Source organism: Uloborus diversus, chromosome 5 (genome assembly GCF_026930045.1).
Source record: "Uloborus diversus isolate 005 chromosome 5, Udiv.v.3.1, whole genome shotgun sequence".
NCBI classification, from domain to species: Eukaryota; Metazoa; Arthropoda; class Arachnida; order Araneae; family Uloboridae; genus Uloborus; species Uloborus diversus.
The window spans coordinates 162,302,575-162,364,107 of NC_072735.1; the positions used below are offsets into that span (position 1 = coordinate 162,302,575).

Consider the following 61,533-nt stretch of genomic DNA (forward strand, 5'->3'; position numbering starts at 1 on the left):
CTCTAAATTTCTCTCTAATCTTTAACTGATGAATAATTAATCAAACTTTTATGACTGTCAAAACATAACAGGTGCTTTACGGTATTCTAATACTGAAGTTAACGCCACTCTAAATTTCTCTCTAATCTTTAACTGATGAATAATTAATCAAACTTTTATGAATATCAAAACATAACAGGGTACTGACTATATTTCAAAATTGAAGCACAATAATATAGAGGATATTTCACCTCAAAAACTGAAATTTAATTTTTTTCCTGGAAAATAATTCTTAGGTACGGAATCGTTAAAAAGGCGTTGAATTTAATATCTAAAACAAATGCATTGTGCAAAGCTCTATTTTTTTAAATGCGATATCCAAATAGTTGAAGAAAACGGTGGGGGAGAGGGAGAATCAAGGTTTTTAATTTTTGGTCAAGTGGTCACTTTATGGAACTAAAAGGTTAACCAAATTATTGTCTACAGTATTACAATATATAAATATTACACACAAGTAAATAATATGGGCAATTCCATGATAAAGTCAACCAGATGATCAAATTTTCAAAATTAAAATATGTAAACAAATGAGGTGTCATTTTAAAGGTAAAGATGTGTATATTTTGAAATGCCTGTCTAAAATTTGATCACTTCAGTTATAAATAAGTTACAGCAGGTTAAACCAAGGTCAGCATCTTGAATATTTTCAAACCATATTTGTAGACTCTCGAAGAAATTCTGTTTTTTTCAAAAAATACATGCTAATATTATGAATTCAGATGAATAACCATTTAAAGATACAGAGTGTTGCTGGTGATGTTGCAAAAATACGTTTATACTTTAGGAATCTATTTTGAAAAACTAACATGATTTTTTATTCAGTGGCATGTAGGAAGTATCTTGTAAATAAATTTGATCATTTTGGAACAGTTTATATTTGGTAAATGGAATTAAAACTGAGAAATTTTTCTTCATTTTTTACGTCCAACACCATGGAATTGCCAATATGTAATGTGCTTACCATATTTTTATGTATGATAACATGAAGCAGCCTAATTACCACAAATGATAGTTAAAAATCTGAAAAATACGTATTGCACAGATTATAATGCAACATATTCACCACAAGCAATGGCACAGCCAAAGGTGGGGGGGGGGGGGCAGGGAGTTAGAACCCTCTCCGAAATGAGAAAGAAACTTCAAAAATGGAAAATGTCCATTTTTTACACGTAGTTTTCTTACATAGCACAAAAAAAAAAAAAAAAAACTAATTGGAGTGCGTAGAATTCCATATACAGTGAAATCCCATTACAATGAAATTTTCGAACAAAAAATACAACGAACCCATTTTAAAACGTATTAAGATGATGTATAAAACATCTCATTTTAATGAAGAAATTTTTTTCAAAAATTTGTTCCACGAAATATTTTTTTCAACGTCAGTTCGAATATTTTGTACTTAATGCTGTTTTCAGAAACTAAAAAACAACTTTCACAAGTCGCTATGTGAAAACTCCATTTGTACTTTCAAAACAGAGCCATTCGAGGTGGAAATGCACTCATACTGAAACATGGGTTTATGTGTGACAACAAAAGCAAGTGTATATCCAAGCGCTGTCGATTTCTGCACACCAAAACGCAAGGCACCTTGCGAATTCGGAAAGGGTTCTTGTGGTCAGTATAATAACGATTATCAATTAGAATCTTTTATAATGTCTACTGGGACCAAATGTCTCGCATAAAAGAAAATAACAACACTTTTTGTGATGACGACCAGTGAATAAAAGTTCAGTGTTCAATATTTTAATTTTTTTTTCAGAATAATTAATGTGTTAATTATATTTTAGTTTTTTGTAACTGTAAAAAGTTGCATATTTACGTATATTAGGGTGTAGGTTTGTAAAATTGACACTTTTATAAAAATAAAGTAAGTTTTTAGACGATTCCGTTACAATGAAATATTTTATCAGTCCCTTGGAGTTCATTGTAATGGGATTTCACTGCATTTCTTTTACTTATGTAATGCAAGGATCGATCGAATTTAAAAACAAACTTTTTCCTCCTTTTTTCATTAAAAAAAAAAAAACCTAAGGATTTCACAAAACAATGATGTTACGACTAAAGACAATTATTCGATAGCGATTATGGGAGGGAAGGAATTATAGATCCGGGCCTAGGCCGGACATATAAAGGTGGGGTTGATTATTGCAAGGCCGTAGCCAGGATTTTATTTCCGGGGGGGGGGGGGGTTTATAACGAAGAAAGTTTATAGATAAAAATGCAAAGGGCAGAGGCCCGGGTAGCAGATGTTAATTTATTCTGTTAAGTCCTCTCTCTCAATTGCGGGACTGTCATCAAACCCGTTAGAGTTATAAAGGTAGGGTACTCTGTTCTAAGGAGAAGAGGTGGTTTCTGTGTCAACTCATTCTTTTTACATACCCCAACAACTGTTTGATAATTTTTAGGTTATCATAGCTATGGGCTTACAACCCATAAAATTCGACATAATCATAAATTTTTCATATGAGGGGTGATTTTCACTTATAACATGTACACGTCAGCAGTGCTTCAATTAAGAACAAATGTTTGAGGGGACATTAAAAGAAAAGGTGGTTTCAAACCAATTGACATCACATTTGCATTTATTACAGTAAAAAAACAAAACAATTGTACTACAACTACAGCATTGTGTGTAAGTATAAATATGTATGTATGTAAAAAGGAGCAATAGAAATTGTGTTGGAAATAAAAGTTTTTATTTGAATGTGTTCTTTTTGTGCCTTCCATGTAAAATTATTTAATTGATTTCGATGATTTTTGAATGATAAAGTATCAAAATTTTTTTCTCCCACAATGGGCAGTTAAATTGCAGATACAGTGGAACTCCATTCTGCTGGTCTCTGAAAAAGACTGTACTGATACGTTAAAATATTCCGGATTTACTTTACCTTTTTTCAGAAAGTCCACATGATTGTTTTTCTACAAACAGATCAAAATAATTTTTTCAGCTACAAGACTCGCAGAATTTTTTTAAAGATAAATGTTTTATAGCTGTTTGAAGCCGCTCTGGCATCCTTTTTGCACTGTCTAATTTTTCTTTGTCTGTGAGAAGGATTTCCTCTGACCGTCCAATATTCCTTCATGGCAGTTGAGGACTAGAGCTGCTGGTACCCTTCTTGAAATTTTTCCAGCAGTTGGTGACACATGTCATCTCGTTAAATAACGAAGTCCTTCAAGATCAGATTAACTGAACGCCTTTGATGATAATAACGAAAACAAAGAAGATATAATCGAGAATGTCCCCACAGATGATTAAGCAATTCTAAGTACAAAAACTCTAAAGCTATTTACAATTATAAATGCCAACCAAGAAGTGAATTTGTAAAAAAAATGTTAACGAATTGAATCGTGCTATAAATGAAATTGTATCAAAAAACAAGTAAAAAGGTTACACATTTCCCCCCTACTTCATTGAATAAGAGTCAATTTTTAAACAATGTGCTCAGATTTTGAACAAGGCCCTGATTTTAAGTTTTCCCACTTGGAACGTTTTTCATCACTGGTTCTACAGAAAGTGTAAAATCAAGTTTTCACTAAAAGATAATTTTCTATTCATTCTAAAAACTTAATACAGTTATCTCTGACTTATATGTCAGCACATGGGATCAAAATAAAAATAAGTGGCCCATTCATTAACGGAATTCACATTTTAGATCAAATTAAATTTCAAACCAGTTAAAAGAGTTGACACACATAAAGCAAAATGAACTTGAAAATTTTAACACGAACCATGAACTATTAAGTTTGACTTTATTTCTGTCCATGTGGTAAAAATACATTATGTGGTAATCGTATGGTCTAATTTAGCGAGAAACTTTATATTTAGAATATACTATTATGTTGTTCCGTATTTGGTAGCAGAAACAAGTCCATATTTCTGTTGTCAAATTCAACGCATCCTTATGAAGTGTAAATAGTTCTTCCAAATTTTCATACCAACAAGATCATTCGCAGGGCAGAATTTTAAAGACTAACTCTGTCTCTGAACAAATGATCCAGCTAGTGAGAATTTTCCTTGTGTTTGTGATACAACTTTTTTGGCACTTCTCATCCGTAGAGCTACAGGGGCGAAACATTTGCGAGACTGTCCCGGGATTACATTCTTTTTCGATAGAACATGTATTAAGCACATATCCTTTGCCTCTTTTGGGAATTGTCATAACTATACAAACGTTCAAGAATAATAAATTTTTAATAAAGAACATTTAAGCATAAATCCAAGGAGAAATTTTTGATAACATGGTCTGTAGAGTTGGAGGGGAAATAAAAGAGTCCGGCAATTTAGAGCCTTCGACTCTGACTCCTTTACCCCAAAATCAGTCCCACTCCGGCTCCGTAGACCTGATCAAAATTTATTGCTTAAGAAACACTATGAAAAACTTAATAGCAGCAGAAAATAACACCTACACTGCACAGCAAAAGAAATAGTATAGAAGGCAACAAATGTCAAACAAACAATTCCCAAAAACAAAGGGAGGAGGGGGAGAGAGTTCATAAAATTTGTGGAAAACTGTTTATTTTGTGACTTTGACTTATCTAATCTCAATGTGATGAGTTTTACTGAGAGGAAAAAGTGTAACGAAGTTTGTTTAGCATGAAATTGAATAGCAACACAACGCGGAGCAAGTCGGTTCAGTGATTATAAAAAAAATTTTTTAGAATCTAAACATTGCGTATTGTGGTTAAACGTAACACGAAATGTAATGACAAAATTTATGACAAGGCAAAAAAGTTATATGATGAAGGGATGGAAAAAAAAAGCAGAAATAACACCCACACTACAGGCAAACGAAGTTGTGACTTTGACTCGTCGAGAATGCAAATAATTTTTGATGCAACGCAAACGTAACGTAAACATCGTGGATGGGTGAGTGAAGTAAACAAAAATTTAATCTCACTCTAAAAAAGAATCTGTACATAAAATCAACAAAATACTAGTTGAATTAGTCACTTCAACTTATCTAGTATTAAAATAAATGCTCATCAATGCCAAGAAATTAGTTGAACAGTGCCTAATTCAACAAAAATTAGATCACACGCAGCATTACGATGTAAAAACATGGAAGCGAAAGAGATGCTTTGACAGCCGAGCGAACAGCACGTTTAGTTGTCAGCAGCACTTGGAGTTTGTCCACCAGGATGACGTCGTCTGCTACTGCCCTATAGTGCCTAAAAGGAGTAGTGTGCCGATCGACGGGGAAAAAGTGAGGTCAGATCTGAGGAAAATCCAGATGGCGCTGCGCTTGAGGAGTACGTTATGCTCCTCAATCAGACTCGTTTTAAATCAGCGATTGCATGCGGATTTCGTAGTTCCCCGTTTTTCGGATTGAACTTATTTCAGCGCAAAAGACAAATTCTGTAATAAGTGCTATTTGTTACATGGGTGTTCATTTATTTTTTGAAGTACATAAAATTACCTTATGGTAATTTATCCTCAATGAAAATAGTAGACTATAAGGAGCCATTCATTAATTACGTAAGGGTCCCGAGGGGGAGTGGGGTTGGAAAAGCCTCTACGTACCCTTACTTGGGGGGGGGGGGGGTCAAACTCATTCTTACGTAATATTTTCCAAGTCGGTGTTTCACATTAGAAATTGTGCGGTCAAGTGATTTGGCAGAGATTATGTTCCATTTGCGTCTGGAAGGTAAGAAACGTGTTAGGATAAGATGTTTTTTATTTGTTTTACAAAGAATTTATAGTGTAAAATATAATAAAAGACTCGCATTGTGTATGGCATGTTTTATTTGCAATTAATATTATAACAAAAAAAAAATGTCGAAAAAACATTCAGTTTAGATTCTAACTTTTCAGAAAATATTTTTTTACGCGAAAGGTTTAATTTAATGATGTGAATTTAATAACGATTCCAGTGATGTAACGATTCCAAGAATTGTTATTTTATCATTTTGAAAAACGAAATGGAATCTAACGTAAGAATAGGGGGGGGGAATCTTACGTACCCTTACATGGGGGAGGGGGATCAAAAATTGCCAAAATCATCCTTACGTAATTAATGAATGGCCCCCGAAGCATTCAATTCGCAACTCCAACGAACTATAGGGGGCACTGCAGTCACTGTCTAATGGCCGACTTAAAAACTAAAACAAACGCACGTGGTAACGAAGAAAAGGCTAAAAGTGTTGTGATTTTTGTTCGTATGTATGATTTTTTTCGCTTCATTCATTTGAAAAGATTTTTAAAAGTCTTTTGGTTATTCTGACCCATATAGAAAGAGATTAGAAACCAAAAAGTATTACGAAACTAAACAATTAATGCAGAACACACAGTAAGTTGTTCTGAAGCAGCCATTTTCACGATGTTGAATTCGGAATTCATAAATTTTTGGTCCACTTCGAACGGCATTTTCATTTTGTACCGTTTTTTCTATACATTAGTACATATTAAGTTCAGTTTCGTGACATTTCCGGCATTTGTTGACATTTTTGTCACATAGTGCACATACGTGGCAGACTGTCAAGAGTAACGTTTAACACTAGGTAATTTATTTCTATGACTATATGATTGGGTATACAAAGAAATCATGCATTTAATTCATTCGTCATGGAAATGATTTACCTGATATGTGAAATCTTGTCAAGATACATTATTCTTTCACACAATTTATTGTTCAAATTCTTAACGTTCTTTCTGGATTTTTCAATCTGTTCTGCGATAAATATTTTCAAGAAAATTTATTTGCATACTGTCTATTTCAGTAGGATACTGTAGTAACAAAGGTTATTTAAATCATTTATGGGGAATTAGGTTAAGGAAAAGTGTCCAGTCAATGTTGTTAAGTTCGTTTTTTTTCTTCATCGAATTGAAAAACTGATATTTATTCAAATTCACTCAGAACAAAATAAATAAAATGTGTACTCACAGTTTATATATGGTGGTGGTTTTCTTTTCAGTTGATTGACCATTATTTCTTTTTACTTATCGAATTCTGTAATCTTAATATCATTTTATTCCACCCATGATAAAAATTAAAAATGGTTTAACTAAAAACGCGAAGTCTCGCCAAGGCTACTTTGCTCGCTCAATACTAAAAATATAACCCTAAACAAATTTGGCGAAACCTTTCAACTGAGAATAAAAGGAATAAAGTAAATTCTTTCTCGGTTAAACATTTTTCATTTTGTTCTACGATAATAAATTCAAGAAAATATTTTGCATACTGTCCATTCCAACTAAATGCTGCTGTAAAATATGATTAGTTAAATTAATTTAAGATTAAAAAAAACTTATTCTTACAAATTCATACAAAACAATAAAAAATTTTACCTGGTATAATGTTATCCAATTTTGTTGATCCAGAGTTTTCTTGTTTACGCTTCCACCATTTAATACTTTTTTGAAAGAAATAAGGAAAACTAACATTATTTTGAGAAGCTCGAGAATACTACTAAGGTTACGAATTAATTTCTGTAGCTGAAAGCAAACTAAGACACATCGATTGCGTTAATAAATACTCAGAAAAAACTGCCTGTGTTTACGTCAACAGACACACGTGGAACGCTACGTGGCAATGTTTTAGTTCCATCGGCAGTTTTGTAAATCACCGCAAGGTAGCGTATTCGAGCGCTGGAGTTCCGAATAACTGCGCGTCTCTTATTTCTCTACTAATAATAAAGCTGAAAGTCTCTCTGTCTGGATTTCTGTCTGGATCTCTGTGACGCGCACAGCGCCTAGACCGTTCGGCCGATTTCCATGAAATTTGGTACAAAGTTAGTTTGTAGCATGGAAGTGTGCACCTCGAAGCGATTTTTCAAAAATTCGAGTTTGTTCTGTTTTTTATTTCAATTTTAAGAATAGTTTCCGAAGCAAAATTATTATAAGATGGACGAGTAAATTACGAAATTATCATGACGTGGAATCGTAACATGGGAAGAGCGAATGAACATAGCCAATTGGCGAGAAATTCATCACCCATTATTTGTAAATATACAGGCTAATCAAATGACCTTTTAATTTTCTCCTGCGGGCAAAGTCGGGCGGGTACCGCTAGTTTCGAAATAAAACTGCTTCTAAATTCTTGAAGCTAATTAAAATTATCAGGGCTTCTTAGTCTGAGTCGAAGAGTCGGAGTCGCTTGAAAACCTACCGACTCCGACCTAGTTTTTTTTTTTTTTTTTTAATTTTCAAGGACTTTCCTTACATTAAAAAAAAATTATAGGGCCACTTGCTCCAATCACATATATAACTACATACTAATTTGCAAATAACTGCAATTGGCAAACAGCTGGCTTGATTATTTGTTGAATTTTCGGTAATACTTATCAACGTCAAACTGCTAGTTTGCTTATTTTTACAACGTTCTTTAGAATCTGTCTGCAAATGGTTTTGTTGTCGATAATTATTGAAATAGAAGTAGCTTTTGAATCTGACGTTATCACTGTCAAAAAAAAAAAAGTATTTATGTATTTTTATCTTTTATCTCATATATAAAATAGCGAAAGAAATGCATCTTTAAAAACTACAAACAAATGGGGAACCAAGTAACACTGAAACGTTACGTCATCATTACATCACGTTGCAATTAGTTGAAACATCGTTACCGTTTCCCACACAACGTGATATCACGTTGCTTTATCGATTCGTTACAAAAAGCATAATTTTGAAACGTTACATCACGTTGCAAATTTCTTAAATTTGTAACGTTGACAAACAGTTGCAAAAGAAACGTTACTTATTGTTACTTTTCGTTGCACCTTGCCTCGTCTTCGGCAACCTCCGAATCCTAGTGGCCATTTTCAGTAAACAACTTCTGGCTTGCTATGCCGCCATTGTTTGCAACTTCGCAATCGCGATCTCTCATCACTTTTAGCGGTAAGTACTTTGTATTATTGTTAGTGTATTATTGTTGATATACTTATTTAATTAAAAAAAAGTGTTATTACATATTTTTATAATGTTAATGAACTGCCGTTGGTCGGAGTTTGAGTATTTTTCCCACCGTACTTTTATTTATAATATCGTTTGAAAGAATAATGTTAGATGTTTTTATTTGAGTATTTATTCATCGATTTCTTAAAAAGATGCTGAAGCTTGGGCATATGTTTCATTAATAGGCTATAAAAGCGATAAATTATACCATTTTTTACTCATTTAATCGGCTTTTTGCAGAATGATTTTGACGAAATAATTGTAGCAATTTTTTGAAAAACATTTTGTCATGTAACTGAAATTATCTTTAGTATTTAATACTTCAAATTTTAGTTAAAGCACTGATGTAAGAGGACTTTTTCAAAACTTTCATGCCTTTCGAAAAATATTTCTGGAGTTCTTTAGTAATAATAATAATTATTTTTTCAAGGATTTATTTATGAAAAAAGTTTTTATTTAATTTGCAGTAATATGGTTAATTTTGACTATTAATAGAACTCTGATGTAAATTCGGCTATGCTATGTTATGCTCTGTTTATTTTTAAATGTCAGGAGTGCTCTTACAAAATATTGTGAATTAAGCAACAGTGTGAGAATACTCGAACGCCTTTAAACGGAATGAGATATTTTATAAATTAAAAAAAAAGAAAAAAAAAACAAAGATTTTATAAAAGTATATTAACATTAATTGCATTAACAAAAAATACAGAATACTTACTGTATCAAAAATTAAGGGTTCAATGAACCCACCTCCATTCTTACCAAGAAAAAAAAACTTTATTCAAGCTTTGAAAAAAAAAAAATCTTAATACAACGTTTAAAAGCAACGTGATGTAACATGATAAATAAAGGTTGATGTAACGCTTCAAAAATCGTTGATGTAACGTTACTGAAACCGTTGATGTAACGTTACTGAAACCGTTGCTTTTGCGTTTTGCAACGAGACATATTTTCGCTCTATCAACGTTACCAGTAACGTCATGTCAACGATTCAGAGCAACGTGATGTAACGTGATTTATGTTACTTGGGAACCTCCTCGTCCCTCTCCTTTGTTTAACATTGCTTATGATAGCTTTAAAACGTTCTTTTAAAAAGAAGCGCAGCTTCTGAATCTCCCTACCCTTAATCAGGAAAAAACATGGCAGTGTTACAATAAAAAAATCTAAATAAGTAGCGATCAAAAGAGCATTGTGATACATGTTTTTGGACGCAAAAAATATTTTCCCGTTGTCGATATATGAGATTTTAAAGCCTATGGGAATTTTAAGAAAAGCGAGTCGTGTCGTTCCAAATTTAGCGAGTTTCGATGGGGACAGACATTTTTCTCACGCTCTGTAGATATGGATGTCCTGCCACATGCAGAGGAGGAAATCTCGTTCTGTGAGAAATTAGAACCTTCAATCCCTTGCCAAGTGTTTAAATTTCCCACTTTTCTTAAAATTTCGGGAGACTTAAATACCTTTTATCTCGATAACGAGGGACGATAACAATAATAATTATCAATTTTGTACAGGATTTTAAAAGGCTGAATTTCAAGAAAAATTTTTTTTTAAAAAAAATATAACTTACGTGCTCGTTGATTCCATTTGTCCGAAAGTCTTATGGTCGGTCGCTAACAGTTACCAGGCGCAGCGTTGCTGGAGATTTCTAGCCTATTCTCCAGACCTATAAACTGTAGAGGTGGTGCTACCATATACTAGTGATGGGCATAATCGAGTTCTCATAATCGAATCACTCGATTATTCAAGATCATTCGAGAACTCGATTACCACGAGTTCTCGATTATCGTATCTCGAGTTCTCGATTACCACTTTTCGAGTTCTCGAGCGATAAACTTCTCGAGTTCTCGATTACCACTTTTCCAGTTCTCGAGCGATGAACTGCTCGAGTTCTCGAATATCACTTTCCGAGTAATCGAGCGATAAACTGCTCGAGTTCTCGCTTTGAACTTCTCGAGATCTTGAGTTCTCGAGACGTTGAGTTTTCGAGATGTTGAGTTTTCGAGATGTTGAGTTTTCGAGATGTTGAGTTTTCGAGATGTTGAGTTCTCGAGATGTCAATCACTCGAGCAATGTATTTTTCGACCGATTTGATAATCGAATGAACCTCTCAATATAGTTGACTTCTGATAGGGGTGCCCACCTAGAAAGGGAGGGGGGAGGGGAAGGTCATGGCGTAGCCTGTGCCATTGACATTTTTAGGGGAGGTGTTTTAAGAAGTATTTTTTATTTTTTGGGGGCTCTGCGATATTGAGGGGGGTGCGTCTTTGACCTCAGGGGGGTACCCCTGCTTCTGAAGTGATTCAGTTGCAGGGGCGGATCCGTCATTTAGGGGGTCAGAGGGCTGCCTTTGAAAAGTTAATGATTTTACTTATGAATGGGCATGGTTTTCGTTGTCTTCCGAAAAAATTTGCATTGAACCCTTCCCCCAGAAAAATTTGGAGTGACTGACGGGCTGCGCTGAGGTGCCCACAGTTGAGGTGGTTCATAGCGCAGACTGCGCCACTGAAATTCTTAATGGATGTTAGCCTTTTTTAGGGAATATCCTTCTTGAGGGGATAGGGTGTTTTGAGGGGTATTTTTCTCTTTTTTTTGGGGGGGGGGGGGGTTGAAGGAGTTCTCTGCGATATTGAGGGGTTGCCTTTGACCTCAGGGCGGGTGGGTACCCCTGCTTCTGAAGTGTTCCAGTTGCAGGGGCGTATCCGCCATTTAGGGGGTCAGAGGCTTTGAAAAGTTAATGATTTTACTTATGAATGCGCATGGTTTTTGTTGTCTTCCGAAAAATTTGCATTGAACCCTTCACCCAGAAATATTTGGAGTGAGTGACGGTCTGCGCTGCGGTGCCCACAGGGGAGGTGGGTCATGGCACAGACTACGCCATTGAAATTCTTAGTGGACGTTAGTCTTTTTTGGGGAGTATCCTTCTTGAGGGAGGGGGGTCCTGATTTTAAAAGGTCACAATTATCATTTAGTTTTATCAAGAATTAATAAATTTCGAATTCAACATCGTGGAAATGGCTGCTTAGAGCTACGAACTACGTAGTTTGCATTAATTTCTGACGTTTAGTAATGCTTCTTGAATTCTCATTTCTTTCTACGTGAGCCAGAATATCAACAAGACTTTGAAAATTAATTTAAAAAGAATAAAGCGATCATGCATACGAACAAAATTTACTTGGCTTATTAGCATTTTCTTCGTTACCACGTGCGTTTGTTTTACCTTTTTCGTCCGCCATCAGAAAGTGGCTACATTGCCCCCTATAGTTCGTTGGAGTTGCGAATTACCTTTCAGTAAGTTCCCCTCACACGTGGGCATCCATGGAAACGAAATAGCTGACTTCTTGGCCAAGCAAGTTTCTTTAGATCGCGAAGCAACTGTCTCATTCTCAGTGAGTCCATTACTCGTTTCTGCAAAAACCAAATTCAAGACCAACTTACGGTCGTTCGAATTGGCTTACAAAGCCAATTCGAACGGCAAACCTTGGGCCGACATTCAAGAGATGTGGAGGAGACTGTATTAAAGCTCGAGCGGAAGCTGTGGCCTTTTTTAGGCTCTTCACAGGCCATGATTGCCTGGCTGAGGACCTCCTCAAGATAGGTATATTAACATCTAGTACCTGTCTAATTTGCGATTCTGACAACATGAATGCTACTCATCTCCTCTCCTGCTCAAAACTTGACCCAACTGATCAAAAACAAAATTTATTCGGAAAGCTTTATTGGTCTGCGCGATCAGTCATGACTCCCTGAAATGAATTTCTCTTTATTTGTGCTACAACTGTGAAATCCTCTAATTTAGACTTCTTTTTGATTTTAAATTGTTATTTTTGTTATATGTTCAATTGTTTATTGTATTTTTTTCTGTTCTTGGCTGCCTTTTAAATGGATTAATATCCTTCTGAATAAAGCCCTATATAACAACTAGTATCTTCCCTAGACTCAAATAGCCCCATTTGCAGTTCCGTAGACCCCCGGATATAACCACTAAATGAGGTTCAAATACAGTTTCATTATGCAGGAGTTTGATTGTCAAATTCTGAAAATCTGTCCCAACGCTCTTGTATTAAAGAATCCGTGTATTAATAACATTATTCTAGCTCTCCAACTCTAGCTCCGATTGTTATAGTTATTAGTATACGGAATTTAAGCCGACAACTAACTATAGTTCGACACGGACGTGTGTCTTATTTTGCACATATTCCGGATTATTTTGTCGGGAAAATTTTAAAATTCATTTTCAATTTGTCGAAATATAAATAGTTAAATATTAATTAATATAGGATCTATAATTGGGGAAAATCTAACCTGGCAGCTTTGTGAAGGCTACGTAGATCCCAATCATAGCATTACGACGTCGCCAGGTTAGGTTTGCCCAGACTATAACTTTTATAAATAAACCCAGGGAGGACGCATGTGGTCATGGGACCGCGGGTTCCCAGCCTCAGATCTGTGGGATCGTCAACAAAGGATGTCACGCTCAGAGAGGGGGGGGGGGGAGATTCATGAAATTGCGACAGATTGTGACGAGGGGGAAAGAGGGGGTAACAAGAAGGCATTTTGGTCAGAATAAATTTTTTTATAACTATATGTTTATGTAATAAGACGTGACGTTACTTGTGATAGAGGGAGCGGACGATGAAAGTCGAAGTTGGACTGTTGGACTCTTTATGACAAAGGGGGGAAAGGGGGTCAAATATGTGAACGAAAAAGTGACATTTTTTATGTAAAGCTCAAATCTTTGATCGCTTTACGGGAAGAGGAGACATGATTCTCATGTCCCAGATCCCATCCCAGATAATACTAAAAGAAGATTTTTTCTTAACAGCCATGTGCACGGGATCACCACCGCGGGGCCGCTATTAGTCCAGAAAAATATAAACCAATACAAAACTGCCAATGTTTTTGCGCTTTTTATTCACTAACACACTTCAACAGTTCCTTAAAAATGCTTCTTAACGCTTCATTGTTCAAAATTGTCCATTTGGAGCACTCAGTAGACTTCTCTGCACTGTGGTCCGAATCTAAATCTATTACTTGCGCATGCCAGCAGAAGTGTTTCAGTGCTTCTTGCTATCTGCATTTGAACATATCACATAAAAGTTTTCCCATGGGCGTTGCTCCGATGATTTTACTGAAGAAAATGGCTTCCACTGCTTCTGCTGGAACTTGCCGAAGTGTTGGTAAAAGAAGAAGAAGACGGCCAAACCTGTAATGAAGCTGTTGTTAAATGTACAAATAAAGACCAGTTAACATAATTTAGAACTTTTTTTCATTTTACACCTTGTATTTCACTCGCAGGTTTTGGTTTTAGGAGTGGTTTTTCATTTTTGTTATTACATTTCAACTTCTCAAAGACAAAGTTCTAAGCGTAGAATGCACAGCAAAAAGCGACTGACTGATTATCATTATTTTAAATAGAAAAATGATTTTATTTCTCGGTTTTTATTAGAGAACTGAAAATTCTTAGATGAGTACTAGCAAAAATACCCGGCGTTGCCTGGGTCAGTAATAATTATGAGAAACAATCGTTACTTGCCCTTGTTTTCTGTTTTAAGCGAAAGAATTTAAAACAAACCTTTTTGACGTGATTAAAAATCGAGCTTCTTCCTTACTCATTAAACTAAAATAGCAATAAGTATAAAGAACAAAATAGTATTTAATTAGAAACGAAAGCACGACATTTAAGCATATACAAATTTGAAGAATTTCCGAAATATGAAATTAAACTTTACATGTTTAAAAAGATTTATCTGTTAGTATTTTTTTTTAAATCTAAAACCTTCTCTGTATGGCTATTGATGTACGAACTGTTTTAAAAAATGTAGCCGCCCGTGTTCCTCTTACACTTGCTTTAGTTATTTTGGGAAATTTCAATTTTTGTGGGCACTTGGTGCGGTTTAAAATCTTACCAAATTTGCGAGAAGCATTTTGGGACACTTTCGATAATACTCCCCCTCCTTACTAATTTTTATTATAGAAATATTGTTGCCAGATGCTGAGATACTTTTGGTCAAAATAAAATGGCGCTAAACGGTTTCATCCGAAATGTTTCCAAAATAAGTAGTAAAATTTGGCGATTGTTTGAAATCGTGCAAAAAGAAAAATTAATGGAAGTTTTTGTGCGGTTTATGGATTTGCCTAATTTAGTTGTTGAATTATTTTTACACAGTATTTTTTTTTTTTAATATCTTTGATTGGCGATATTTTGTTTATATGGTGAAAGCTGAGAAACATTATTACGTAGTCTTTGGGCTCAAAAACAGCAACATTGGAAAAAACTGCCAAATGCATCAGCTACTGAAATCTTTCTGAAAAAATTCTGGCGATATTTCTGCTGGTTGGTTGGATATAGTGAGCAAGTGTCCAATCAGCATAAATAATAATAATAAACCATTAATTACATAAATTCCGTTTAAAAGTAAAATGATCAGCCAAATCCATTTATTTTTAGCCAATCTTGTGCAAAAACGTTACTTTAAGATTTGACTTGAGAAAAGCCTCAAAAAGTCAGACGAAACGCAAAAATATTCAACAATTCTTGGGAGTTGAGATGACACACTAAATAATGACTTGGGTTGATGAAAGCCTTCGAACAGGGAACGAAAAAGCTCATAACTCGTTTTTTATACAACTTAGAAACTTCGAACAGATGCTATCTTCAGCAGAAAAATTGGCGCTTTCGATGGACATATAATGTTAATATGTGCAGGTTTTTTTCCACACCCATATTGGGACATTTATGCGAAAATTGGGACTAAAATTGGAATAAAAAGGGAACTATCAATCGGATTTTTTTCGAACTGGTCTATAAACCTTCCCAGTAACAAACTGAACAAACGGTGAAAGTTTCAGTCAAATCTGCCGGGTAGTTTCTGAGATCTTAGGGAACAAATTTAAGAAACTCCATTTTTATATATATAGACTAGCATTCCCGTACCCGGCATTGCTCGGGTAATGGAATTAGCAGGGGTTAACAGTGCTTGGTGCACCTAGTTTCGAAAATCCCCTATAATAATTACTTATTACCTATAACTTTTTCTAATTTGGGGAGGATCCCGGGGCCCCTGGACTCCTTACATATATGCCCTTGTCCTTAACCGATCTTTAACTGTTATTAACTATCCTTTTAAAGTATTGATTATCTTTGCAAACACAGGCCATCCATATTTTATTGATATACCTATGTTTAAGCAAAAACTTCTTTCTATACAACATTTTTAGTTTTTTTTTTTCTGGTGCTAAAATTATTAAGCTGCTTGATGAACTGACTTTGGAGCAAGCTACATAACATTGGCCGTGTGAAAAAAAGTCTTCTCTTAAATCGATCCCTGCTACTTTTAATATCTGTCCTTGTGACTTATTAATGGTTATTGCAAAGCAAACTTTAACAGGAAACTGCACTCTTCTAAATTCAAAAGGATAGTCCGCCCGTGATGATGTTCTTAAAAACTTCGTTTCTAGTTTTGAAAAAATGAAAGCAATAGACAGAAACATTATGATTTGACTTGAGAAAAGCCTCGAAGAATCACGTGAGAAACAAAAACAATATCAAATTTATAGTTCGCTATCGACCAAAAGTTGAGATGAAGTATTGAATAATGATTTGAATGGAGAAAAGCCTTCGAAAATAAGGGATTTGAATTTCAATGACAGGTTTTAATTAATTTCTCCCGAACTAATTGAGATTTCGAAAAATCCTTTCTTAGTGGTTACTTTCGTAATCATGCGGACATGCCTGCCAAATTTCAAGTCTGAAGCTTCAGTGGTTTCGGCTGTGCGTTGATATATATATATATATATATATGTTATCTCAGGACATTGATTTTTATATATTAAGATATGAGGGGGGAAAAAAGAATGCTTAGCTTAAAAAAAATTGCAAAAAAAAAAAAAAATAAAATAAAATAAAATAAAATAAAATAAATAAATAAATGAATAAATAAACAAATGAATAAATAAATAAAACATGTTTTATTTGAAAGGGAACTATTTTTCAAGAAAAACAGTACCGAGACGGCTTTCCGGGGCGTTCCGGCACTAGTGCTTCCCTGTATCAGAGGTGCACCACACAAGCTAAAGTCCTTTCTCTTTCTAGGAATACTAGCGGTACCTGCACGGCTTTGAGCGTTGTAGAAAATTAAAAGGTCATTTGATTCACCTGTATATTTTACCGTCTAGTTACCTAGTCATTTACCGTCTACTATGCGTTAAGTTTTTTCCTTTTTTTTTCCAAGTTTTCCTCATATTTTTAGCAGATTTGAAAACTTAGCACGTAGCTTAACAGAAAACCTTTTCAATAAAAGAAAAGGATTGATCGCCAAAATAAGCGCGTTTAAAAAAAAAAAAAGTAATTTAATTTCCGCTTCGAAAATAATTTCCAATTATCTTTAACTTTTGATTTTATTCTCGAGCATAATTATTTAGAATCGTTTGGCTTGCTTAAGATAAGCCTTGGATGCTGGTTTTCTCTAAACGATTCCTACAGCCCCTACAGCTCTCCTAATGCTCGTAGATACTTCAAACAAACGTCACCTTGAGCAGAAAATTCCAAGCTTTTGAATGTCCTAAAACTTGAAAATGTGAATGAAATATCTCTTCCCTATACTATCAAATTTATGTGAAAAGGGGCTTAAAATTGGAACAGAAAAAGAAAAAAAAAATCAAATTTTCAAAAAATCGCTTCGATGTGCACATCTCTATGCTACAAATAAATTTTGTGCTAAATTTCATGAAAATTGGCCGAACGGTCTAGGCGCTATGCGTGTCAAAGAGATCCAGACTTTGAGCTTCATTTTTATTAGAGAAAAGATGAAGAAGCATATTTTACCTGAACGTATAATCACAGTTCTGAATTTTCAAGTGATTTGCTAGCATCAACTGAGTATGATCCTGAAACATTTCTACTTGATGTGGATTTTTCAGCTGTTTCGCATCTGTAAAAGGAAAAAATTATAAACATTTCTTAAGCAAGACATTAATTTTCAAATCAAGTAAATAAATATAACATATTAAAACAAGAGTTATATATATATATATATACTATTATTTATCGAAATGTTCATACTGTTCAACTTTTCCTATTTACATGGTTTTCAATTTACCTTGTTAATATTCTTTCGGTTCTCTTGTTATTTAGTACAATTGCCATTGTGCTACCTACGAGCGTGGCATTAAATTGTATAATATTTGTATTATACATTTAATACCATAGCTGCATTTGCGCTGTCTAAAGGTAGAATATTTTACTTCAAGTTTTAATAATTATGCATATATATATATATATATATATATATATATATGCATAATTAAATGTATTCTACATACGGTATCCATGAGATCGTTTCTGAAATTTTAAAAGTATTTTATTCTGAAAGAGCATGCTTTTAAGCATGCTCTTTGAGAAATTTGACTAAAGGAGATTTTTGACTTAGGATTTGACTAAATTTTAAATAATTTGACGAAGTTTAATTTTTTAACACTTATTTTTATCAATACGCAGATTCAATTTCCTTTTTTACTTTTCTGCAGATGACATCACAAGTGATCTAATACCATCCACAGTAGCGGTCAAATAAGGCGGTTCTGTATTTATCGTCTTTCCCGGCACATCATAATGAACTTAAATTACGTGTTTAACTTAGAAGTCTTTACTTGACTAAAAGTTAGACCGTTCCGCTAACCAAACGGTAGGGGGTCAATACCGCTTTAACGAGTATGGTACAAGAAAAAAGAAAACCTAAGCACACTCTTAAGTTCTATTGTTACTCTAAGGGATGAACCAAGACGCAATGGGAAGTTAGGGAAATGACAAACGCTTGTTTACTGCAGATGATGCATAGGGGAATCGACGCGACGGAGGCCTCCTCGTGGTGAGGCCTGGGTAACACTACATCCCTACTTTCCATCCCCAATGGATGTTCGTCTAGATTTGTATCTAGTCGGCGATTGGAGGGTAGCAAATTAAACTGCTAATGGACGCCACCATACCTGAATCTATGTCGTCTAGAGCAGTAAAAGTGTTTGTGATCCGCTCTTTGAAGACAAAAGGCGTTCACCATCTCCTATAATGGGAAAAATCCGCGACACCCTCGATTGTAATCAGTGTGTTCATCCCATAGATTACCATCAAGTTACAATTTTTGATCTCAAAGATTATTGACACATACTACGGTGGAATGGTAACGAGCAGTATCTGCAATTTTTTTATTTTTCAAGGAGATATTCGAGTTAAACTTCTTGCGCATAGTGTGGGGACCGTGCAGAAGATATGGTAGGAATATATTGCTTTTTCAGAGGTGTGACATTTTGCAGAAGTAACGAAACAAAATATTTATCTTTTTCATTGCTATTGAAACACAAATGCAAATGTTATGCTATGATACTTTTAAACACAATACTAAATCTAGTACAATTTGAGAAAATACATTCCATACACACATGTAAATTTATGCCCTCGTCATCTGCTATATTTCCCACCAACAGATTCAGATGACCAAGATTCTAAACTGGTATTGGCCACAAAACGCTGCGTTTTACATCCCGGTGAATTTTGGTCCCCTTTTGTGCTAAAATTGCTTTTTCATGCTTGTGATTTCCCTAAACACAAGGTAGGTGACCTGCAACTCTGCCTCCTCCATACTGGCAATGTTTGCCAGATCAATACTAGTACCGTTGGATGCAGGACATCCAGCACAAGCCATTCCGCCCTGTCTCACCCATCTAAAGCTTAAAGGAGCAGAGATAAAGGGTCATACATCCAGGGGTAAAAAACATTAAAATTATGAACTGTCACCCGTCGCAGGCGGCATTGAGTCAACGCAGGTGGCGGACGGAAGTTAGTGAGCAAACGAGCAAGGTCAGGGACTAATGATTGCGAAAATTGAGGTCTTGCACGTTAAACGGGAACACTCTGGAAATTTATTTGTTTACAAGTTTGAGCGTACCTGGTTTGAAAAGGACGATTGCTTTCAAACAAGCAAATTCTGAAAACTCTGTCATCAATGCTTTGAAACGAGTAAACGACTTTTGTAAAACCTCCAAATAGGTTTTGTGCCGACTTCTCAATTTATTTGAAGAAAGTGCTTCATTTAATGCAAATAACGGATTTGCATCTAAAGGCATGCTCCACTGGATAGCACTCAGCAAGAACAACTCTGACCAGGTCTCTTCCAGCAAAGTTACCTAGATATGAAGAGAGGAAAATAAGGCAGCGTGAATGAAAATTATTTGAAGTAAAAAAAATAAGACAAAAGAACGGACCGTACAATGAACCTTTGTGTTTCAGTGCGTGTATAATTAATTATACGAATAACATACATTTTCTGCCATTTAACTCGACTAAAGATAACAAAAAGATAACAATAAAATACAGAAAGTTATAAACAATTTGAAAGTTACGTTATTTTAAAATCGAAACTGTAAATACATGCACGTCAGCAGCTGAGTGCGACCATTACCTTTTGCGAACAAACGAACAATAGCGGGCACCGACATTGACAATGTTTGCCTATTTTTTGGGAAATAGGGAAGGGCTCTGAGTCTAGTTGGATTACTTTCCTAGTAGTTTTACGAAGGTATTCTAACTCAACCCACGCCAATAACGCGTCCCTATTTCACTGAACTCCCCCAAAGGAGGTAAAGGTAAATTGTGAAGGTCATAGCTCAACTAACCGTAGCCGCACTATGTACAATGTACCCATTTTCACAACATAAAACATTATCAAACGTGACGCCAGTCCTAAGTATTATCAGTGCCCAAAATGACTTGAATTTAGTGATAAAAAAATTTTTAGTGTTTGGGAAAAAAATTCGTCATCGATGTATGTAAGAATTATTTTTCGCTATAGAACTATTTTTAGTTATCAAGATTTTTCAAGGAAGTATCACATTAGTCTTTAAGAAAATATTAACCTTTTTTTTTTATTATAAATAGTTTTTACATAACAATAACAATAGTACAGATGTGAGTCAAGAATATTCTCGGAAGGATATTTTTGCCAACTAGAATATTCTTCGGTTGTTGAAGTTCGAAAAATAATCGAAAATACTTTTTCTTGAACATAAATGCAAAAATTTATAAACATTTCTAATATCATGCAATAGTATACAGTAATGATTCTGAAAGCGTGTAAATATTTTTCTTAAAGGATTTATTTAACTATGAAATTATCTCTTTTGCATTCCATTTAAGGAATAAATAGTTTTAAATTGCAAGTAATTACTAAACAGCTCGTTGCAGCACCAAAGGTTCCCAAACATGGTACGGGTCCAGTTCGTAAAGTGAAGATAAAAGCTAGAGTCTGAGATACCAGCCCATATACAGAGCTAAATCAGAATTGTAAGCAAATACCGACGAGCTCGTTACAGCGTCCAGAGAGAAGTTTCTTTCCAAGAATCTTTTTCACTGCAAGAAAAATTTGAACTTCACTGAGCCAAAAATGGAGGAAATTCGAAGGTTATGATAATGAAACTATAAGCAATATACAGAGGTGTGAAAATTATTAGAATAATTGTGAAATTTAGAGTAAAATCTTGTTATGTCAAAGAAATAATGCTTTATTTTAAAAATATTCATACATTTAATATTGAGGGAGCATCCTCTTATTTTTTATTAAAGATTTGATCCGTCTGGGCATTCTTTTTATAAGTTTTTTGCAATTAGTTTGTATTTCCTCGTCATAGAGTCAAATTTGAATAAGTCCTTCTGTCAGACAATTTTTGTTTGTGAAGTTCTGTTTCTTTATTTTTTTTTCCTTTACAATGGTTCAAATATTCTCTATTGGGCTCATATCTGGACTGTTTCCATGCCATAGAAGTGTTTTGAGCAATCACGATTGCTTATTGCTTTCATTTGACTGTTTTTGACGTTCCTTTGATTTTTCCCACCGCCACCCTCTGCACCATCACCGTGGACAGGCGGGCTCCTCACGATGCTGCACCTATAGCGAAAGCCGTCTCCAGGTTGCATCCATGTCCTACGCACACGCGCACATACACACACACACAAACACATACACACATACACCTACACACATACACCTACACACACAAACACATACACACACAAACACATACACACACAAACACACACGCATAGATACACACACATACACACAACTACCCACACATTCCTGCCTGCACACAGACACAAACACATATGCCTACACACACATACACATACCCCCCCACACACACATACACGTACCCCCCCCCCACACTTATGCCAGCACACAGACACAAACACACATACCCCTCACACACAAACCCCCCCCCCCACACACACAAACACACATGCGACACACACTCGTGATTGCGAAAAACATAATTTGAATTCAAGATGCCAAAATTCAAATTAATTTTTTTTTTTTTATTTCTTTTCATTTAAAATTTTGGTCACAGATTTAGCTTCAAGACACAGCATGCATACCATCATGCATGAATATGAAATCTCTATTTGTAAACCAAACTTTTCCCAGAAACCTTTGTTCAAGCACATCTTCGTGCTGATATTGGGTCATCATGCCTTCTACAATGCGTAAACATCCAGCAAACTGAGAGGAAATTACGCTCCAATCCATAACGTGGGTGGGGTGTTTAACTGTTTGTGTAATGCAACTTTCTTGTATCAGTAACACTTTACTGATACAAGAAATACACCGCCAGCTCAGTCATTTCCAGTCGAGGACTGCAGTTTCGTGCTTATTAGCACTCATCAGCCCGGCATGGGAAAGTGACTGAGCTGGAGATGGAAAACCTCTTAAGGAAGCCAAGAGTGCAAAACAACCAGTTTGTTTGGCACTCGGCTGATGAGTGCTAATAAGCACGAAACTGCAGTCCTCGGCTGGAAATTACTGAGCTATTTCTTGTATTTTTGCTTTAGCCCTGGCTATAGGGCGGTAACTTACTGAATATACCTGCCTTGCCTTCAAAATTCGAGTTGAACCGAACCATTGCTTCGGTCACTCGTCTGGTCAGTGCTAATTCTGTATTAGCTACCAGTTTGTTTGGCACTCTTGGCTTCCTTAAGACGTTTTCCATCTCCAGCTCAGTCACTTTCCTATGCCGGGCTGCTGAGTGCTAATAAGCACGAAACTGCAGTCCTCGGCTGGAAGTGACTGAGCTGGCGGTGTATTTCCTGTATTTCTGCCTTAGCCCTGGCTATAGGGCGGTAACTTACTGACTTTACTGATACTTCTTCAGACATACTGACTGCTGTGATTTTCGTATTTTAAACATGGATTTATCAGAAAACTGTACCTAAAAGGTAAAAAGCACCTTAATGCATGTAATTTGTTGGGAAATATACTCACAAAAATTTTTTTAGCCACATTTATAAACAGTTCTGAATCTGTAGTTAGTATGCAACAAATTTAATTTTAGGAAAATGACTCAACAACTGGAATGTAACTAAATAATTAACGGAAGATTACTATTTCTCGCCTTTTCCCAATTACTTACACGTAGTTTATGCACAATTTTTGCCCAAGCAAGTCTCTTTGTCGTAGCAAATGTGGTTTTAGCCCTCGGTACGGGGACAAAGAGCACCGAGTTCAACTGAGATGAGCTTTCTACGAATAGAAGAATCACCTTCATTTACTCCATACGCTTATAGAGAGATTTTTAGTTAATGATCATTAATTTTGGCAATATGAATTGATTTCCTTCCTGTTTTTGTAGTAAATTTAGTTTCCTGCTGTTTCCCTCCTCTGGAATTTTTATTTTTGCATTTGAATTTCAAAGATCTTTTTATCCTACACACAGATTCTTGCAAAATTTTTAGTTTTTTAGCGATTTCTTGCTGTGTATTTTCTTGGATGAGACACCTTAAGCTAGTTTTCTAGGAAAAATATTACGTGCTTCACTTATGATCACGCAATAGGTCTTTAACAAAGGGGGGAGGGGGGAGGTACCGATTATAAACTAACTAAAGCTGCAAGAAAAATTGCTTTAAGAATAAAAAATACTGATGCTAAGCCAAGGAAGAATACAAAATACTCGCGCAGCAAGCAGACCGTTTTTAAATTATATTTTAAACTAGCAAAAATACCTGGCGTTGCCTGGGTCAGTAATAATTATTAGAAAAAATCGTTACTTGCTTTTGTTTTCTGTTTTAAGTGAAAGAATTTAAAACACATCTTTTTGACGTGATTAAAAATCGAGTTTCTTCCTTACCCATAAAACTAAAATAGCAATAAGTATAAAGAACAAAGTAGTATTGATTTAGAAACGAAAACACTATATTAAAGCATATACAAATTTAAAAAACATGAAATTAATCTTCTCATGTTTAAAAAGATTAATCTGTTGATACTTTTTTTTTAACATGGAGTCTAAAACCTTCTCTGTATGGCTAATGAAGTACGAAGTGATTAAAAAAAAAGTAGCTGCGCTCGTAATCCCCTTATACTTGCTTTAGTTATTTCGGGAAATTTCAATCATTGTGGCTCTTGGTGCGATTTTACCGAATTTGCGAAAGTCGTTTCGGGGTACCTTCGATGATGCTCCCCCATTCTTTCCTTACTTTGTAAAACGATATGATATTAATTTTCGTTACAGAGATATCGTCGCCAGATGCTGAGATATTTTTGATCACCATAAAATGGCGCTAAACAGTTTCATCCGAAATGTTACCAAAATAAGTAATACAATTTGGAGATTGTTTGAAATTGTGCAAAAAGGAAAATTAATGGAAGTTTTTGTGCTGTTTATGGATTTGCCTAATTTAGTTGCTGGATTATTTAACACAGTAAAAAAAGTCTTTTGAAAATTCTTCGATTGGCGATATTTTGTTTACATGGTGAAAGCTGAGAAACATTATGACGTAGTCTTCGGCTTCAAAAACAGCAACGTTGAAAAAACTGCCAAATGCATCAGCTACGGAAATCTTTCTGCAAAAATTTTGGCGATCTGCTGGTTGTTTGGATAATGAGTAAGTGTTCAATCAGCATAAATAATAATAAAAACCATTAATTACATTAAAGTTCCGTTTAAATGGAAAATCATCAGCCAAATCATGTATTATTTGCCAATCTTGTGCAAAAATCTTACTTCAAGATTTGACTTGAGAAAAGCCTTGAACAATCACGAAAAGCAAATAAAGTCAACAATACAACAATTGTCGCTATCGACAGGGAGTTGAGATGATACACTAAATACTGTATTGAGTTGAGGAAAGCCTTCGAACATGGATCTAAAAAGCTCATAACTTGTTTTTTATTCTACTTAGAAATTTCGAACAGGTGCCATCTTCAGCAGAAAAATCAGAGCTTTCGATGGACATATAATGTAAATATGTGCAAGTATTTTTTCATCCCAATATTAGAGAATTTATACAAAAATTGTGTTTTATTGCCGTCTAAGGGGGTTTTGCCCCCCATAACGGGACGAAAACTACCCTATGTGTTATTCTGATGCATAAGCTATATTATTGTAAAGTTTCATCAAAATCCGTTCAGTAGTTTTTGCGTGAATGAGTAACAAACATCCATACATCCATACATCCATACAGACAAACTTTCGCATATATAATACTAGTTTTTACCCGCGGCTTCGCTCACGTTGATATAGTTTTTTTCAATCGATTCAAGTTAACGGTCAACACAGGCAGAGGTCAAATACTTACCAAAAAATGGTTTGTCTCCAGTTTCGCTGACATTTCAAATTGAAATCGTGCGCAAAGACAAATTAATTTAAGTTTTTGTGCTGTTTATGGATTTGCTTGATTTAACTGGCGAATAATTTTAAGTGTTAACAAATTTAAAGAAAGAAATATTAAAGAAATGACGATATTTGGTTACATGGTGTAAACCAAGAAACAGTATTTCGTACTCTTTAGCTTCACAAACAGCGACAGTTGAAAAAATTGCCAAATGCCTTAGATATTGAAATGATTCCATTAAAAAAGTTTGGCTAGATCCCTGCTGATCGATTAAATACTCAGTCAACACAAATTTAAAAAAAAAAAAAAAACGCATTAATTGCCTCAAAGTTGTATTAAAAGGGAAAATAATCAGTCAAATCCATATATTATTTGCCAATCTTGTGCAAAAATCTTACTTCACGATTTGACTTGAGAAAAGCCTTGAACAGTCACGAAAAGCAAAGATAGTCAACAATACAACAATTGTCGTTATCGACAGGGAGTTGAGATGATACACTAAATACTGTATTAAGTTGAGGAAAGCCTTCGAACATGGAACTAAAAAGCTCATAACTCGTTTTTTATTCTACTTAGAAATTTCGAACTGGTGCCATCTTTAGCAGAAAAATCAGAGCTTTCGATGGATATATAATGTAAATATGTGCAAGTATTTTTTCATCCCCATATTAGAGAATTTATACGAAAATTGTACTTATTGCTCCCCTAAGGGGGTTTTGCCCCCCATAACGGGACGAAAACTACCCTATGTGTTATTCTGATGCATAAGCTATATTATTGTAAAGTTTCATCAAAATCCATTCAGTAGTTTTTGCGTTAAAGAGTAACAAACATCCATCCATACATCCATACATCCATACAGACAAACTTTCGCATCTTACTAATATTATACAGTGGCTCCCAAAAGTGTTCGTACACCTTGAAATTTTGTAGTAAAACCAAAATGACGCAAAACTGAATTTGAATATGAAGTCCAATTTTTTTTCACACCATTCTTATGCCATTCTGAATAAAACTCAGTAGTTTTTTTCAAAATATTGAAAGATTTTATTTTTGAAATTTGTCAAAAAATGAAGAGACGGAGAAATAATACGCCACAAAAGTCGTCGTACACTCAAATTTTTTCAAATAAATTCATGATTAAAACTATCATATGTCATTTTTTTATTATTTTTACATTGTGTTGACCCTTAAAAGTCATTTGGCTTTAATTTTTTGTTTATTTATTCCTTAATATTGTGCTTATTACTTTAAAATGACTGGTATTTGAAAAACACCACAAACACTATTCGAAATTTGAATTGTTTACTCACAGTAGCGGTAAATTGGTTTTAAATGTCTCTAAATTAGGTAATTTATACCATTCTATAGTGAAGTGCTTGATAAAATGCTTTAAATACAAGAATAGGATCGAAAACACGGTAAGAAAAGGTCAACTGGCAAAGTTAACAGTGCGTGATCGGAGGTTTACAGTTAAAAAAATTATGAAAAATACACATTTGAGTGCTGAAAAAATTTCTGCAGAATTGAATGAAACATTTTACGTTTAATTTTCACCTAAAATTGTTCGCCAAGTTCTCTGATTAACTGGATTAAATGGGACCTCTTCCTGCAGAAATTTTCTTGTTCGTGCGAATAACAGTAAGCTTACGCTTTCCGTCGCAAAATCAATGATAAATAAGCTCAAAACGTTTTGGAACAACGTCTTACTTATAGATGAAAATAAATTTAACATTTTGGGTTAAATTGTTGTATAATTGTAAATAAAAGAAAAAATGAGGAATTTAATCTGAAGAACTTAGTTGGATCAGTTAATCAGGACGGTGAAAGTGTTTCAGTGTGAGGGTGCATTACAGCATCAGGACTTGGAAATTTGGAATTTTTTGATTAAATAATGACTCATGCTGTTCATTTAAATATTTTAAAAAGCAATTTTAAACTATTAGCCCAAAATTTGGTAATCGGAAACAACTTTGTTTTTTATCGAAATAACGATAAGAAGTACACGTTTGCGTTTGGTGCCTCAAAAATTGTCCTTAAGCTTAGAAATACCCCCTCAATCTCCAGATTTGAACTTAATGTAACATATTTAGAGATATCTGGTGGCTAGATTACGAAAATACAGCTTTGAAACGAAAATAGAGCTAGAAACAGTAAGACTCAAACTGGGGTTGAACATTTACTCAGAAATTACGCAAAAAAAGAAAGAAAAAACAATGAAATCTATTCCCAGACGTTTAAAAGCTCTTGTTGATACTGCATGATGTTCTACTAAATAATAACTTTGTAAAAAGTTAGAATATTTACTAATTTTTTGACATTTTTTCAAAGTGTACGAAGACTTTTGTGAGATAAAATTTCCGGCAGTTTTTGGTTTTTGATTTTTTAAAAATTATGTTTTAATGTTTTATTAAAAATTTTCATGTAGTTTTGTTAAATATAGATCATAGATCTTATAATAAAATACCTATTCCGAAATATTAATTCTAACCAATGGATAATGGCCTATTTCATTGAAAATCGTAGGTGTACGAACACTTTTGGGAGCCACTGTATATGCGAAAGTTTGTCTGTATGGATGTATGGATGTATGGATGGATGTATGGATGTTTGTTACTCTTTCACGCAAAAACTACTGAACGGATTTTGATGAAACTTTACAATAATATAGCTTATGCATCAGAATAGCACATAGGGTAGTTTTCGTCCTGTTATGGGGGGCAAAACCCCCTTAGGGGGGCAATAAAACACAATTTTTGTATAAATTCTCTAATATTGGGATGAAAAAATACTTGCACATATTTACATTATATGTCCATCGAAAGCTCTGATTTTTCTGCTGAAGATGGCACCTGTTCGAAATTTCTAAGTCGAATAAAAAACGAGTTATGAGCTTTTTAGATCCATGTTCGAAGGCTTTCCTCAACTCAATACAGTATTTAGTGTATCATCTCAACTCCCTGTCGATAGCGGCAATTGTTGTATTGCTGACTTTCTTTGCTTTTCGTGATTGTTCAAGGCTTTTCTCAAGTCAAATCTTGAAGTAAGATTTTTGCACAAGATTGGCAAATAATACATGATTTGGCTGATGATTTTCCATTTAAACGGAACTTTAATGTAATTAATGGTTTTTATTATTATTTATGCTGATTGAACACTTACTCATTATCCAAACAACCAGCAGATCGCCAAAATATTTGCAGAAAGATTTCCGTAGCTGATGCATTTGGCAGTTTTTTCAACGTTGCTGTTTTTGAAGCCGAAGACTACGTCATAATGTTTCTCAGCTTTCACCATGTAAACAAAATATCGCCAATCAAAAAATTTTCAAAAGACTTTTTTTACTGTATTAAATAATCCAGCAACTAAATTAGGCAAATCCATAAACAGCACAAAAACTTCCATTAATTTTCCTTTTTGCACAATTTCAAACAATCACCAAATTTTATTACTTATTTCGGTAACATTTCAGATGAAACTGTTTAGCGCCATTTTATGGTGACCAAAAATATCTCAGCATCTGGCGACGATATCGCTGTAACGAAAATTAATATATCGTTTTACAAAGTAAGGAAAGAATGGTGGAGCATCATCGAAGGTATCCCGAAACGACTTTCGCAAATTCGGTAAAATCGCACCAAGAGCCACAATGATTGAAATTTCCCGAAATAACTAAAGCAAGTATAAGGGGATTACGAGCGCAGCTACTTTTTTTTTAATCACTTCGTACTTCATTAGCCATACAGAGAAGGTTTTAGACTCCATGTTAAAAAAAAAAGTATCAACAGATTAATCTTTTTAAACATGAGAAGATTAATTTCATGTTTTTTAAATTTGTGTATATGCTTAAATATAGTGCTTTCGTTTCTAAATCAATACTACTTTGTTCTTTATATTATTGCTATTTTAGTTTTATGGGTAAGGAAGAAACTCGATTTTTAATCACGTCAAAAAGATGTGTTTTAAATTCTTTCACTTAAAACAGAAAACAAAAGCAAGTAACGATTTTTTCTAATAATTATTACTGACCCAGGCAACGCCGGGTATTTTTGCTAGTATATAATAGTAGTAAGATTGAAATGTTAATCAAACACAATCTTTGACAATGCAAACAATTTCATAACTTTAAATCAAATATTTTTCTATTTTATAAATGCGAACATTTAACAAATTAATGTCCCCAAAACTACTCTAAAGGTGTAAAAAAATGATTGGAATAACAAAGCAAATTATTCTTCATGAATTATTGCAATGATATCAAAATTTTTTAAGAAATACTGAAAAAAAAAATCACAATTATTTTAATAATTTACACAGCGATGTATTTGAATTGTGTCATTCAAATTATTATTGTTATTATTTTTTTATTGTTGTTATTAGTTTGCTGTTGTTATTTTTATTATTTTCAGATTAATTTACGTTTACTGTAACGCAAAGACTCATAAACATAAGAGAAGAAAGTTGATAAGAGGCCACATTTATTTTTGATACAAATATTTAAATAATTAAAAAGAACACCCGAAATAATAAGTTTGAAATATCCGTGAGAACTAACTTAATGGGTTTAATGTATCGGTGCGGTAAAGGAGGTTTGTTTAGCTCTTCTGAAAATATATATCTTTTGGCATAGGCTTATTCATAACGGACATTTAATTTTAATACCAGTTTTTAGTTTTTAAATTCTTTTTTTTTAGTTTGTACGTAAAAAAGAAAAAGAAAAATTAATTTGAATTTCGACCTCTTGAATTCAAATTATGTTTTTCTCAATCACGAGTGTGTGTGTATGTAGGCGTGTGTGTTTGTGTGTAGGGGGAAATGTGTATGTGTGTAGGCATATGTGTTTGTGTCTGTGTGCAGGCATGAATGTGTGGGTATTTGTGTGTATGTGTGTGTGTATGTGTAGGTGCCTGTGTGTATGCGTGTGTGTATGTGTTTGTGTATGTGTGTAGGTGTATGTGTGTATGTTGTTTGTGTGTGTGTATGTGTGTGTGTGTTTGTGTAGTTGTGTATGTATGCGCGTGTGTGTAGAATATGGAAGCAACCTGGAGACGGTTTTCGCTATAGGAGCAGCATCGTGAGGAGCCGATCGACGGTGATGCTGCAGAGGGTGCTGGCGGGAAAATAAAATCATAGGACATCAAAACAGTCAAATGAAAGCTATAAGCAATCGTGATTGCTCAAAAAAAAGTTGATGTCGTTTAGTAATTTAAAAAATCCTTAAAAATGAGTAGTACCACTGACAGTCAAATATTCACCATGCGTTCACGCAAGGAGACAAATGGAGCTTTCCAGAGGAAAAAGATGCTTTTCGTAAAAAGTGGGAAAAAATCGTAACAAAATTTGGAAAGACAAAATCAGCTTAGTTGTAGAAACTATTATGTGGTTACCTGGTCGCCGTAACTTAAACTTGAGAATGATGGTAGACTTCGAACCCATCGTACAGTGAGTAAAAGAATACGAGCTGATGTCTCGCACAGGGGCTCGTTCATCATTTCGTACGGTAAATCGCCTGCACTGTCATCCATAAAAGCAAGTTTGGAAGCATCTGAACTTGGAATATGGTTTATCGTTTCTTCATTCATGGTAGTGACATCTAGAAAGATATTTAAAAAAAAAATGTTTTACAAGTTTTGCCGGAATAAAATATCTTATACATATAAAATCTGAGTATCTATCTATCTATCTATGTCCAAGCTTCTTCTCCCGAACGACAGTGAACTGACCATCGAACTAGGTATCGATGGATTCGTAATCCTCCCGTCTTCATGTTTGGCTATTTAACATAATTCTCCGATAATAATTAGCGGAGATATCAATTAAAAACTTTTAATTATGACTCTTAGATTTCAAAATCAAATCACTATTTTTCGAAGGCTTTCCTCCATTCAAATTATTATTCAGTGCTTCAACTCAACTTTCCGGATGAACGCTTTTATTAAAATTTACAGCGTGAAGAAAATCATTAAGATGAAAGATCTGTTGCCATTTCTTTTTCTCGAATATGAACAGGTAAAATTCTTGTTTTTGTTTTGAGGCTTTTCCTGTAATCAGGGTGTTTAAATTGTTTACTTTTCGATTATTTTGCCGTAATCTGCAGCAAAATTTTGCTGTTTTTTTTTTTTTTTGTTCAAGCCTGATTGTTAAATACGCGTCACATGACATAACTTTCATTTTCGAGGAGGACCGTGCACGTCGTAAAGTAAATGAGTGATTTACAAGTTATTTGAGTTCTTTGAGGGTTTGTACCTGGAAAACGGATTGATGTAATTCTTGTACGACCATGTGGATAGAATCCATCCAAATATTTATCTGAGTGGTATGTTGCATTAATAAACACCCGGGCAACGCCGGGTAGTAGACTATTTTATGTAAAAAGCGGATTGTTATTGTGCATAAATATTTCCGATATAGTCTATCAGATGTAATTCAGTTTAACGTGAGTAAAGATTATAGTTGATAATGCATATATTTTCCCCTTTTGTGCTGACTGAAAATGTACTCATAACTTGTATCATTGATAACGATTATTAACGTTGATGAGGTGTTTTGGCAAAAATATGTTTTACTGGTGTTTTGCAAACCTTGCTTTACGCGCATTTATTTATTCCTTAACGCGTTAGAAACTAATGTCAGTGTACTACAAAAGCATCAACTGGACTGCTCTTACATTTTTTAGGTAGCCCGTGCAACGCCGGGCACGCAGCTAGTAAATTAATATAAACAGTAATGATTCCTCGGAGACAAGAGAAATGCTTTCAAATGAGGATTATAAACTTTCGAACCGATTAACAAGAAAATACGGTCGAGTGCCACACGTAGTATGTATAAGCGGGTAATACAATTGGTCGTTCAAAAAACACTTTGTTTACACCGTTCAAAAAACAGAATGTTTACACGAGAATAAACATCTATCACATCAGACATCACCTTATAGCAACTCAATGACTGGCCATTTCATCGCAATTTGCACAATGCTAGTCAGAATATACAATATAGGAACATTTAGTGGTGACTTTAACGTTTTTTGGAAGGGCACAGTCACCTATTGTGCATTTGGTGCTCCCTGTTGCCATTCTAAATGCGCCCTGTTGCCCTTTCGAATGCGCCCTGTAGCTCTTTCGAATGCGCCCTGTAGCTCTTTCGAATGCGCCCTGTAGCTCTTTCGAAAGCGCCCTGTAGCTCTTTCGAATGCGCCCTACTGTCTCTGTCGCTTTTCTGATGCGTCATGCTGCCAGTCTTTCTTTCGAGTGCGTACTATTTGCAATGATGTGCAGTCGACACCCTACTTTCAGCAACCCATACCCTTGAGGCCGTGGAGCACCTCAAATGCTACGGAGCCCACAGAATGAGAGTCCCTCCCCTAAAATGGTTCTAAAACCTTCCTTAATTCCCTCATTCCTGAAGAATTTCACTGGCGCTGTCTGCGCCAGCCCCCCCCCTCCTTAGGCACCTTTGCTATTTTTAAGCACTTTACGATATTTCGAACACCCAAAAGGCTTTACGATTGTTTTTCCAAGTACTGAGGATGGAACAGGCTATTATTCCCTTTTATCATAGCTGTGGATATAAATTAAATGTGTACTTTTATGTTTTTCTTATGGAGTCGAGGAAAGTAGCCAATTATCTGGGATTGTAATTCAGTCCATTTTCTTATTTTTATGTTCGTCCTTTTAGTCAGCTTACCGTCCTTGATATTCATTCAAAAAAAAAAAAAAAACATTTTCCGGAAATTTTCAGTCTGAAGTCCGTAGATTAAATGAACTTCTGACGTCATAATGTCGAATTTGATCGTTTAAAATCCCACAGAACAGCATTCCCTACTATCACCACTTCGGCAAAATTATACTTCTTTATATGTGGAGTTGCCACGTAACTCGTCACAAGATATCAAGATACTGAGTGCTACAAAAACTAAAATTTAAAACGGAAAACTTCAAGCAACAATGTTTAATGAACCATCAAACGAGTTAGAAACTCATTTCGCAATTAGCATAAATAAAGAGTAGAGATACGGACAAAAGAAAAATGCGCACAGTTAGCCCTTTAAGGAGACTATAGGTCCCTTTTGGAGAGATGTACCCATTCGAAAAAATCTCTCAGCATGTTGCCATTTTCTTCTAGAGCAGCGTTTCTTAAATTGTGACCCTCGGAACCCAAGGGTTCTATGGCGATCACTCCGGGGTCCCGTGAAACTTGTATTCCTTCTTTTAGTTAAAATTAGTCAGTTAAAAATTGGTAAAAATACGGTTTGAGTGGAGCTTTAATCAGAGAAATAGCAGAGAAAGTATCAAATGAATTGTGGATTACAAATCAGTTAATTGTCAATGTACGACCTTTGACTATATCAATACTAGAAAACTAAACTTTTATAGCAGATACGTCTGATTGATCCTTGCAAAAGAAATGAAAATAATTCTGTTATCGGAGTTCTGGTGCAATTTAAAAGGTTAAGATTATCAACTGTCTCGAAAGGTGGTAGTATTAGCACCTTTACCACTTTCAACCATCACACATACATAAAGAGGTTTCTCCACTTATATGTCAATAATAAGCATCTCAACGGGCTTGTTACTGTTCCTGACATGAGAATACAATTTTCACGCGTAATCTTACTAATATTATATATGCGAAAGTTTGTCTGTATGGATGTATGGATGTATGGATGGATGTATGGATGTTTGTTACTCTTTCACGCAAAAACTACTGAACGGATTTTGATGAAACTTTACAATAATATAGCTTATGCATCAGAATAACACATAGGGTAGTTTTCGTCCCGTTATGGGGGGCAAAACCCCTTAGGGGGGCAATAAGACACAATTTTTGTATAAATTCTCTAATATTGGGATGAAAAAATACTTGCACATATTTACATTATATGTCCATCGAAAGCTCTGATTTTTCTGCTGAAGATGGCACCTGTTCGAAATTTCTAAGTAGAATAAAAAACGAGTTATGAGCTTTTTAGATCCATGTTCGAAGGCTTTCCCCAACTCAATACAGTATTTAGTGTATCATCTCAACTCCCAGTCGACAGCGACAATTGTTGTATTGTTGACTTTCTTTGCTTTTCGTGATTGTTCAAGGCTTTTCTCAAGTCAAATCTTGAAGTAAGATTTTTGCACAAGATTGGCAAATAATACATGATTTGGCTGATGATTTTCCATTTAAACGGAACTTTAATGTAATTAATGGTTTTTATTATTATTTATGCTGATTGAACACTTACTCATTATCCAAACAACCAGCAGATCGCCAAAATTTTTGCAGAAAGATTTCCGTAGCTGATGCATTTGGCAGTTTTTTCAACGTTGCTGTTTTTGAAGCCGAAGACTACGTCATAATGTTTCTCAGCTTTCACCATGTAAACAAAATATCGCCAATCAAAGAATTTTCAAAAGACTTTTTTTACTGTGTTAAATAATCCAGCAACTAAATTAGGCAAATCCATAAACAGCACAAAAACTTCCATTAATTTTCCTTTTAGCACAATTTCAAACAATCACCAAATTTTATTACTTATTTTGGTAACATTTCGGATGAAACCGTTTAGCGCCATTTTATGATGACCAAAAATATCTCAGCATCTGGCGACGATATCTCTGTAACGAAAATTAATATCATATCGTTTTACAAACTAAGGAAAGAATGGGGGAGCATCATCGAAGGTACCCCGAAACGACTTTCGCAAATACGGTAAAATCGCACCAAGAGCCACAATGATTGAAATTTCCCGAAATAACTAAAGCAAGTATAAAGGGATTACGAGCGCAGCTACTTTTTTTTAATCACTTCGTACTTCATTAGCCATACAGAGAAGGTTTTAGACTCCATGTTAAAAAAAAAGTATCAACAGATTAATCTTTTTAAACATGAGAAGATTAATTTCATGTTTTTTAAATTTGTATATGCTTAAATATAGTGCTTTCGTTTCTAAATCAATACTACTTTGTTCTTTATACTTATTGCTATTTTAGTTTTATGGGTAAGGAAGAAACTCGATTTTTAATCACGTCAAAAGATGTGTTTTAAATTCTTTCACTTAAAACAGAAAACAAAAGCAAGTAACGATTTTTTCTAATAATTATTACTGACCCAGGCAACGCCCGGTATTTTTGCTAGTATTTAATACGTATCTGCGATAATAAAATAAGTACCATTTATCTCATTAAGATTTCTTTTGAAATGAGTTACTCAAAGACATTTTAAGAAGTTTTGTGTGAAATTTTCAAGTTACTTTTTAAAGACAATAAATATTATTTGAAGTAATTTTAGTTTTTAATGTAAGTCATCCATCTTCAGAGTGTTGTGTTCAAACTATGCTATTGAAGAAAAGTCAAATATTCCACTTATTAAAGGAATTAAGAAACGCTGTTTCAGAGTTTGTAATGCTTCAAAATAGTGATCTTCTTAAAGATTTTTCTGTGCCTAAATTTTATACAAAAAAAAAATGGACATTACTAAGTCGCATTGGACCTTAAATGCATGTGTTTATTCTAATTTTCCGTAAGTAAGACTTCTAACTTTTTCAATTTAGATGACGCAACTAGCAATTTTAGAGATTTCAATACTTTGATATGTACTTGTATTGCTTTGCATTGAAATGAACAAGTTTTGTGTTGAATGAAATCAGTGGATACCTGAATATATGAAGGAACTTAATTTTGAAAGCGTTTAATTAACTATTTTCGTTTTTCGAGTGATTCGGTGTAAGTTCTTCCTGTATTACATTAAGGTCTATCCATTCAGAATAAATGGTTGTTGTTTTTTCTCTGATGTTACAAATTACATTTGATGGATGTATTGGAATTTTTACTTCTTAAAGTGTTATGTATACAACTTCGAACGCTATTCGCTTTACCCACCATTGTTTTTTACAACAGAAAAAAAAACATAAAAGTAGTTGGAAAAAAGAAAGGAGCTTAAATCTTCCTTGATGACTTAGACATTAGTTCCAAAAACAGAAGACAGGACTTCTAGGGTCGAAAAAGTTGCTCCATTCGAACTTTTGTACGAAGAGACATCGGCGCACAATGCATTTTCAAATGCAAAAAAGAAAATGTCCCCACCCCCTCTCGGAATATGTGCTCCATTCCTGTCCTTGCATTTAGCTGATTGAATGACTCAACTTCTTCAAAAACTGTTTTCATTTTACTATTTCCCTTCGCTCTATTCTCGTATCCATTTTAGTGAAATTCCTTCGAATTTTCATCCCTGTTGCTGACATCACACTTCTTTCACTTTAAATATCTTTGTTACTTTTTGGTCCTACGAAAGAAGTCTTCTTTAGTAGAATCTTCTTAAAACAAATCAGTTCTACTGCTTATATTAGCGTTAGATTAGGACATACCAAAACGAACTAACTTCACACACTGTCAATTACGAGTATTTTTTGTAACTTTCTTATTATTATATCAAACTACATCATCAGAAAAAATGAGTAACGCCAAATGTTTTCATTTGACGCTTTTCAATTACTGTAAACAGAGAAATTTGCAGTGTTGAAACTCGCTAACTTTACAACGTTCTGCAAACCTAACAACATTTTTTTATTCACCTTCTGAATTCTTACCTATCATGGTTAGCTGGTCAACAGTCTATGCCATTGATATGTTATTCGTCAATATTATAAGCGTGGTGCTTCTTACCCATTTTATTATTTCCTTGGCTCTCGTTCTTCAGGAAATGAAACACATTAGGTTTTAGTAGCTCAGGTGTCAAACTATTCTCTGTTGGAGAAAGAAATGGCTGAAACACACCCACAGTTATATCTCTTGATGGACCATCACTGATAATGCCTCTACCAATGGCTTCCAATGACTTAGCGGATGGAATAGTACTTTCCAGCCTAACAGTAGCTGAACTTCTTGGTTGTCGCTCGTTTTGTACCGCTGAAAAGCGAAAGAAGAGTTTCAACATCGTTAACTTAGATTAAAAATTTCACATTTGACTGTCAATCATCTTTCATTTAATAATCTTAAATGGCATTGGTCGTTTACATTGAATTTCACAAATTACTTTGCATTAACTTGTAACAGCAACTCATTTAAATAGGTAGCGCAAGTGAGAACAATAAATATAAAACAATAACTTTAAAATGTTTCATTTAATAAAATTACAACACATATTGCTTTAAATCAAGAGTTAGTTTTATTCATTCTCCCTCTCCTCTACAAAATAGAATTTTAAAAATCTCATATTTTCACCTTTGTTGAATCAAATAGATTTTTTCTCGCCAAAAATTTGCAAATGAAACAAAAATAAGAACTTTTTTTTTCATTTCGTTTCTTATGGAAATTTAGCCTCTATTTACATCACAGAGCCATCTCAAGACATTCATTATATAATTATCAACTTAAATGCAAAAACTTTGCTTGTTTGCAAGAATCATAACGTGAACATTGTTAAACTCACCATCTTTATTCATACCACTTTCAAGGCATTTCTTGAGCCTGCAAGCTTGGCATTGATTCCTGTGAGCTTTGTCCACCAAACAATCTCCACTAGCTGCCTGACACCTGTATATTAATTTCCTCCGCACACTGCGCTTGAAGAATCCACTGCAGCCATTGCAAGCTAGAACGCCATAATGCTTGCCACTGGAGACGTCGCCGCACACCACACACTGAAGTGTTGGCTTGAAGTAAGGATCAGACCGTCTTGCACGACTCGTTTTGTGCTCATCTTCTGGATAGAAATTCCGTCGTGAGCTATGGATGGCAAAGAGAGAAGAAAATGCTCCTGCAAAATTGAAGGAATAAAGAAATTAATGTTTTTTTTGAGCAATCACGATTGCTAATTGTTCTCACTTGACTGTATTTGGCGTCTTATCATTTTATTTTCCCACCGCCACCCTCCGCACCATCACCGTCGACGGGCTCCTCACGATGCTGCTCCTATAGCGAAAGTCGTCTCCAAGTTGCGTCCATATCCTACACTTACACGCATGCATACACGCACGTACACACACACACGCACACACACACACGCACACACACACACATACACCTACACACACATACACAAACACACACACATACACCTACACACACATACACATACCCCCCCCCCCACACACACATTCATATACACAACTACCCACACACTTATGCCAGCGCACAGACACAAACACACATGCCTACACACACATACACATATGCCTACACACATATACACATATCCCCCCCCACACATTCATATACACAACTACCCAGACACTTATGCCAGCACACAGACACAAACACACATGCCTACACACACATAAACACACCCCCTACTCACAAACACACATACCCCCACACACAAACGCACACGCCTACATACACACACTCGTGATTGCCAAAAACATAATTTGAATTCTAGATGTCAAAATTCAAATTATTTTATTTTTTTTTTCATATCAGGCAACTGTACGTTACGCTGTAGTACGTTAAATATGTCATGGTCACAAAGTTCTTCAAGTGAATGAATACCTCCGTTGATGCTGGACCAGAGATTGCTCGACTCCTGGTCTGAATCAAAAATTGAGAGCTTCAGTGTTCCATCCAACCGGCTAAATAGTATAGTGGTAGGTACGGGGGACCTTGAAGTATGAAGTCTAACTTCAGTGACACCCTCAAATAGTAGCTCGATTTAGTAAAACTTTATTTTATGTCATTTAACGTGAACGTTTGTACCGTGCTGCACAAAGTGTTGCATGGAATAAGTACCGGAAGACAGCTCAAACAAGCATTACAGAGAGGGAAAATACGTCCCGGGTGAGGGTGGGAGTAGAACGAACCGGACAAATGATTGGTTTGAATTACAGTATTAATTAATTTATAAATATCTACATTACAAAAACTACCAAAATAACTTCTACAATAAGCATATTATGTAAGTCTGTTAAATTTATTTTCAAACGGTGATTAACTAATGAGATACAAGCTTGGGACATTAATTTGACCCGTTTGGAGAGTCTCGTCCTATATATAAAGGGTGTCCCAAAATTAACGCAAGATCTGAATTTGCCACCATTTTTTCCATAAATTGTTGGCAGCCATGAAAAAAGAACAATTTGACAGTTGAGAGTTTAGGGTTAGTAAAAATGGGGTGTTATTGTACCATACAGCTAGAGAGAGAGTGAAACATTTCAATTACTGCATAAGGCATTTCCTAGTCGCGTACTCTCTCATTTCAGTGATCAGAATTGGCACCCTAGATCGTGTGATTTAACATTTTTAAATTTCTTCTTATGGGGTTATTTGAATTCAAAGGTCTATGTCACCAAGCCCACAACCAACCGTGCATTACCGTGTTGCGATACCGAGCGCCAATAACAGTAACTGCTTGACCGGCCTCAACTTTCATTATTTTTGAAACAATTGTTCAATAATGAAATCGCGTTATTGTATCGTATAACTCTCCCTTTTTTGATTACCCTAAACTCTCAGCTGTCAAATTGTTCTTTTTTCAGGGTTGCCAACCATTTATTGCAGAAATGGCGGCAAATTCAAATCTTGCGTTAATTTTGGGACGCCCTTTATAACGTTCGACTTTTTTAAACAAGCTAGTGCAAACTATTTTTTTTCACCACGTAAGATGAAATTCCGGTGTCATATATGAACTCCCTCAGTACTTCTTCATGTCTGAATGGACAACAAATTCACGAATTATTTTTGTCGCCCAAGGGGGGAAATTAACGGCAGAATCGTACCAGTAAGTCAAACCATAACTATTCGAATTCAAAGTTGATTTCAACTACAGGTAAGCAATGTCGTTCTTTTTAATGGTCCGTTCATCAGAGTTTCTCTCGTTCATTCTTTTTACCCGTTCATTTAACTCGTTCATTTGAATGACTTCATTCACTTAAAGAAGTTGTTGAAGGAGATCTATTTCTCTGAACGACATACTCACTTACATTCGCAATGTTTCATTAGATCAGTAATATTCTTTGAAGGAAAAATTACTAAAAAAACTATGAAAAATGAATAAAAAAAGTTTATTCGGGTTTAGATGTACAAAGCAATTATAGTTCATTTTCTAAGATATTTCTCAGTTGTCGAATGCTAAGATATGTTTTCCATTGCAAAAATCGCAGGTTTCATTTCAGCATGTCATAAAATTAAGTTATTAAATTTTATTACTGTATAAAAAAATAAACTGTTTGTGGTGTCAGAAAATTTGCAAAATTGAACTTACGTGAAAGAGTGCACTAATTCTAAATAGAAATATATCTCCAAGTGTAGTATAGTCACAGGTTAAAATAAAACAAAAAAAAAAACAAAAAAAAAAAAAAAAATTTGAATGTGCACTTTCGGTTACATTTTTAAAAATATAAATCACGAAATAAGTAAAAGAGAACTACAAAAAAGAAAAAAAGAAAAGAAACAAGCTGTAATATAAAACACGAGAATAAAGAAATGTTTATTAAAATTATGTACGTTAAACATACATAAACTTAACAAAAATATTGTTTCATAAAACGTCTGCTTTTTGAATAAAAACTGGCATAAATTGTCGAAACAGACCTTTTCTTCCCCCAAAACAAACATCTGTAAAGCATGATATCTACACAAAAGAAAGAGATGCGTTCCTTCAAATATTTTTTCGAGCTACAGCACTGTATACGTACATATAGTATTATTACCAATAACGAAAATAAAAAAATTTTGAAAAAAAAAAAAATAGAACCGACTTCAAATTTGCTCTAAAAAGTGAAAAATAATTTTATTCTTTAAACACCATCGATAATGCTTTTAAACATAATTTTTGAAGTTGGCGCAAAAACAAAACGTAAAATCCAGTGTAACCATGCTTCGTTCATATTTTTTTCAGAAAAGCATCCAAAGTTACGAACGAAACATTTATATCGTTATTCAAATATGTTGTCATCAATGCATGCTTTATGTGATAGTGAAGAAAAAGGGCCTGGTTAAATTTATAGTTGTAGTTGAGTTATGGCCTGTGAATGATTTTATCTATCGTTTTTGCGCCAACTTCAAAAATTATGTTTAAAAGCATTATCGATGGTGTTTAAAGAATAAAATTATTTTTCACTTTTTAGAGCAAATTTGAAGTCGGTTCTATTTTTTTTTTCAAAATTTTTTTTATTTCATTCTTTTTAGTGTAAATGTAGGTATTTCAGAAATAGTTAGAAGTTACCATCACGAAACTTCACCTTATTTTTTTCATAAAAATGCTCCATAATAAAAAAAAAAAAAAAAAAAAAAAAACTATAAACACGCGTTAAACTTTAAGCGATTGGCACTAAAATCTTATCTTTGTTCCTCTTTGGAGTTAATGTGTAGTAAATTTAATTATAACCATTTAAGTATTACGTTTTTTCTAACTAATTTACATTTCACAGCATTTAAGTTGCTCATGATGCAATTCTGTATTTTCTTACTTAGCCCCCATCATTTGTTATTGGCATAGATGAAAACGAAAAAATACTACTGCAGTTGAGGCAAACCTAATGGTAGCATTGTGAAGGCTAAGCAGATCCTAATCACTGCATCACCTCGCTTCCAGGTTAGGTTTACCCCCACTATGAAGCAATAGCACTGAAAAAGGGAAGATTTCGATAATTCACATATTGTTACTATAAATCAGCAAGGTTACCAAAATAAAATTATTTACGCCAAAAATGAGACGACAGCGCCAGATTCCCGATTATTATCGAAATATCCCACTGAAGAAACTTGATGCTTGCTTCAGAGAAACCTTCATTCAAAATTATCATTACAATTACTATTAATGTTACTGTCTTATGGCACCAAACTTTCATAACAATGGGTTTCAAATTTAATCAATTAATAGGGAAATTGCATGAAATTTATGGTTTTTCGCCCATAACTTTTTTTCTAAAGGACAAATATGGTCAAACAAAGTAATGGGACCTAAGTTGAGCCATCCCCTATTCATTAAAAAAAGAATCATCAAAATCGGTTCACTAGGTGAGACGCTGTGAGTGGACAAAAAAAAAAAAAAACATACATACGGTATGAACTGATAACCGCCTCCTTTTTGAAGTCGGTTAAAAAGTAACAACAAATGTATTGATAACTCAGCCGGATTACCAGCCTATCCACGGATAATCGGAAGTTTAACAGGGCCGCAGAGAGCCAAGGAGGGTTCCCTTGTCAGTTATCTCGTCGGGTCCCTTCCCGTCCCTCCAAAAAAAAAAAAAAAAAAGGAAACGAAAAGGGGGAAAGAGAGTTAAAAAAAGGGGGGGAGAAAAGAGGGAAAAAAAGAAAAAAGGGGGGAGAAAGAAAAAATCAAAACTGCTTTCAAGAACACAATTAACTCTATCTTAAGTGCTACAACAGTAAATACCAAAACAGTAAATTTTACTTCATCTTTACATTTTCTCTTATTCGGAGTCCCCCCCCCCCCTCCTTTTTCCTTCTTCCTCTCATTTTTTTTCCTTTCTTTTCTTCTTTCTTTCTCTTTCCTTTTTTTGCGTCAGTGTCGCAGGGCCCTTTTTCCTTCTTCCTGTCATTTTTTCTTCTCTTTTTCTTTCTTTTCTTATTTCTTTCTTTTCTTTCCTTTTTTTGCGTCAGTGTCGTAGGGCCCCCTGAAAGACCCGGACCCTAGTTTCCAACTAGGTTGACGTGGTCTGCCGTCGGACCTAAGCTGGACTACAGGATAATTTAATTTTAAAAAGAAAGAGACTCACTTAAAGATTATGGAGCTTCAAAAGTAATATTTCAGAATACCAACCAGAATAGTAAAAAAAAAAAAAAATAGTATTTTAAATGACAAAAAAAATTGGACAGTATTAATCCTTATTAATCCTTACTAAAAATCTCTGGATATTGAATGTAAAATAAGCGACTTGAAAATTGCCAAGTTAAAAATAAAGCCAAATCAATATGGATGGTAATTGATAGCAGGGATGTTAAATAGAATGCAAAAGGATCGCCAGAAAAGTGATGAAAGGTATCTTTAAAAATAATTTGGCGACAGTAAGCGTGAGAAGGATTTTAGCAGGTGCGTGGACAGAAAGTGGAAATTCCGAACATTTTGTTAGTAAACAAGAACACATTTCTAATAGATTGGAAAACTGCAAATGAACTGCAACGGGTAAGGAAAAATTATGAATAAAGCAGAAAGTAAAAAAAATCGACATGAATATATTGTAATGCACTGAGAAAAAGGAAATTTGAGGTTGATTAAGAGTTAAAAAATTGAAGATGAATGAAATTCAAAAATAAAAAGCGATTTTATCACAAGCGCTCCAAACTGCCAACTGATCAAAAGAACGGTCGTTCATTTTTTAGGTGAACGAACGGATCCGTTCATTTTAAGGAATCGTTCTTTTTGACAAGTTCGTTCATGAACGACACATCCCTAATTTCAACTAGTATTCTTGACTATGCTGAACGTACTCAAGATTAAGAGTTTTCAATATCACTGGTGCGGAACATTGTTTTAAAATGAATAAAATAATTATTACTTTCTGTTCATATATCAAAAAGTTTATTGTCTTCTACTACAAGTTAAACAATGCTCTCTAAAATCAGCGCTTTTTCATATTTCAGACTTGCGTACCGACAAAACCTTTCGGAAAAAAAAATGCGTACCGGTGTCGCTTTCCCCCTATTTTTCCTTTCCCCCCTTCCCTTTAAAAGGGAAAAAAAGAAAAGTACAGATTAGTGTACCAGAAAAAAAAAAAAAAAAAAATACGTGAAACAGTTTGTGAAGCGGGGAGAGTTTTTTCATATGAAAAACAAAGAAATATTCTCACACTAAAGAACGGTCACAAAAAATATTCAAATATAAAAATAAGCAATTGCTGTAACAGTTATACATAAATTAACATTTTGGAAAAACCATAGAAATTAATGAAGATCGATCACAAAATTTACATAAAAAATATCGTATTTTTACTAAGGTTTTTTCCGTATTTTTACTAAGATTCTTCTTTTTTTAGCATAGAAGTATTTTAGCGTGAACGAGCAAAATTTTTCGAAGAATGGTCATTTTTTTCTGCGGATCAATGGTGGTTGAGAATAGCTACTCTCTTCTCAACCAGCTAGATTGCTGGTATAATATACTATTCCAACAAACCACTCAAAATACATTGATTTCTCCCCAGGTTTTTATCATTGAGTGGTGGAGGGGGAGGGGGAGAGACATTTTCCAGTCATAGTTTTGAACAAGCAACATCGTAATTATAGACTAAATAACTACATAAAACATAAATTGTTTCACAGATCAACAGAAAATCGTCAAGAGAATCAGACATCAAGCATTTTTCAAATAATTGCGTTGATTTTCATTAAATTCAATGTCACTTTTATGATTACAAAAATTAGTTTTACCTTTCTTGCTCAGAAGTTCCCTATCTAAGTTTTTTCCCATATTGACAGAACTTCCAAAAGTTGATCCAATCCTTAACAATAGCTTCATGGGAACTCTTCTCTTACTTTCGGTCTTTTAAATGTTGTGTTACTCCCTCCGCTATTCCTCGGAGCAAATCTTTGGTGTGCGATTTCTGATAGGATGCCTGATCTGTCAATCAACCGATCTTCCATCTCATTGGACGAAACCAAGAAGATCAAGATCAAACGGCGCAAGAAAACGGGCGTTTTTAGAGCACGGTTTCTTACATCTGAAAGTGAACTGCATGACTGCATCAATAGTTTATAATTTCACAAACATGAATAATTTACATCATTAGGACGCAATGGGGTTGTTTTCGAAATTTTGAAAGTATTTTTTTCTGAAATAGCATGCTTAAAAACATATATGACCATTTTTTAAATAATTTGTTTAAGTTTAATATTTTTTAAAAAATTACTTAAAACGGTGCACTTTTATTCTTTATGTTTCTGTCCGATGATCACAAATGATGAAATGCCATTCACTTTTCCATTCGCAAAGCGCAATATTTAATTCGCATCTTTACTCACGTGTATTGGCAACGATATGGTTGATAGCAAGCGTAGAGCACAATTTTAATTCGCTTCCTGATTATCATAACATGGAAAAGCGATAGAAAGATGCGGCAAAGTGCATAATTTGTGACGTCATCAAGATCACGCCTCCAATTTGTTCTCATGTTCCTTGGTCCGATTAAACGGGTTTTTGGTCCAAATAAGCGAATAATATTAGGTTTATGCAATGGGATTTGTTTTGGATCTTAAAGATTTGGTCCGAATAAGTGGCTGGTCCCATTAACCGGTGGTCCCATTAAGCGGATTCCACTGTACTATGCTGACCACATAATATTTTCATAACAATTTTTTTTTGGGGGGGGAGGGGGTGGAAATAAGGTGAATCCGAAAGTTTTCTTTAATAAATTCAATTACAACTATATAAATGATTTTAATAAATTTTCCACAACTGAGCGCGGACCACGTGAAAATTGTCCGCGGATCACAGATCGAGAATCACTGCTCTACACCATTATTATGGGCTTCTCTAACCCGATTTTCATTCTTAATCACCACATGATTATGTTTGAAATTGAATAAAATGGTGTAGTAACCTGACTATTCTAACACTGTAAAATATTTAGATTAGGTATACCGAACTGCTGCTCCTGTTCTCTAACGATTACGCAGCTTTTTCACCATAAATATACAGTAGAATTTCGTTTATCCGGATTAATTGGAACCAAAAGAGATCCGGATACAGTAGACCCTCGTTTTACCCGGGGGTTACGTTCCACGGAAATGCCGCGTAAATCGAAACCGCTTAAATTGAGACCCAATACTAGTGTTAAAATAGGGATATGGTTCCGTTGATAACAAAATACTTCATTCTAGTGATGACTAATTGTATAATAAGTTTAATGTGTATTTATATCGATTTTTATGCACAACATGCATAAAGAAAACACAAATTAATTTTGTGTCCTGTTTATAAAGAGGAGCTGGCTATGATAGTCTTTTGGCAGTCATTAGGAATTTTTCTCTGTAATTCTTTGCAGAGCATTAACACATCCATGATCACTTGCGACATTTCCATGTAACAGAATCTTCCTTCACTAACAAATCAGAAAGATCATTTTTACTGTCTAGGAGTGGCTCAAAATTTAAAATGTGAACGTTTTTGGTTGTGTATCACCGATGTCAGTATCCTCGTTGGTTTTGGTCGCCTTTGTCACTCCAAAAAGCTCTTCTTCCTTTGAGTTATGAATTGTGTGAGTTTAATAATTAAGCTTCTGGAAAGAGTTTTGGAACCAATTACATAAAATGTCGCCGGTGGCCCAAGCTCGATTATTAGCACTCCAAAATGCAGTTGATTACGCGTCATCTGCAATCTTTAGGAGTTTGAATTTTGAAAGAGGGGAAAATGTTATCTGTTTGCATTGCCGCATCCGCGCAAAACCAGCGCCAGTAAAACCAAAACTCACCCGCGTGAAATAAAATAAAGGTGTCAAATCTTAAACCGCGTATGTGGAGAAATGATAATTTTTCTTGTATGTATACAAGAAAAATTATCAAATGCATAATTTACGAGATCAAGAAATTGATGAAATAAGTGATATTTTTGAGAGAAAGAACTACTATATGAATCGAGGCTAATTTCATGAACAAGAAAATGGGGTTATATGTTTACCAGGTGTTAAGTCTCCTTTTCCACGCATTGTGATGGGGGTTTGCAATGATTTATCTAGAAATCGGATTTTCTGCCATTGCTTTCGGTAATTAAAAGCACAATTTTTATACGACGATAAAATGTACAGGTGTTTATATAAAGTCTAGCACTAATAAAGAAAATTCATTAAAAAAAAACTAATTCAGACTTAAACTTTTTTTTTTTTTTTTTTAAATCTAATTTTTTTCCAATACGTTGAAAATGCACATCTACGTGTGCAAGTTTCTTAAGTCTGAGAAGATTCGGATGATTTTCAATTTCGTACCCGACACTAACACAGTGAGAATGGGGTTGTTTCCTTCAATCACTGCTATTGATGGAATAAGCAAAAAAAAACATGGATCCAGAAAATACTTTCATTTTCCCAACAATTATTTTTTAATTAATTTTTTAAAACGTTCGATTTCCCAAACAAGGCGTGGTCTTGATGACGTCACAAATGATACTCTTTGGCGCATCTTTCTATCGTGTTTCCACGTTATGATAATCAAGAAGCGAATTAAAATTGCTCTTTACACTTGCTATCAACCCTATCGTTGCCAGTACACGTCAGTAAAGAGGCGAATTAAATATTTTGTTCTGTGAATGGCAACACTGAATGGCATTTCATCATTTGTGATGTCATCGGCAGAAGCGTAAACAATGAAAGCGCACCGATTTAAGTATTTTTTTTTAATATTAAACTTAAACAAATAATTTATTTAAAAAAAAGGTCAGATCCTGTGTTTTTGAGCATGCTCTTTCAGAAAATAATGCTTTTAAGATTTTGGAAACGACCCCATTAATCTTCTCTGAGAGATGAGGGTTTGTTCATAACAATCCTTAATGGATATTTAAAAAAAAATTACATTCGGATCGGTGATATGTGTTAAAACCAAAGGTTCTGGAGGATGGTAGAATGGAGGGGTTGACCTTCAAAACTCCCTCGCAGCACTCCTGGAAGTTTTTTCTTTCATAGTCACCATTTTCAGTTTCCTATGGTAGCGCTATACCTACAATCTGATCACCAATGACCGATGACATGGAAAGGCAAACATCCAGTTTATAGGCGATAATGGATGCACCTATATTAGATTACAGGGGTGGTAGTTTGTTCGTTACAGATGTGCGCTTTTGCTTCTCAGTTACTTAGACGCAGTTTTGTAGAAATGTTAATTTGTTCACGGCAATATGTTTCTAAATCTAAACTATATTCATTGTGTATTCTCACTACAGACGTTAATTGATTTAATTTTTATATAGTCATTTATTCATCTATAGTCATAATTATGGGTTATATATTATGTCTTCTAAACAGTATAGTAACAATTACAAAAGAAAACAAATCGTAAGTAGTTTTTTCTCGTTTTGTGCAGCATATTGTATTAAGTTGAAATCTATACTCTATATTAATAATAAAGCTGAAAGTCTCACTGTCTGTCAGGATCTCTGTCCGGATCTCTGTCTGTCAGGATCTCTGTGACGCGCATAGTGCAGAGACCGTTCGGCCGAATTTCATGAAATTTGGCACAAAGTTAGTTTGTAGCATGGGGTGTGCACCTCGAAGCGATTTTTTGAAAATTCGATATGGTTCTTTTTCTATTTTAATTTTAAGAACAAAATTATCATAAGATGGACAAGTAAATTACGAAATTATCATAACGTGGAACTGTAGCATGGGCAAAAGCCAATTGGCGAGAAAATTCACCATACATTATTTGTAAATACACAGGCGAACCAAAAGACCTTTTAATTTTCTATTACGGGCAAAGCCGTGCAGGTACCACTAGTATAAAATATTTTAATAATCTTTACTAATAATAAAGCTGAAAATGTCTGTCTGGATACCTGGATCTCTGTGACGCGCATAGCGCCTAGATCGTTCGGCCGATTTTCATAAAATTTGGCACAAAGTTAGTTTGTAGCATGGAGGTGTGCACCTTGAAGCGATTTTTTCAAAAATTCGATTTTGTTCTTTTTCTATTCCAATTTTAAGAAGATTTTCCCGAGCAAAATTACCATAAGATGGACCAGTAAATTACCAAGTTATCATTACGTGGAGCCGTAACATAGGCAAGCCAATTGGCGAGAAATTCACGATACAGTATTTGTAAATGTACAGGTGAACCAAAAAACCTTTTAAATTTTCTACTACGAGCAAAGCCGTGCCGGCACCACTAGTGAACGAATAAAGCAGTTGTTGGATATTTGGTTGAAAATGAGAAAATAAAGGGAATAGCTAAATATGCTTTTCGAATACCTTAATCAATTTAGTACAAAAAAAAAAAAACTTATTTCTTCTCTTTTTTTTTTCTTTTCTTCAAATACTTTTCAATCATCGTCTTTACTTCCCGATTTTTTTTTTTTTTTGTCACTCAAGCAGAGTTTTTTTTAGCAGTTTATCAAATATAAGCACATTTTAAGGGAAATAAACTGCATCAACCCAGCCCCGATTACATTTAAGTTCCGGATTCATCTTAATTCATGTTCATGTAATCGTCCAATTAATAGTCCTCCTCCGGTATCAGAATCAAAACGCCGCTTTTCGACAACGATCCTCCTTCCCCGCCTACTCCTGGGGGATCGCCTGCAGAGTGTCGCCCCTTCCCCCCAGCGAGGCTGTCATTGCCGGGGCGTCATCTGAGTAAGTGGGGGCCTCAGGTGGTACAGCGCCGGGGATTAGGGGATTCCACAGCAATCCTTGGGCCGCTGCGGGTAAGAGACGCCATGCAAATGAAAAAGCATCTTGCCTTTGCTCTCGCAAATCTGTCCGTCAACTCACTCGCCTTGCATCCAAACAAACAGGGGACGTCTAAAAATTTAGTCGGGGTCGGTATTTCCAATTAAACCATGACTTAAGTTGAAAAAAAAATATTTTTATTAGGTATTTGACAGATATATTGCCGTGGACAGGCAAAAAGCAGTAACTGGATTTTTTTTTCTTTTTCTTTTTTTTTTCATCTATTGTACGTTATTATACACTACCCGTACCCGCAAGGCGCACGGCTTTGCCAGTAGTGGAAAATTAAAAGGTCATTTGGTTCGCCTGTATATTTACAAATAATGGGTAATGAATTTCTCGCCAATTTTCTATGTTCATTTGCTCGCCCATGTTACGGTTCCACGTTATGACATTTGGTAATTTAATCGTCTACGTTATGACCATTTGCTCGATAAAATGTTCTTAAAATTGGAATAGAAAAAGAACAAAATCGAATTTTCGAAAAAATCGCTTCGAGGTGCACATTTCCATGCTACAAACTAATTCTGTGCCGAATTTCGTGAAAATCGGCCGAACGGTTTAGGCGTTATGCGCGTCACAGAGAGACATCCGGACAGATATCTCGACAGATATCCAGACAAACTTTGAGCTTTATTATTAGTGAACAAGCTAGCTTATTTAGTTTCCGCTAAAAAAAAAGCGCGAAAAAAACATTTAATTCCAGTATTTTCTTGTTGTTAGTATTGAATCCAAAACGCGTTTCTTCAAATATCTCGAGAACTCATTTCTGCAAATGCCGCCGTTTACCTGCCCACGGCAGTGAAGGTGTTAGTCTGGACCAACTTGAGTGTTCTGACTTCGAACTTGAACTTTAAGTAAAGTTCCTTACCATTAAACAAATTTTTTGATCCAAACAATACAGACATTCAGGGTATCTTCGAGTTACATGCGTTATCACATCCAGAGACTGCAGTTTTGTCACTGTTATGGACTCATCAGTCTGGAATAGTGACTAATCGAGCTGGAGGCAGATATCATCCTCGCTGGTGTGCTACGTTTATTTTAGCTATCGCATGTGGTGCTGTCTTAATCCTAACATAGCCCTGGGAAGTTACTGCTTAATCTCTTTGAGCCAGTCCGGGAAAATTTGCGCCACTTCATATTTTGTAGTTTAGTTGACATAGGGAGTAAAAAACTAGAAATCTCAGGGATGCATTCTTGCTAGCGAGGTCATAAAATAAGCTTTCTGATCTTTACAGTTTTAAAATATACAATACTATAAAAAATATGAGGTGGCGTAAAGTTATCCGGACTGTCTCAAAGGTACCCTGAATGACAATTACTTTCCTCAATCTACAGATATATTGAAATAGTATCTTAAGTAAAATTGAGCTGCAATTTTTATTAAAATTTAAAATATTCGAGTTGTATTACAAAGAACAAAAACATGAGAAAAAATTCCCAATGCTAAAACAAAAAATAAAATTAAAATATTGATTATGATGATGATGAAAACAATAAATTAAACACATAAATAAATAAAAATAAAAAATAATAATTAATAACGATGATGAAGATGATAATAACAATAAGCAAGTATGTAAACAAATATAAATGAATAAACTGCTAAATGAAATTAATCAAAAATTTAGTGTCTCTATTTAAAAACCTGAATGTCAATTTTACTTTTGTTGTTTACAAGCTATTTATATTATTATCGTTTATTAATTCGCATGGATTGAATACTGTTCATTTTGCGTTAGACTAACGAACACAGCAGTTGTGGTTTGCTTGTCGACGCGAAATGTGTATATAAAAAATAACTGAATCACATTACACTCACCACGTCCGAAAACATACTCGCCAGTGACTACTAAATCGCACGATTCCCCCCCCCCTCCCCACCGGAATAATTAGTTATCAGACATATGCTCCTCATCAACATTATGCTGAAAAACTCCCGAAATTTCCCCCGAAAAGTTGCTCTTCGTAAAATGGCCGTCTAACGAAGACAGGTTGTTTTCTCTGCATTAAAACTGTGCGAGCAGAGAAACAACTTTTACAGAATTTTTTTTCATTCCTATTCCGAACTGGTATGCCCGACTCAGTTTTATGCTGAGCTGCGGAGTCGGAGGAATACTAACCGACTCCGACTCTGGGAATTTCAGAGCCTTCGACTCCGACTCCAACTTCTTTAACCGAAAATCAGTCTGACTCCGACTCCGCAAGCACTGGCTTAATTGCAGGCTCTTAGGGGAAATGACCGGCTCTGACTCTTGGAATTTTAAACCTTCAACTCCTAACTCCGACTCCGACTTATTTACCGCAAAATCAGTATGACTCCTCGACTCCGACTCCGCATCCCTGGTTTAGTGTATATGTTAGAGTGAATGCTCGAAACTGGAGAATAATCGTGTTCGAAATCTGGTAATGTTGACATTTACCAGATTTCGAACTTTCAGAGTCACATATACTCGTAACCATCAACACAGTATGCTTTGAAAAAAAAAATAAGAATGCGTTTGAGCAAAGCGACTAACTTCTGAGGAATGAAATTATACAAAACACTGAAATCCTGTTTATTATACCCGTTTTACAATGTGGTTTAAAAAAAAAAATTAAAAAAAAAACAAAGAAAATATTTGAATCCATATTATGGTTACGGATTTTTATTATCGTGTGCAATGTTCTTCGTAATATATTTTTCTATTTATCGTCTGCGCTTTATATTTCTTTTTTGTAATGGCAACAGCAAATAATTGTAACAGAACAGTTTTAGTTTGTGATTGAAATGTGAAGGTTGTTTATTTCTCGCCCTTCGTTGGTTGAGAATATTATTTATATTGTACGCTATTAAATGTCTTCTTTTATTTAAATACGTATTGGATTTATTTACTGAAGTGTAGAATTATTTATTTATAGAATTTCCTGAATGAAAAGGAAGAACATATTAACTACAAATATCCTCATTTCGTCTCGAAGCCGTGCCCTGTCATATGTTTTGCATTTGTTCCCTTTATCCTTATGCCTCATACCATCTGCGGGCAGAAGATACTCCTCGAAAACCTTTGCCTTTCCATTCCAAGCACTTAATCATGGATGGACTCTACACTGGATCATCCGAACAAGAAAGATTTCGAACATCGGCAAACTTTTATTCTTTTCGATATTGGAAGAGCTTTTGCTTTTGCGCCTTTTAAGTTTTCCCTTTTGCAAAAACTTCGGAATCGAATTGCGATTTTAAATGGCTCTCTAGACTTGAATTAGAGTTTTATTTCAAAGCACAAGTTTGTTTGGGGAAGGTAAATTTAACAGAAATATGTTTCGTTTTTTTTTCAAGCATATTTACTTGCATGTAGAACAAAAGTCATTTAATTTGTGTTGTAAAACTAATGCACTAAATGTAAATTGACGATTTTACTTCTTCAAACCTCATACATATAATAGCCAAAATCACTGATCGAATAACGCTCGCTGACGTCACAAATAATGAAACTCATGCCATAGCATGCGTCACGGCATTATTTCATTGTTGAAGCACCAAAAATTCAGTAAGTCGATTTCGATTCCGAGTCACAACTGACTACAACTATATTTATGTCGAGGACTGCATACCAAGTGCCTTGCCTCCATTATTTTTTTATACCGATAGATGGCAGCACAATCACCGGATCGAACAGTTAATAAGAATTTAGAACTAGACCAGGAGCTAATAGCTACCTGGTGCTAGCACCCCCAGAGGTATCGTTTCACTTGGAGGACATTGAGACCACGAGCATATTTAACGTCGCCCAGTCCCCTTTAATGACGACGGTGGATGTTCGACCATCGAGGTTCGAACTCAGGACCCTCCGACCCCGAATCCGACACTCTACCGATCGGGCTACCACGGCCCAAAATTCAGTAAGTTATTTATAATTTGATGGAAATGGTTTATTTTGACAAGGCTGCACGGCATCCAGTAAGTGAACTGTTTTACTGGTAAGACTGTCATTTCAGTGGAATGAATAAACGAAAAAGTGATCAACAATGTACGCTACCTACTAGAGTTTAGGGTTAATCCACTGGGTTAAAATTTCAACTATCAAAATATCACCAAAAGGCAACTGCTTCGTTCAAATGTAGAAGCAATTTTCACCCGTCATAGTTTGACGGGTGATTTTCTAGTAATATAATATTCATATAACTGTGTAAATAACACATGTGTTTCAAAGCACATTACGGTATTCTTGTTTCCTCTTATGTAAATATTTGAAAGCTTTCTGTACAATTACAAGGGAATTGGTAAATATTAGAACTTATGGTAATGGGAATCTTTATTACTAATTAATAAACCTGAAAGTCTCTCGGTCCGGATCTCTGTCTCTGTCTGTCAGGATCTCTGTGACGCGCATAGCACCATGACAGTTCAGCAGATTTTCATTAAATTTGGCACAAAGTTAGTTTGTAGCACGGGGGTGTGCACCTCGAAGCGATTTTTCGAAAATTCGATGTGGTTCTTAGTCTATTTCAATTTTAAAAACTTTTTCCCGAGCAAAATTATCATAAGATGGATGAGTGAATTACGAAGTTATCATACCGTGGAATCGTAACTTGAGCACAAGCCGACTGGCGAGAAAATTCACTATAGGGCAATTCCATGAAACTAGAGACATCACAGTGAAAAAAAAAATTCATTGTATCAGTAATTTTTTTTCTTTCATATGAGGAGAAAAAGACTCTTTTTATAAAACTATGCAAAAAAAGTCATAAACTCATTTTTTGTAAGTTTTATAGGCAAATTTGAACAACACTACTCAGTGCCCATGTGTCATTGTATTAGCGACTCGAAAAGTTAATCTTTTTTCTCACTTAGGAAATTAATTGTTATGGCTACAATCTTATTTTTTATTGAAATTTAGTTTACACAGAAAGAGATTAAACCAACCAAGAAACTTTAAACTGTTATAATTGTCTTTTAACTTTTTTTTTTAAACTAGGCCTCACACTACTGTAACATCAGTCACAAAATTGTATAAAAGTTTGCATTGCTTAAACAAAAACAAACCCAAGTTAATAAAAAGTCATATTCTCTTCATTTATGATGATATCTTTAATATTAATCCCTTAAATATTTAGAAATAGTTGAATTTAATTATTTAAAACTTATTTAAAATATGTAACATCAGTCACAGTAACATCAGTCACATTTCTCTTTTTGGTAATAAACCTTAAACAAATTGCACAACTGCCATTGATTGCTGCAGAAAGGCAAAAAAGGAGGCGATATAATTAAGAAATGAAGCAAAACATAAACATTACAAAAAGTAAAACAAAGTAGAAGCTAAAAAGAGCGGACTATAAAAAATAAATAAAATAATGTTAAAAATCCGAGCATAATTACCAAAGTTAGTTCAGAGTGGAACTAAAAAGAGAAATTAAATGATGAAGTTGAACAAGAGAAGAACAAGTTTAAATTATTGAAATCCCAGGTTTAAATTGCTAACTGCATTATGCCTCTTCAAAATAATGAAACCTTGGTAAACACTGTTAGTTTGTTATATCTTCACAAAAGAACACTGCAGCCGTAAAAAAATTCCAATATTAAATTTGACAAACAGATACAACTAATTCTGAATGTAATGCATTTGAAAAAAAAAGTGCTATATCATCGATACAGAAATATTTCTAAATGTCACAGCTTCATGCAAAGATCAGAGCTATCACATTCCGACTTGCACCCATGTTAAAAAGAGTTATATTTGAGTACTACTTTTTTTTTAATTTATAAACTGCAGCAGGTGTTTAGCAAGAACACTTTCTTTTGCAGTAAAGGAGAGAATCACTTCCAGCAGAACATGTTCCAAAATTGTTGACTGCAAAGGGAGAACGGGTTCTTGAAGAATATCACCAAGAATTGTTTGAAGTTAGATGCATTGAAATTAAAAACTAAGAGTATTTAGTGACTGTCAAGATTCAAGCAGAAAGACATTGGAAATAGCCTTTTAATGTGAATGAAATTTATTATTCACATGTGAAAGGAATAAAATATTTAGCGCACTAGATGTAATAAATGCAAGAGGACTTTTTGTTTTATGAAATACATCAAAAATATATCTTTTAAAACTGTATAAATGTACTTTTCTTGTAATTTAAATACAATTTTAAACAAACATGTGCTAATTTTATTTTTAAGGAGAAATAATTTATAGTTGCAGCAATTTATTGTAAATGTAACATCAGTCACAAAATCTTTGTATCATCAGTCACGGGTGTTAAATAACTTTTATACTCTCAGTTTTTAAGTTTTTCCAATAAAACAAAGTGTTTTCGTCAAGTCTAAAATATCTACTTTAAGGAGAAAAAAACTGTTTAGAGTTTACGTTATTAGTTTGAAGAGAATTTCAAATTGTATATAAGTCAATTTTCTCAATGTCTCTTCTGCGTAACATCAGTCACGCTTTTTTATTCCCTTCAATTTCACACAAAAATATTTCCTCAAGTCTGAAAACACGTGTCGGGGCAGTGAGGTACCATATCATGACATTTTCGATCAATTTCAGAAGAAACAAAATTTAATTTCAAGACAGCGCTGAATTTGTAAGTTAAAAATAGAGTCAAATTGTAACGTCAGTCACCGTGGACAGACCCGATACCTTATTTGTAAATATACAGGCGAACCAAAAGACCTTTTAATTTTCTATTACGGGCTAAGCCGTGCGGGTACCACTAGTTAGTAAATATTAGAACTCATGGTAATCTAATCATTGTTATTTAAACTCTCAAAATAGTAGCTCCAATAGTTTTTGCAGTAATCCGGACTACCTTCATTTATTATATCGTGGGGAGAATGTTGAAAATAGGTAACTATAACTCAGATTTTTCTATACTGCTTCAAAGAAAATTCAACAAATCAATATTTTCCCACGGTTTTTGGAGATTGTAAAGACTTGATTTTAATGTTTCTAAACTACCATTTCTAAAATTTATTTAATTAAGAATAGCAGTCTTCTTTCGAAAAAAAAATTTCATGAAAAGGAAATATTCTTTTTTTTCCTCAAATTTGCAGTTACCTTTTTGTAGTACTCAATCAATGGTATACTATAGATAATAGAGCATAATATTTTATAACACCTGCAGCAGTTTGTAAAGTTAGCAATGGGGGTTCTTTTCCAAAGTTTTAAAAGTATTTTTTCCGAAAGAGCATGCTTAAAAACATAGGATCTGACCATTTTTTAAATAATTTATTTAAGTTTAATATCTTTAAAAAAATTACTTTAATTGGTGCGCTTTCATTGTTTACAAATCTTACCGATGACATCACAAATGATGAAATGCCATTCAGTGTTGCCATTCACAGAGCAAAATATTTAATTCGCATCTTTACTCACTTGTATTGGCAACGATAGGGTTGATAGAAAGCGCAGAGTGTAATATTTGATTCGCTTGTTGATTATCATAACGTGGAACCTGGTAGAAAGATGCACCAAAGAGCATCATTTGTGACGTCATCAAGATCACGCACTGTTTGAAAAATCGGACATTTTAAAAAAATAATTAAAAAATAACTGCTGGGAAAATAAAAATATTTTCTGGGTCTATGTTTTTTTTTTTTTTTTTTGCTTATTCTATCAATTTCAGTCAAAAGTAGTACTTTTGACTGAAGGAAACAACTCCATGATGATAGACTTTGAAAAAAAAAGAAAAAAAAAAAAAGAAAAAAAAAACCGAAATAACATGAGTTTTCAACTAATAATCGTGATTCGAAATCTCTTGATCAGAATCAACCCTATTAGAGGTTACTGTAACTCCAACAAAAATTACCTTATTCGACAAGTTTTCTCTGACAATTAGGAAAATTTGGGGATATAATTACACTATTGGAATTAGAGCTCAACTGTCCCTTTTCATTAGATAAATGTAAATGTGCAAAGTCGTTTTTTATTAATCGGCAAAATGTGGAGTTTCATTCGATAAACAGGGACCCCCCCCCCCCCCCCCAAGAATTCAACTTCCGAGTGCGCCTTCTCTACATAGTCTGCAAGAGGTATGGCAGTCCTTTAGATAGGTTGGATCGCGTTAAGGCAGTTCTTTGATATTTTAAGTGTTTTTTTTTTCGTTCAGGATTCCCACAGCTAATTCAGACTTTCCTAATCCAAAAGATTGTAATCCGAATATTCAGTTAATAGGAACCGCTAGAAAGTCAGACATTGTATTTCCTATCTCTAAATAATCCAATTGTTTAACCAATTTTCACTGATTCTAATAAAATGATTATGAACTGAAAATATTTTTACATTATGTTATAAATAAATCCATATTTTATTTAGTCAAAACTGAAGAATATACAAAGTATCTCAAAACAGGCTCTGTTTGTATCGAAACAATGACAGCATAACTGCTCGGGTTTTGTTATTGAAAAAGACTTGCATCACTTACAAAATTATTATAGAAACTTCACAAAAACGATTATATTTACTGTGGCTGAATCTTTTCTATTAGTTATTAGTAAAATAGTTTTACAAAGAATATCATTATTACAAAGGAAATTTCATATCAGCTATAATTTGTCTTTTTTTTTTTTTTTTTTTGAGTGAATATGAATTAGTCCCACTTCCAGTATCTGCTACATTAAGTTCCTACTAAATTTTGTGTTTGTCAAAGTTGTCACAGTCAAAACATTAAAGATATTGTGCTTCTAACGAGCATAAATAAGAGACTTTTCCCCTCAGTAGTTGCTTTTTCACACAACTGGTGAACTTCCACTGGATGTCTTTGATGTTTTCCTCGTTGAATCCCAAACGCACAACAACGACTTGAAAATTTTATCCAACCCCCGAGAAAAAAATTGTAATATCCTTTAAAACCTCCAAAAAGCAAATGCGAGTTAGCATCAACCATTACCCTGAATGGAATTAAATGCATCTCTTCATTGAATGGCACAAGAGCTCTCTCGGAGTTGTAAAATTCCTACCACCTCTGCTGTCACACCCAATCCGTATTTCATGAATAATTCACCGCCCCATAAAACGGAACCAGAATCCACGAAATTACGGGATTAAAAAGTTGGTCACGGACGACCGTCAGGACGATTTTAGAGATGAAACTATTTAGTGGAGTTCGTTTATCACCTACATGTGCGAGATTGAAAAAAGCTTTCGAATCACAGAGTAACGGAATGGCTCAAGTGTCATGGCTTTTGATCTTGACGGAAGTAAAAAATAACTTAAGATAAGTTGGTTTCGATGATATGTGAAAAAAATAATTAATATTTAATACAAATTAAAAATGAATTTGGAGTTAATTTTAGTTGAAAAATAGAAATCACGGGATTAAAAAGTTGGTCACGAACGGCCGCCAGGGAGATTTTAGAGATGAAACTATTTAGTGGAGTTCGTTTATCACCTACATGTGCGAGATTGAAAAAAGCTTTCGAATCACAGAGTAACGGAATGGCTCAAGTGTCATGGCTTTTGATCTTGACGGAAGTAAAAAATAACTTAAGATAAGTTGGTTTCGATGATATGTGAAAAAATAATTAATGTTTAATACAAATTAAAAATGAATTTGGAGTTAATTTTAGTTGAAAAATAGAAATCAAGGGATTAAAAAGTTGGTCACGAACGGTCGCCAGGGTGATTTTAGAGATGAAACTATTTAGTGGATTGTTCGTTTATCACCTACATGCGAGAGGTGAAGTGGCAGATCGAAAAACGCATTCGAATCACAAGAACGGCTTATGTGTCGCGGCTTTTGATCTTGATGGAAGTAAAAAATATTTCAGGATAAATTGGATTTGATGATATGAAAAAATATTTTATGTTCAATAAATCGCAAATGTGAATGCTGTTGTTAATTTTAGTATAAAAACAGAAGCTCTTCTTCTTTTTCTTAGCCCTTTGCTGCTGAGCCGTTAGTTGACATGCTGCTCAATATAGATGGGCCTCCCTGAAAACGTTGTCGAGGAATTGTTTACTATGGTTCACAACAGAGCATGCCGTCAAGATGTTCAGCGTTCATGGTTCCGTAGTCACATAGGTCACTCTGGTGATGTCAGGACACCGATGCGGTTTATACATTGGTAACTACTTTTGTTTTTATAGAAGGTGACTTTAAATTTCCGTCCTAATAGCTGTTATGGCTAAAAGTTTTTATGGACTTTTCTATGCTATTTTAGTCCCTCATTTGTTCTTATCGATCAAACTTTACTCATTGTTTTCCTTGCTACTATTTCCTTTTATTAATGTTTCTGTATAGGGTACAAAATTTCTGTCTGTAAAACGCACAATATTGATGACGTCAAATTATGCCCATGTATATCCTGCTACACTTGATCTACATTTCCCAGAACAGATGGAGGATGTTATTTTTCTTTAGACACCACATCCAGCTAAACCCTCACCGGGATAGGTGCGGGAGCGATTTGTGGGGTTGAAATAAATAAATTGTTACTTTTCTACAGCAATAACTTACCTTTTAGCGTAAAGTCTTTTAGAATTGCATTTAGCGCTAAAAAATTGCACTGTCAAATGATGAGCTACAATGAAAATTGGAGTGTTTTCTGCCTTTCAGGATTTTAGGTTTTACATTAAAGCTTGCGGTCGGGATTGAGGATACAGGTTCCCTCTTCCTAAGACTGTTTTGCATTATTTTGATTTCTTAGGGTAATATCACACACTGTATGCCATGGAAAGTTGGGAAAAAGTGAAGTCAAATTTCAGTTTTTGTTTTGACGGATGGGTATAGGGAAACCATGTGCTGCATGTGGTTACTTAAACCGCTGAAAACTAGACATTGGCTGCAAGCTTTCAAGGTAGTTTGCATGACTTAGTTAAACATTCTTATTGTTCTATTACTACTTATTGGAATTTCGCTATTTCATTGAAATTTCGCTTTTCGAAGAAATTAATATTTCAGAAGTTTGAACGTTTTTGGAATGCTTTTATGTATGCTGAAATCAAATTCAAAGCCATAAGTTACTTCCATTTGTTTAAAATTTAATTTTGTTTTCCTTATAGCGTAATTTTTATGTACCAAAAGAGTAATTATATAACTGTAGTATTTTACTATGTGTAGATTTCTTAGGTCAGGATTTGAAAACCTAATGCATTTTTAATGCTGTCAATGCGTTTATAGTAAGCACCGAGGGCACCACGTTGCTCATAGCGAACTTCAGGGTTGTTGGCACTCTTCTTTGGACGAATATACTTCAAAAACGGTAATTAACAAGAAAAGCATGGACAAGACGAGTTTTTTTTTTTTTTTTTTTTTTTTTCGTGAAACGTCGCGGTTTGTTTACAATAAGAAATAAAAATTTCAGCTGAAACTGCGCGCCAAACTCTTTAATTGTGCTCACACTGAGGAAGCCTTAATTTGTTTTTTCGTTTTCTGCCCTCCCCTTTTTCTACGAGAGAATTCAACGTTTTTAACTCTTCTACCGAGTGTCGACAATGCTGAGGCACGCTATATCTGATACGGGGTGCGAGCTCCTCAAAAACTTAATAGTTAGAAAACCATAAACTGTAATTTCAGAAAGTTTTTAGTGTTGGAAATAGTTTCTTCTTTAAAATTTAAAAAAAAAAAAAACAGTATGTAAACTTTTGTGTTAAAATTCGTAATACACGTAAAGTGATTTCGCAAAAAAACATAGAAGCAAACGGATTGAAAATTTGAATTCAG

The 61,533-nt window shown here is 34.5% G+C and overlaps 1 protein-coding gene across 1 annotated transcript; it reads right to left on the bottom strand.

Annotated features, from left to right (window-relative positions):
• Nucleotides 1-13,996: 13,996 nt before the first annotated feature.
• Nucleotides 13,997-44,930, bottom strand: LOC129223235 (photoreceptor-specific nuclear receptor-like). The gene is made up of 7 exons (XM_054857800.1): nucleotides 44,891-44,930; nucleotides 37,998-38,324; nucleotides 37,232-37,474; nucleotides 30,971-31,176; nucleotides 19,870-20,107; nucleotides 17,754-17,859; nucleotides 13,997-14,132 (listed from the first exon to the last, which is right to left on the bottom strand). Exons 1-7 carry the CDS (start codon nucleotides 44,928-44,930, stop codon nucleotides 13,997-13,999), a joined length of 1,296 nt encoding a protein of 431 aa, XP_054713775.1.
• Nucleotides 44,931-61,533: the final 16,603 nt, after the last annotated feature.

Excerpts from the sequence above, each read along its gene's own strand:
- LOC129223235 (XM_054857800.1), bottom strand. The coding sequence starts at position 44,930 with ATGGGAAAAAACTTAGATAGGGAACTTCTGAGCAAGAAAG. Across the intron at positions 38,325-44,890 it reads GGAACTTCTGAGCAAGAAAG|GAGCATTTTCTTCTCTCTTT; the intron begins GTAAAACTAATT and ends TCAATTTTGCAG. Across the intron at positions 37,475-37,997 it reads AAGTGGTATGAATAAAGATG|CGGTACAAAACGAGCGACAA; the intron begins GTGAGTTTAACA and ends TTCGCTTTTCAG.